Source organism: Caretta caretta, chromosome 17 (genome assembly GCF_965140235.1).
Source record: "Caretta caretta isolate rCarCar2 chromosome 17, rCarCar1.hap1, whole genome shotgun sequence".
In the NCBI taxonomy this organism is placed as follows: Eukaryota; Metazoa; Chordata; order Testudines; family Cheloniidae; genus Caretta; species Caretta caretta.
In genome coordinates, this window is record NC_134222.1 from 8,473,868 (window position 1) to 8,545,956 (window position 72,089).

At 43.8% G+C, this 72,089-nt stretch overlaps 1 protein-coding gene and 1 long non-coding RNA gene across 2 annotated transcripts; one reads left to right on the plus strand and one right to left on the minus strand.

Annotated features, from left to right (window-relative positions):
- Window positions 1–6,583: 6,583 nt before the first annotated feature.
- LOC142069510 (uncharacterized) lies at window positions 6,584–9,270 on the plus strand. Its single transcript, XR_012665361.1, has 2 exons — window positions 6,584–6,856; window positions 8,959–9,270. It is a non-coding gene; the product is annotated as an uncharacterized LOC142069510 (long non-coding RNA).
- A 6,662-nt stretch (window positions 9,271–15,932) lies between these two features.
- Window positions 15,933–40,190, minus strand: HEATR6 (HEAT repeat containing 6). The gene is made up of 20 exons (XM_048824103.2): window positions 39,935–40,190; window positions 37,258–37,365; window positions 36,666–36,806; window positions 34,709–34,824; window positions 32,046–32,160; window positions 31,600–31,701; window positions 30,888–31,025; window positions 29,401–29,696; window positions 28,801–28,978; window positions 27,180–27,386; window positions 26,497–26,596; window positions 25,931–26,283; window positions 25,068–25,190; window positions 24,348–24,434; window positions 23,036–23,170; window positions 21,546–21,668; window positions 20,132–20,256; window positions 18,600–18,696; window positions 17,798–18,002; window positions 15,933–17,033 (listed from the first exon to the last, which is right to left on the minus strand). The coding sequence occupies exons 1-20, from the start codon at window positions 40,184–40,186 to the stop codon at window positions 16,483–16,485; spliced, it is 3,552 nt and encodes a 1,183-aa protein (XP_048680060.2). The 5' UTR covers window positions 40,187–40,190; the 3' UTR covers window positions 15,933–16,482.
- Between the last annotated feature and the right edge of the window lie 31,899 nt (window positions 40,191–72,089).

Below are 72,089 nucleotides of genomic sequence, written 5' to 3' on the forward strand. Positions count from 1 at the left end.
GAGTTAGAAGGGGTCTTGTAAGATTACCTTTCTCATAGATGGGCCTTAGTCTTCCCTTATGGGATACAAGTAACTACTAACTTCCTATGGCAGGAGACCAGAACAGAGTGAGTACATTTCACAACCCCTAACCCAGAAAAGGAGTCTGACAATTACAAGGACCAGGTTGGCCAGTGGAATGAGTCTTTCCCTGTATATGCTGGAATTGTGCTGATGTCCCTTATTCTGGCTATGCAGTTTATTTACGTTTTGCACTTCAGTCAGCTGGGACAATGAAACTAAATTGGTCAGTTTTGCTTTCTGTCTCTAGTCAGTGTCACTTTATTTACAGGTTCTTCCGAACTATCTCAGCACTGGCATGTCTGGAAATGAGCTCTGTCCATTTCTCCCTTCCCCACCCCCTCGGGGGAAAAAAAGTTTTAATTCAAATGTTGTAAATGTTTGAGAAAACTTTGTTAACAAATTCTGTAAATCTTAAAACAAACAAACAAACAAAGCCCTAAGGGTTCAAGTGACTTGACTGTGTCTTTTAAAGAGGTACCAAAGGAATGGAATGAAAGATGTCAGCCTATCTCAATCCCAACACTTTGGAGCCTGGATTCTCCTATGCTAAGCATTATGAAACCACGTCATTCCCATTAATGCTCTCAGGGTGATGTCACCAGTTGGCAGTGGGATCTATAGATCCCCAAATGGTATCTGCTCCCGCTGAGATCCAGGTGACACCTTGAAAGTTCAGAACCTTCTCTCCCCGCCCCCCACGCACACACTGTTTGACCCCAGTGCTACTTTGGGTCAGCAGCTTTTGCAGCCTGAATAAGTTAATCACTAACTGTCAGATGATTAACATACTACTAGCCAACAGACAAGAGAGCTTAGTGGTGGCGCATAGCATCATAATTCTGTTCTTTCAGCACAAAAAAGTGCTGAGCGGTGAATCAAATTCTTACCCTGTCCTAGCAAATGTAGAATATGGAAAGTAAAGATGGGCTTAAAAGTCTCATAAATCGGTGCAGTGCCCTAGGTGACAAAGTCCAGTTTTCAGACTTGGGCACTTAACCAAGAGCACTGAGGTGTGCATGTGGGCACTCCTATAGGGATTTTACTGCCCAGCAGTCTACTTCAAGTACCTAAATGCCAGTCTGAGCCCCAAAACGCAGTCTTAAATTCAGTTCAAACACTGGGCCCGTATGCTAAAGCCCATCCCTATTCAACAACGCCCTCAAGAATTTTGCTTAATTGCGGCCGTAAAAGGGATGGTCCCCGGTGTGCTCAAGTTAGGGCAGCACCTGCGAAGAAGGACTATTCCCATCCAATGCTGTTAGTTCAGCTCCATCTTCTACCCTTCCATACCTAGCGATCCCTTCTGAATGTCAAGTTATGGGAGAAAACCCATCAAAAGACAGAATGACTTGGATGGGCGGGGGGAGAAATGTATCTACTTCACTTGAGGAGCCTATCACAGCACAGTGATTGGTTAGACAGGCGGGATGGATCTTTATCTTGTCTAAATTGGAATGCTGGATCAGATCATATTTTTCAGATCCCTCCTTAATGAGCGAAGGGAGCTTGCATGTGGTACCGTAAGCCACAGCTAACCCAGGCTGCTAGCTACCCGATAAGCTGTGGAGAAGCGGGCACAACTTCAGAAGCTGAAACCGTCGCACCTACTGACTCACTGGGGTCCAGTTGAATCTCCATCTGCTCTCAAGACGGGATTGCCTTGGGTGAGGCGTTGCAATCGCAGGGCCTCTTATCTTGGACCAAATCCTTATGGAGACCCCACTCAGATAGAATGCCATTGGCTTCAGCAGGAGCAAATGCTGCAGAAACTGGCTCCAGAAAAATAATCAGCCCTATCGGCTTGACTCATTTCCTGACAAACTGAGGGTCTGAACCTGTGAGGTGCTAAGCCCTTCTGAGAGGTGGGAGTTGAGGATGCTGGGAATTTCCCAGGATGCCTTCTTCCCCCAGCAGCACCAGGTCTGGTTCTCTGCTCACTTAAGCTCAAGAGGGATTCCATTGATGTGGCTGGGTTGACACTGGAGGAAGACATGTATCAGGCAATATCTCGGGAACAATTCCAGTGCACTTGTCATTGGCTAAGGTGGCAACAGCCCAGGAGTCGCTGCACAAAAGCGATCTGGGCCCAGGTTGTGCTCTCACTCACATGCCTTGCAATCTCATGGAATTAAGGTGGGTTGTACAGGTTAGAAGCAAAGGCAACCTTTGGCTGTGTAGGTTTTTCGAGTTAGCCTTGGGAGGGCCACACCTTGTTACAGCTGCCCTCCAAGTGTGTGGCTGACCAGCCCTGATGCTGACAGTCCGAACCCCAGACCTGGAGCCCCACTCTCTACTCTGAGAAAACAGACACGGAAAGAGATGCAAAGTTTGACATCCTTGAAACCTGGAGTGCCATGCTCCAGTGCTTTTAAGAGTTATTGTGACCCTAAGCCCATCTAGGTGCTGAGAGTAAGATGTGGCTCCAGAGAACAGACCTTTCATTGGGGACTCCAGCCTCCATTGCTGGCATTCAGATCAGGCTGAAAGAAGATTAAATCTCTGTGTAGCAGCGGCTGTCATGACTAATCAAAATGGGGGACTCGCAGAGGCATTTCCAGTGTCATTTCAGCTGCTACAGGTGCAATAAAAGTTTGACCCAGAGGAATGCTGTGACGAGCCTGCACTTTATTTCCTGGCCCCTGTCACAGGTCAGGGTTACAAAAGGTTAAGACCTCTGTCACATGGCCGAGTTTCAATAACCACTGATTCCAATAGCTGCTGTTACAACTAGATTGTGTGTGTGTGCGTGCAATTTTAGCACTCACGAGCAGCACTAGAGCGAGTGGCCTACAGGAATCAATTTCATTGCATGAGAAAGGCTGGAAGAATGAAATAAAAGATCAAAGCAAAGAGCCAGACGGAGAGACGGGAGGTTCTCTCCTACCTGTTTTGATGCTTTGCCATGCCTTGTTGGCACAGTACATCCGCCTCGCCTGCCTCCAAGCAGTTCCACTGACCAACACTTCAGAAGTTTTCCCACTCTTTTCTCTTTACTTGGAGCACACTGGACATTACAGCAATTAGAATGCCAGTTTAAGGCTTTGGTCTTGATTTTCCAAAGCAGTTAATGGATCAAGCCCCAGGTACATTAAAGACTGAATTTCCATCTATGAATCCCCACGACAGCTGGGCAGCTCTGGGACCATGCAGGTCACAAAGCCCAGGATGAAAGGTGTGAGAGCTAGGGACAAAGCACTCTCAGTCCAGGGGATCCAGCCATGGGACAAAGTCCCGGAGGAGATCAGGTTTACCCAGAGTCTGAGCCTCTTAAGGAAATGTTGCAAAACCTTCCTCTTCCAAAAGCCTTTCCATTGTAAGCATGAAACTCACAACACTAACTCCTCTCCAACCAACCCTCCCTATTATGGGTTTGCTCGACTCACTGCTATGGCATCTCCTTGTGGGTCATCTGGGGATTAGTTCAGCACCGGTTTGACGCCTCCTCTTGCAATTTCTCTGATCCCTGGTCCCAGCCTCTCATTCCGCAGCCCTGCTCACACTCCACAAGCTGCAGCGCTTCCTCTTGGTGGCTGTATGCAAGTCCCCTCTCTTCCTGCTGGGCTTCAGGTTCAGTTAGGGCTGTCCATCTAGCCCACACCTTCCCCAGGTGCAGCCTATCCTGTCAAGCAGCCCCTTCTGAGCCCAGGTGGACACCCCATCACACTCCCCAAAATGTGGAAGTCAATAAAACCTGAAAACCCAGAAGCAAAAACCCCCACGTCCAAGCAGACTTTTTACCCTGAAGGGCCAGAGACTCCACAAAGTCCACTAGGGACTTCACTGTTGCTACTGATTTTTGCTCAGATACTACGGTGATGGGCAGCAATATAAAGGCCTTATATTGCTGGTGTGTCTACAGAGCAGCGGGAGGTGTGACTCGCAGAGTGGGCAGATGTACACACTCTAGCTCTGATTGGGCTAACCTGTGACAAACAGCAATGGGACTGCAATGGCACGGGGAGCGGCTTGGGCTAGCTGCCCATGTACAGTCCTGCTGCCCGTGCTGTACAGCTCAAACAGAGCTAGCGGACGTACATCTATCCATGCTGTGACCTACCTGCTGTGTGGATGTTCCCTTCGATAGCCGGAAATCCTGAATTATAGCCCTACACAAATCTTCTCCACTCTAAAAGGGCTGTTTGGTTTAGAAATCTGCTGGCAGAATACCAGCTACATGAGTTTTGGAGCCGGTGACATGAAAGATCTCAAGAGCGTACAACCATCATTACTAGGGAAACAAACTACCTTTCATAAAATAAGTCATCATCTTCATTCCCTGCTCACTTAGAGCGGAAATTAAAATCTCCAAACCTGGGAAATCAAGTTACAGGCAGGTTGGTCTTTTTGACATTTCTGTGGTTATTAAGTTATGCCTAAAAGTGGATATGGAGAAATGCACAAAGGAAGCCATTTGTAGTGCACAACAAGTTTTGTCGGTTCAACACAACCCAAGAGGTGGGCTACATATTCATGGATACCATGTACTGGTGCCTTTTCTATCAACTAATTTTATACTTACGCAGCAAGACAGAGCACTCTTGTAACAATTGAATTATACATTGGGGCTGGCATTCTCAAAAGAGCCAAAGGAAGTTTGGTGCCCACACCCCACTGAAATTCAATGGGAGCTGGCATCTAACTGCCTTGGCTCATCTACACATGAAAGTTATTCTGAAGTAAGGTAGAGCGTATTTACAACAGAAGAGCTATTCCGCAAGAACTCTATGTATAGCCAAGTGCGTCCAAAGTCCCAGCTGATAATATTAGGCAAGAAAGCCAAGGTAAATCAGGATATAATGGGACAATCGTATGCTGAATTGAGCTGTGTACAAATCCAGTTAGTTTGCTGGATTTGTATTTGTACAAGGCATAGGACTTGCCACCCCATACCTTCCCTAGTCTGAGATCCGATCCTGAAAGGGGCCGGTACTAGCTGCCCAAATCCACTCTAAATATGGATTATTTGTAATGGTCACTCTCACAATGGAGGCATTATTTACAATACATACCCGCTCCCTCGCATCGCCCTGACCTGGTCCTGAAGCGCTTGCTTAACTTGACTTTCCACTGAAGTCAATGGGACTTCTTGAGCACATGCTTTAGACCTTTTCTCAATCAGGGCCCACATACTGAGCTCCGAGGATCCATTTCATTGTTCAGCTCTCTCCACCTCCAATTTAGCTCCTTCCTTCCATTAGATTCATGGCTCTATGACCCCCAGTTTCGTCCCCTGTCCCATCTCTGTCATTTCACCCCGTCTCCATTTCTAGAGGCTGCTTTCCAGGCTATTGCAATCTCGCAATTGCAATCTTGCAATTCCAGTGCAGGATGCTAATAGCAGCTCCTATATCTATAGAGACTGCAGAAGTCACTTGTGCATTTGTTCAGTTACATTTAATTTACCACCCTCTGCAATAGTGCTGACAGTCTATTAGTTGTTATTGATTTGCTTTCGGATATTAGACCTGCTATACTAACTAACTAAGAAAGGGTATGATGGGTAAACGCGTGGTCTTTCTAACCCAATAGCCACAAACGATTTCTGGCCCCTTGAGCCTTCTTGGAAACGAAGAGTCACTCCAGGAAGCTGCCCACGGTGAGCATGGTTTAAGTATAGTCAAGGATGAAAGCACAGAGAGGTTTGCATGTGTTCAGCTCAGCAGATTTTGCTATGACCCCTACAGAGCTTGGACTCTGCACTGGTACTAAAATTCCCTATGCTCAGTGATCATTTCACACAATGAATTCATCTGTGTAATTGGGTTTGGTTGTCCTAAGATTAACCCTGTGTTTGTTTGGCAATTAGAGCTCGAGCTATGCAAAGCTGAAGCTTCTTTCATTTGGCACTTATCTGGGAAAGGAGCCCCCATGGAATTTCTTGGATTTTTCATTTTTTTCTCTTTGGCCAGGATTAGGAAGCAGGGGGAGAAGGGAGTAGAACAAAGAATTCCCCTCTCGTTTTATTGTTATTTTTGCCATGCAGTGATTTCACAGTCTCAGAGCCAGTCAGGTTTTTCGTAGTTGCAATAGTTATGATTGTGAGTCAAGTCCCAACATCCTAATCCAATTCTACTTTGAGTGGCTGCACTGTACCTACCTAAATTGCCCCTGCAATTTCAAATGCATGCAGGTTTTCCCCCTCACTCTCCAGTGTTACTTTGTCGTGTTAAACAACTGTCATCTTACATCCCAGAGGCAGCTGCATTTCACTGGTAGGCAAAATGATCTCTATACTATGGTATGGGAACCTTTGTGATGACAGATGCTGTATAAATGCAAGACCTTTCTCTCTCTCTGTCTCTCCTTGTTCCCTTTCCTCTCATCCTCATTATTCATTCTCTAGAGTGCTTAGTGCAGAAATAAAGTTTGTTACTGTCTTGCAAAGAGGATTTCTGTGCAAAGTGAACTGAAGTTTATCACAGTCATTTTATGTGTTATTAACATGGCTTGGGGCCATTTCTAAATTGTTTCACTAGCTACTTTTGCCATTGCTTGGCTTATGGATGCGTGCAGTGTGTTCTGGCCCAATCTCCTAGGAAAGCGCATAGATGCCTTGAGAGCACTCCTGCGGCCTTTCAGACAGGAAACCGCATATTTACTTATCTAGGTAATGCAATAAAGGCGGCTTTATAACTTGAGCTGCAACCTGATCTTTGAACTCACTCCACTGCTTGACTTGGAACAAAAAAAAAGGAAAAAAAGTGCCTCCCTCCCAAGGAAAAATGCTTCGAATCCAGGGCTGCAGATTGTAGCAAGTCAGGATTTGAACCTCTTGGGATTCCTTCTCAGCCAGGTGAGTGCATGTCCTATAAAGGAGAGATTTACTGAGTCACAACTACATGTGAATGCAGGCAACACAAGGTCAGCTGGGTAACTAATCCACTGGATTAGGAGACATCTTCAAAAGGCCCAGTCAGTCCTTTGGTGTCCCATTCACTGCAAAGCCTGGCCCTGGAGTTTGGGAATGTTCAGATCTGGGATTTTGGCTCAAGTTCATCTTAGTACAATCAAGACATGTGGCCTTTCCAGCTCTCAAATGGGGGCGATATTTACCCATTGATTTACTTCAGAGAGGCTGTCGCAGACCTTTTCTTTGGTGTCAATCCCTGCAGATCTATACTTTCTGGGTCTGAGTCCCTCTCATGCCTGTGTGCATTGGGAGCAACTCCAGTGAAATCGATGGTGCTCTACTAGGGCCTGATCTAAAACTCACTGAAGCTAATGGAAAGACTCCCATTGATTTTAATAAACAATTGTCTATGGACTAGGCCCCAAGAAGAGAGTCAGCCTGCATGAATTTGGGTTCAAACACTCTCTAAAACTTAAAGCTAAACCCAGGTGGCAGAACCTAGTTTCAGCGGGCTTTCTGTTCACCCCTTTCCAAATTTTGCATGGTTTCCATTGCAAAACCATAGCTGGATCTCCCCAGATTGGCTCAAAACTGGGCCCAGGTTCTCCTGGAGGGATCATTAACGTTCAACAAATCTAGGCTGAGTTTCAAGACTGGAACAAAACTTGAAACCAGGTGAGTTTTTATGAGGACACATTTCACCCAATGAGTTTCGCACAGCTCTAAAAATAACCCTCAGATTCATGCTGTACATGCCCCACCTCTGCATACTAGTGCCACTAGGAACACACAAGTAACAATGCAGGCAGAGCCATTTTGAAGGCCAGGAAGGAAAAGAGAGTAACTCCTGATCTAAGAGCTCAGGATCATCATCCACTGAAGGTGGTTTCTGCATCTTGCTCTTACTTGGTCAGTTCTTGGTTCCAGCACCGGGAGTGGAGTTGTATGGGGCAGTTTTATTGCTTTATGAACCTCAGTGCCTATGTCACAAATCATTGGCACATCATGATTTTTTAAATATAATAAAATTGCCAAGGGATTCAGCAGACACAATGGCACCATTAAGTAGAAGGAGATTAATTTACAGTGGAAATGTATCTGTACAGAACTGGGAGAAAATTGGCTATGCTGGCATCTCCAGTACAGCCACAGTGAATCCCTCATTCAGTACAACACAGGTAAGTGCATATAAAGACGTCCACCACCAATTAACAAGGGGTGAGTATGTCTCAAGAGCTTGCTCTTAAAGAACACTTGCAAGTTCTGCCCACTCATGACAATGAGGGTTGCGTGGATATACATGAGGGCAGCATTTGGTCCTTAAGTGATACACAAGGACTTGTGCATGGCCCGTTGCACTGGAGTGACTTTTGCCCATGGGCAGTATCCATCTAGATATCGTATTTTGGGGTGAACTACCCTCAAATGATTCTTCAAGTAGAAAAATCCAATTATCTAGCCACATGCTCCATTTCATTATCAGTTACAAGGTTTGGATATTAAAGTCAATATGGGCTTGTCTACAAAAGGGAAACTGACCACAATAGTTCCTGGGCAATAAGCTATGAGAGCGTCCACACATGGTGCTATTTTGCAATAAATATTCAGGTCAATTTCCCAGTATAGACATGCCCTAATTTCCACCTTGTATCTGGTCCAATTACCGACAGGTACAGTAGGTTTGATAGAAGAGTCCCTGCCCTGAAACTAATCACAGAGCTGGATGGAAGAAGGTATTGACACGGAGGGCCTTTTATATTCCATCTACTTAGTGAACTTAGAAGAAAACAAGCTCTGTGCTAAAACATGTAGATTGCCTTTCAAAGAGCCGATGTGTAGCTTGAATGTCCCTTGCCACTTCTTTGGCTATAAATCATGCTGCATGTGATAAGGTAATTACCCTCTCCTTGAAACAATTCATAGAAAAAGCTATAAAAAGCCTGGCTTGTAAACAGAACAATAAAGAGGCAGCACAATAAAACCTCATTCAGGGTAGGGAGGGTACTACATTTCTGCTGGCCATTAAATGCCTCTTGTTTTTCCAGACCATGGGGCAAGGGATATGTGCGCGCGCCCTGGAACCTGGAGATGCTTTACAGAGGCCTTTGCCATCAACTCCCTGGGAGCTCCTACATTCCTTGCACAGGGACAATGTACCCGCTATAAAACAAAGAGAGGGCGGAGGATAACACCACCACATCTTCTCTAGCGTCAACAATGGAGTGTCTGCAGCCAGGACAGCCCAGCCAGCCGCCCAGCATGGGGCTTGCTCTCAGGCCAAGGAGGGCCGATGGGCATGGTCAGCCCATCAAAATTCACCAGTCTTGTCAATAAAGCTTACATTTGCCACCCAGTTACACCACTGTAGTCTGCCTACCCTTTGCAGGCCAATGCCTCCGTGCTCAGAGGAGCTTCTTGGTTTTCCTTGTTCCCCTTCCCTGACCTTCTGGCTGATGGAAATCAGCTGTAGCTCTTTCCAGAGCCAGTCAGTGCTGGTAGCCATGGTTAGATCATCCAGAGGGGAGTTGCTAGAGTGTTTTATGAAGCAACACCATGGGTTCCTCCCAGAGCCGGCCCACAATATTTTGGCACCCTTTGAAACTGTGTACTAGTGGTCCCCCCCCCACAGTCTGGCACCTGAGATGGCTGCCTCAGTTCACCTCATGGTAAGGCCAGCCCTGGTTCCTCCCCAGCCCTTGCCAACATAGCACTCACTTTCTTTTCCAGATAGATACATTGTGGGACATATCATTTACAGGGGTGGTGGATTTCTTCACAGCCAATCTTAAAAACAGAACACCCATATGGCCATTAAAGATGCTATAGCTCTTTTTACAAGAGGAGAGGTTTGCCCTAGACCCCACTGATAAGAGATACAAGACAAATTGCTAATGATGAGGATAACAGATTAGCCTCTCCTTTACCTGGTAGCCTGGGGACAGGTGGTTGATGTTACAGGTTCTCTCTTTGCAGAAGGGAAGTGCATGATTGTGGAGGCTCTGGGAGGGTTATTCTGCCCTCTAGATTGCCTTACAGACACAGTCACTGATGGAAATTATTAACCCCAACTAGGGGGCGGTTACAGGTCTGGCTCCTCCTCTGAGCTGCCTTTAGATTGGCCCCCAGATCAAAAGCTGGCTATAAAAGCATCCTTGTGGGTTTCCCCGGGGCTAACATGGCTTGAATGTCTCAACAGGACTTTGTTAGTGGTGGAGCTGAACCTTGGGTGGCTTCACAATAACTCAGTAAGAAGAAAGCTGATGCAAACAGCTTCCAGGAGCCCTCTACGCAACTTGGAACACCAATAATTGACTCAACTTGTCTGCTTCTTCTGACATGTTTGGGCCTCTCTGCACAAAGTGAAAATGCCTTGAACCAAGTATTTTCTGTCTTAAGTTTGGCATGAGGCCCAGCACATCTACGCTCTAGATGGGCCTAGGTGAGTAGTGCTGTATGCATATAAGCAAGGAGCTCTGGGTGGAGGGAACCCTGTGCTGCGTCAGCATCCTCGCTGGTAAATCGCTTTGAGCTCATTTAGGATCAAAGACGCTCTCATGTGGTTTGCTGCTGCTCCGATTCAGGCACTATGCTGACATCTCCTCTTTAGAACAATTGGCCCACCCCAATTAAACTTTTTTAGGCAGTACATCAAAATACAAGATATTTTCAAATCTACATTATTTGTTTTAAAGATGGGACAAGCCCACAGCTTCAAGCACTCCCACTGTTCAGCTACGCAAGCAAGCTCTTTGGCTCAGGCCAAGCTCTGATGTTTTGGGAATAGCCTGTAAGTCCATGTAAAATGACCAGCAGATAGAACTGGCATGTGGCTAGCAGCAGAGTATCTGCTGCTTTATAATGCGTCCCCACAATACTTATTAATAATAAGGGGTTATTTCTGCCTGGCACCATAGGGTTCTCCTGTCCTGGACCATCACTATGTATCATTCTGTGTTGGAAAATTCAGTGGCACACATGCTTTTCTAGTATAATCAGGAAGAGAGATGCAAGTTTAATTCCTTTCAAAACCAAACAGAAAAACCCTACCCTGGACTTAATACACCACCACTCTGTTCCGACCCACCCTCCTCTGTTCCCATATTAAAGGCATAAGCCAGCATCAAATTTTGAGGTACACATTCTCAGTGCTTTGCAAAATATCTGGCAAATCCCTGCTGGGGAAGGTGTTGAACAAACCAATTTGCTTTAATCAATAGCTAATACGTCAGTTCCCTCGTTAAAAGGATTGCTGCTAAGGGAAAAGATGGCTTATATCAGCTTTACTGAAGGTGGTATTTTAGAAAAGCTACCTTGAGCAATCTTTCAAAGATAAAAATATTCCTATCATCCCTGCTGAGCAATATTAGCAGATCCATAACCACAGGTTAACATGTATATTGTGGAAATAGATAAAGTGAGATATGCTGAGCATAAAAACACTACAACCAAGTTTTCTGCCATAGTGGCATCTGTTGCACTGACACAGATGATTAGCCAAGGATTGCAAATGTTCTTTTATGTTTGTTACTCTCATCTTTCACCCTGGCTCGCTTGTTCGGCTCAGCCACTTCTTATGTCTCGTGCGTGCTGGTGGTGGTGTGTGGGATAGGTGTAGCTACACACCGCAGTGAAAAGCAAGCTGCATCGCGCTGCGGTGTGTAACTACACGTGGCAGCGAAAGGCTCTGGTGGTGGGGAGGAAGGGAGGAAGGGAGGAAAGACTCTGGCAGCGGTTTGGCGGCTGCCCACCCTCTCTGTTAAGAGTCTTTCCCTGCAGTGGGGAAAGGCTCCAGACCTGGGGAGGCAGCAGGACACTAGAGCTTGGGCATGGAGAGAGCTGTGTAGGGTGCGTACCCTAAAGATCACACACGGCCTTACTCTACTTGCCTAACCAGGACCTCCCCGTCTACACTGCCATTTCTATCCATTCTAGGTGGGCGGGCAGCATCTATACTCAATCTGACCACTCCAAGTGTGGACCTAGCCTTCGAGGACAAGGGCCAGATTTGTATAGGTATGTAGGCCCCTAAAGATGCAGTTAGCCCCTACGTGCTTTTGAAAATGCCACTGGGCACCCAGCTGCATTTTTAGGTGCCTAACTGCCTTTGAAAATCTGGCCTGAAGCTCTCTGGGGCAGGGGCTGTCATTTTCTGTGGGCTTGTGAACCCATTCTGTGCAATGTAGTGGTAAAGAAATAATGCTTCCAAAGGTTGTGGGTGACACAGCAAGGAAGAAAAATAAACACCCGTGGGCACAATCCAGAGGGGACTTCTTGTTCAGTTTTCAGGGAGCTGAACAGAAATATGCAGCTTTCCATTAACGTTCCTCTGGGATTTGGCTTTTACAAACCTTAAAGGGAACGGAAGCCCTGTCTCGTCACCTTATTTTACAAACAGGGGACAGCCCAAAAAGGGCCACACGTTTCTAGATTGCAATCCATGTAGCTTCTTAGCAATAAAGTAACAGCTCCTTTTCTCAAGGACTCTATTAATGGGCTTTTAAGTCAACTGTGGGTATTCCTCAGGTCTGAAACTTGGCATGCAATTTTGGCTGTTCTGCCTATCACTGGGTGTTTAAGCACTGGTCACTGTTGAACCATCAGAACAACCCATGGCTCCGCCTATTTTTCCGCCTGTATGACTGCTAAAATATGGGGGAGTACGGAGAACAAGTCAAAGGAGAGATCCTTGGAGTGGGGAGCACATCTTATTCTATATTCTGTACAGGCCCTACTGCACACTCAGCCCTCAAACAATGAGAAACCTCGACTGGGGACTGAGTGGCTTTGGCCACAGGCAAGTACTTGGGATGTGCACCTCAAGTTATCTGTACAGAAACAGGGTGTTGAGCTCCTCTGTGGGTCCACCTGTAACCCTATCACTAATTAAATAGTTGAAATGTTTGTGCAGCTGTTTGGGGGGGTTTAAGCCAATGGCTCCTTTGAAATACGATCTTTGATTAAACACTCGGTGTAAAAAAAATAAAAAAAGAGGAACTAATCTCAAGTTATGTTCTGTGTCTCCATCTTCTGCCCATGAGCAGGGCACTCTGTACATTTCAACCCCACGCATTAGATGCATTGCATTTTCAGCTTTGAAACCTTCACAAATCCTGGGTGTGCCTCAGTACTGTCCCCTTCTGTCTAATCACAGTTTATAAACAAACGAAGAGAGAGAAGAGGTTTGTTTCTACAAGTAATACGAGAGACTGCAGGATAGTTTCCGAGGCTTGCCGCTCAAAGGAAAGCTATGGAAAAAGCAAGAATTAATAAAGTTTCATGCGTCTTCCTTCTCAGCCTAGAGAGCAGGGATAAACTAGAAAGTAGGCTGACAAACGAGCTCCGTAGCATTAACGCTAAAGCCCTTTACACTTCTCGGGCAGTGTAAGAGCTTTAAGGTGGGTGGAAGTACAGCATCGGATTGTGATTTCCATAAAAGATCCTGGCTGCAACTCTTGAAAACAAGGCTGATGGTTATGCTTGACAGCAATAATTTTTGGTCTGCAGCAGTGCAGTTTAACGTACTCTTCCCCAGACAGTTGCTGAGTGTATCAATGCTTTTTAGCCAGCCTCGGATGTAAACCAGCCACTGCTGTGTTTGTTTCTGCTATGGCAGAGTCAGAGGGAGACAGTTCAGCGATGGGTGGTAATAAAATGTGCTTTTCAAATCTACCTAGGGAATCTGGAGATCCAGCTCCATTAATTTGAACAGGAACTGGGCATTCAAATTGCTTTAGGCAGCTTTGAAAACTGCAGACGTAGATTCTAGGAGGGAAAAATGTTTTCAAGGCTGTAACAAGGATGGAGCGTATAAATAAATGTACAAAAGCTCTATCTGAATAAGCTTCTGTAACAAAATTAAATTAAGACAGGGCATCTCTGTTCTTTTTGTTAATTTAGGCCCAGTCCTGCAACGACAAGTACATAGACTCCTGTGGCTACTGGAGCTCATGGTAGGATAGGGGTCTTAGCTCTTGAAATATCTAACATGCCTGCTTACCCCAAGGTACCATAACATAGGCATAGGTAAATGTGTAGCCCCCAAGCTGTTTGGGACCTGTGAAAAGTTAGGTATTTGGTACTCTGAGGTGGGAAAGGGAGGAATTATTTTGGGGAAGTTTTATGGCCTGTGTAATACAGGAGCTCAGAGTCCCATCGCTGGCCATGGGAAATATTTGCTGTTAGCAGTTGAAGATTGGCTACATGCTATTATAGGCAGTCTCATCAGACCATCCCCTCCATAAACTTATCAAGCTCAATCTTGAGTTTTTCCCTCACTGCTCCCCTGGGAAGGCTATTCCAGAACTTCACTCCTCCGATGCTTAATTTCATCTAATTTCAAGCCTAAACTTGTTGGCGGCCAGTTTATATCCATTTGTTCTTGTGTCCACATTGGCATTTAACTTAAATAATTCCTCTCCCTCCCTGCTATTTACCCCTCTGACATATTTATAGAGAGCAATATCTCCCTTTAGACTTCTTTTGATTAGGCTAAACAAGCCAAGCTCTTTGAGTATCCTCTCATAAGGTAGATTTTCCATGCCTCAGCTCATCCTAATAGCCTTTCTCTGCACCTGTTCCAGTTTGAATTCATTGTGAAGATGAATGTACAGAAAATATGAGGAGCTGTGTATATATACTAAAAACTATGTTCTCTAGTCTGTAGTTAAAAAGCAGGTCAATCAAAAGTATCTTGTGTCGAACAAACTTCTCCAGCCAGGAACTGGAAGACACTTATCTGTATGGTGGACCATTGTGTATTGCATATTATACAACAGGAATCTATGGTCAAATGCTAATGAAAAGCTGGTGCAGACTTCAGAAGGAAATTAACAGGAAGAGGTAAACAAGGGGGGGAAGAGGGGACACACCCTATTTTCAGGTGCCGAGACACATCCTTGTATTCCTTCAATCTGTGAGGACAAGCCACCAGCAGGCCTGATCTTATGAGAAGGGATCTCAGCAAAACTGGCTGAAAACACTGGGGACAGGGACATGAGTTAAGCAATCTTATAGAGACATAGGAATGCCTTGTTAGTTAAGTTTAGGCTCCAGAAATCGTGTTATGAATTTGTTTTATATGAAGCCATTTGTTTCCAATAGTCTATCACTTGAATATCTGGTCTTTGAAAATAAGCGTATTCTTGTTTTCACTATCTCTGCATGTGTGGTGTGTTAAGTAACGTGATGATGCTGAGTTGAATCTTACCAGCTGGTGTGTATTATTCCTTTGGGAACCGTGAATCTAAGAGTTTCTGAGTGCTCAGTGGAACATGGGTTGCTGTACGCTACGGCTAACCTGTAGAGGGAGCGAGGTCTGTGAGGCAGTGCTTGTGTTGCCAGAAGCTCATGGTTTCAGGGAGCTGATCCACAGCAGGCACGGACACGACTTCCTCACGCGACGGGCAGGTGGGGGCCAGGTGCCTCACAACCCTGGGTACCCCTTCCCTCCTCAGAAGCATCACCCACAGCTGTGCCTATCTAAAACACAGATCGCTCAATGGGGAAGTCAAGCCGGGCAGCAGTCCTGCTGCAAGCTATCAATTGCAAGGTGGGAGCCCAGTACCTGTAAACATACTCCATAATAAAAGTAACCAAAATAATAGTTTATACTCAAGAGGTGACGTGTCCAGCTAAATTGCAGAATGGGAACAAAATCTGAAAGACAAAACCACGTAGTGCTTAAGCACTATATCTATGCAGAGATCAAATGAACAGAAACCATGCCTGGGATTTTCAATACAGCCTAAGGGAGTTAGGCTCCCAAATCCTCTATGCCAAAATCTCAGCCCACATTCTATGAACATGGTTACCCCCAAGAAACCAGCTGCAGCTCTTGGGCTGGTCGGATAGCATCAGGGCTGCTATACTGCACTATCAAACTTGGGACTAAAAGTCCAAGACTCGGGCAGGAGTTTATTTTTGGAGAGCGGTGAAGTCAATGGTCCTGCACTGGTAAAGCAGTCCACCTGTGCAGGAGGGGGGCTAGAGTAGTGTGTGTGAATTGATTTGCATCAAGCTGTTGTTCAAACATTCCAACTGAGTTTATTGTACAAGTGCAATAAATGTGACAAAATGGCATGCTAAGAAGAGTATACCAACTCTCCATATTTATGATCAATCTGATTTCCAGAAAAGTTAAGGCAGAAAATACCAATTCTGCCCGTGTCCGCTGTGGGCAAGCTTTTGAAGATAGCAGTCAACTGTGATAAAAGGCTTTAGAAACAAACTCATAAAAGGCTCTGTTCTTATAAAATATACAAAGAATAAAAATACATTTGTTTTCAGAGTGATAACTCTATATCAGATCAGTTACCAGCCAAACCAAATGGAGACAATTTACAGCGAACTAAACAGTCGGAAAGTAAATGAGATTAAATGTTTTTTCTCAGCATTGTAGAACTTTTCTCAAGAGTTTCAACTGATTCAAATAAGTTTGAAATAAATGTTTTAATGTTGCCAATAGGAAATCTCTCTCCTGGACATCTTGCATACATGGAAGCGGTGTACTTCCCTCTGGATATAATCAGAAGGCACAATTTACTGGTCATTAAAGCAATGGATTTCTCTTCCTAAGCCTCCGTCAATTCAATGGAGTTGATGTGGTTTGTCAAGATATCTTCTAGATAAGCAGCTACTACTACTTTAGCTTTGCCTTCTGACAGTTCCTCAATACCACAAATATGCTCAATAGCTCTTTTCAACAATCTGTCTCTTCCATGGGAGTTTGTGTGTATTCCTGCTTCATCTTCTTCAACCCCTGATTTCATATATTGCAAGACATAGGATCTGATCACATCCCCATTTTCTGCTATAGTTTTCCTAATGAATGGCAGGTCTGTACTGTTTGCCAAGCTTAACAAATGAATCAGAGCCTGGCAAATCTGCGTTCTCAGGCTGGCACTGTATTTGAACTCCAGAAAGTCCTCGGTGTCTTCACTCTTCTGCAAAGCGATAACCAAGGCACTCCAGATCTGGGAAACCTGTTCAGTGGTTCCGTAGCGCTCCCTTTGGGTAGGGATGGAGAGGGCCATGGCAGATTTGATTCGGACTTTGAAATTCTTGCATGATTTCACCACTGATGTAAGAGCATTATAGGCTTGTGCAGTCCAAGGAGCTTCTCCTGGGAAGCGCACAGGTTTGCAGTCAATAAAACATGCAAAATCAATGTTACAAAAGCAGCTGTTCATAGAGATTTATTACACTGATCAACCTTGTCTTCATTTGAAGACTCAGGATTTTTGCCATAAACAGAAAATTATCAGTTGATTTATTGAAATAAAAAATAATAATATTCTAGCCTTTTCCTCTATATCTGAAAAAAATATACTCAAGTGACACTACATTTAGACTCCACCTGTGTAGCTTATATAACAATTCTTCCAGATAATTAGAATGATACTTTTTGGAAGCTCAGTGATTGAGTAGATGCCATTTATTACAAGGCAGAGGCCTTAACTTATTTTGGTTTCACTGAAGGATGAAATTTATTAGTGAGTCCAATATTTTTACATTATCCTGAGTCACTAACCCTCAAATCTAGCACCTGCTATTGCCCTGATTCTTCAAACATGCACACACTTTACTACCATGAGTAGCCACATTGAAATCAATGTAGTCAAGTTAAGCATGTACGTAAGTGTTTGCAGGAATGAGGTCTATTTAATTTCAAATGTACATTCTGGGCCAGATTCTGCCCTTGGATGTGAGAGAAACATTCAGCCCTTTGAGGGTTTCTTTCTTTCTTTTTTTAATTCCAAACACATGCATATGCCAGATCAATTCTTAGTAAAAACACAACCTTAAAAGATTTTTCTTTTGCACAGCTCGTTGTGCATTCCCCAAAGAGGTCAGTGAAAAAATTTTTAAAAGGAAGATTTTACTTACCAAGTGGCAAGGCAGGGTTTTTAAATACGTTTCCCAGCGCATAACATGCATTCCACCGTACTTTCATGGTGGCCTCACTCTGGACAGTAGAAATAAGGGCCTGAATAGATTCCTTAATGGTTTCACTGAATCTGGGTTTTACTATGTGATATGGTTGAAGGAAATGAAGCAGATTTCCTAGGGCCCGAACTGCATTGCTCTTTACCTAAAACACAAAGCAAAAAAAAAATTTTTTTTTTTCCAATTTATACACATGCATCTGGCGAGGCCTCTCAGTGCATATACAGAAATAATTAAGTGCATATGGTGCTGAAATTAAGTAATTTCAGCGGGTTTTTTTTGTTTTTTTTAAAAGCCTTCCCATACCCTGTCAGAAAAACAACCCCTCAAACTGCCTCTTCAAAAAGTTCATGGGAAAATAAGACAGGCTTTACAAAATGCCCGGAACTTCAACCAACTTAGGCTGTGTCCAACGGACAAGAAAAAGCGACACTTTGCACTTCACTCAGTGCAAACATCTAGGTGCCAGCAGTCCATATCTCCAGATGAGATAGCATTATTTTATTCTACACTAATCTAATGGTAGATGTGGGTTATGGTAATTCCAGTTGGCAGAGTCTTGACATATTTTGCAGTATGGCACACAGGATTTGTTTGTATGCAAGTACTGCTGTTACCTTCCCCGGTTACGCCATTCTTTTTATGTTGTAATAAAAAGTCAAAAGCAAGTAATGAGTGATTTTAATTTTGCTCTTGGCTTTATGCTTGGATTTATTCCTTTCCCTGCCCCACTCCAGCGTACCTTGTCTTTGTCCTTGGATGCTTCAGTTGCTGACCGTAACATTTTCAAAAGTAGGAGATCTGAGAATTCCTCTTGGAAGCTCTGCCCCATCATTTCCCTAACAAAATAAAGCACACATCATCCAGGATCAGAGCAGTTAGAAATGAAAAAGACCAGATCAGAGTCAAGCCTCCTGTGAAGATAAGATACAGTCCCCCTATGTAGGATACATAATTGACTGAGTTGACAATACTCTTGACTTTAACTAAAATGCTGAGATGTAAGACAAACACACTGAGCATAGTAAAAGCATATGATATTACACTTAATGCAATGATGATTTACATTTTACAGGAAAGCCCGCTGGTAGTGCAATAAGACTAATGAAATACAAAGGTTAATAAACTGCTATCTGAGAGACAGAAAATGGCATAGGAATCAATGGTAAATTTTCAATATGGCAAAAACTTAATAGCAGGCTGGTCCACCATTCTGTACTAAGACTTGGTTTGATTAATAAATACATTCACAATCCTATTTACCCTTTTATGTAACATAAGAATAAAGGAATATTCAATGAAATCAAAATGTAATAGATACAAAAAGGATAAAAGGAAATCTTTCTTATGCAGTACATATCCTGTGGAACTAATTGCTCTAAAATATGAAACTAAGAGTTTAATAAAAAGAAAAGGAGTACTTGTGGCACCTTAGAGACTAACAAATTTATTTGAGCATAAGCTTTCGTGAGCTACAGCTCACTTCATCGGATGCAAGAGTTTAATGGAATTCAAAAATTGATTAGATCTGGATAACGAAAACATTCACAAGCTACAGAAGGTAGGAATACAAATCCTCACGCTTTGAGGCATAAGGCAAACTCTAATTAAGAGTGGCTAAGAAGAAGCTTCTGGTACAGGCACATTAATCTATAACTGTCCTCTACAAGGATTCTTGCACCTTTTTCTGACATTTATGGTAATGAACACTGTCAAATACAGGATATTGATCTATTTGGACACTGGTGGCCAACCTGAGCCTGAGAAGGAGCCAGAATTTACCAATGTACATTGCCAAAGACCCACAGTAATACGTCAGCAGCCCCCACGTCAGCTCCTCCCCCTCCCAGCACCTCCCACCCACTGGCAGCCCCACTGATCAGCGCCTCCCCCTCCCTCCCCACACCTCCCAATCAGCTGTTTCCTGGCATGCAGGAGGCTGGGGGGGGGGGAAGAGCGAGGGCATGGCAGGCTCAAAAGATGGGGTGGAGGGGGGGCAGGGTCTGTGGCAGAGCCAGGGGTTGAGCAGGGAGAACCCCCCTGCACATTGGAAAGTTGGCGCCTGTAGCTCTGGCCCCGGAGTCGGTGCCTATACATGGAGCCGCAGATTAACTTCTGAAAAGCCGCAAGTGGCTCCAGAGCCACAGATTGGCCACCCCTGCATTCGGACCATTGGTCTGCCCAGGTATGGCAATTCATATATTACTGGGGGGACTAACAATAAAGATCTCAAGCCATTTATAAAGTTCTATTAGCCAATATGTTGCTACCTACATGTTGACAATCAGTGTGTCTGTAAGGTTGCCCAAGGACCAGGCTGCTTTGGCACGGACGTTTGGAGACTTGTCCTGGAGGGAATTCAGGATAGCATTTGCTGTGTCGGCAACAAACATCACATCCTAGAAAATTTAAAGTTTTGTCGTTTTTTTAAAATGTATGGAAGTTCTTTTTTTAAAAGTGGATGGATTTCCTTAGCTCTGTATGCTTCACTGTCTTTATTGTCTCAGTGAAATCTGCACAAACACCAGCTCTATTAAAGCAACCTTCTGTGCTAAGTAACAACTTTATAGTATCTCTAATGTTCCCGGTACAGCTTCGTTTGATCTCTAGTTAACAATCTAACTCTAAAGTGTCCAAATTTGCTCCTCTCTTGGGTGACTGCTTCTACATGATTTCACTGCATATTTTAATTTCATTGGTACTTTAAGTTACTTTGATTTAAACATAATTACCTGGACTGACAATCTCATACTCATCAAATGCCATTGTCGAATAAGTAATTGCTTCTCCAAACTCCCTGTTGAGCTGTCTCTCTAATCTTCTCTTTCGTGGCATGTTATATTTCGTTTCCATTTCCTTGTCTATGATTAAAGCTTTTCTTTCACAATATTTTAGACTAAAATTTCTACTTCAGCTACGATTCAAGTTTGTCAAAATAGTCACCCATGTAAGACTTCACAACCATGTGGCAAAAACAACGGAATCCTCTCTTGCAACCAGGTGGGTTAACATGGCTCCAAAGGGCAGTTTGGCTATCCTTGCTCTGAACTAACTTTGCACCTTCCCCATTCTGGGCTGCTCCACAGCCCCTGCCATAACAGACAGTTCTAGGCCTGTCTAAGTTACGGCAACCTGTCCCCAGCTGCTCATGGGCCACAACCCTGCCTGGAAACTCTGCAGCACTACGTGCTCTGACTCTATTCCTGACATGCCCCTCCTGCTCCAGCCCCACCCTCACCATGCCCCCTAACCGAGGGCTTGTGTAGGAGTCTTCAGCCCTACAGCTGCCTTCTGCAGTTCTTGCACCAAGGCAATCCTCTCCCAGCCAGATCCAGGGCTTTTAGAGCTTCCTCATACCTAGCTGGCCCTTTCACCTGACAAAGGGGCTGGAGGGAAGGTGAGGACCTTGCACTGCACCAACAGACACTCCACCTCCTGCCACATTTCACACAGCAAAAACTGCACGGGTTCCATTGCCCAGAGTGCCCATAGAACAGAGTGGGCAGGGTTGGAAGAAGTACCAGCAAACCTCCAAAAATATTTCGAGCTAATATCTCAGCGTGTTGTATTACCATTGGCCTAAGAGGGAGGCCTGCTTCCCACAAAGAAACCTCATGTTCTACAGCTTGCTGCTCAACAAATGCATTGTGAAGAGTTCCGAGTAAGATAATAATGGCCCACTGCTAACCTGCCTAAGACATGAGAAGAGGACGTAGACTCCAAGGGCTCGGGCAGCAGCAGCTTTCACCAGTGGATTCTCACTGTGATTCAGACCCAGCAGTAGCGTGATGCACAGTATCTGCTGGTCATCCTGCAATTAGCAATGGAAACAGAGAGAAGCATTCCTTAAAAGAGAACAGCGGTGACAATATTGTACTGCAGAGCCCGCTCTTTGGGGGAAAAAGAAAAAGCTAAGAACTGATGTGTGTTTTAAACAATGAACACCAGGAGTCTGCAGAAGCAATGAGAATGTCCCGTATTCCCATACAGCAAATAAGTGGAAGAGCTGGCTGGCATTTGGATGCCACCCAGGAGACAGGAGTACTCCCCACTTTTAACATAAATTACCCCAAGGCTGGTAAACAGGGCATTGTTGATTTCACCAAGCTGTATCTTTGTGATACAATGGCAACCAGTTAGGGCATGTGTGCTGGGGGAAAAGGAACAACAAAAAGGACTGGGGCAGACAATAGGTTCACTACCCACCTGGATAGAACAGGAACGATTGTAACTGTAGGGGAGCCAACATGCCATGAGAGAGAGTGACTCTTCAGTGTGAAAGCATTAAAGAGGGATCATAAAGCATGTTAAAGTTCACATTTGTACGGTTTGTGAGTATACAAGCCTGCAGCCAAGTCAACTGTGCTGCATCGGAGCCCTAGGTCAAAGTGGGCAATGACTGACACCAAAGGCTGAAAGGGAAGTGGGATCAAAGTACAGAGATGAAGTACACACTGTGCTTGGAGAAGCCAGACCAACAGAATTCCAGGGATATTGCTGCATTAGCAGTTCCTCTGTAAATGAGACCTGGCAGGGTTCTCTGAGGCAAGCAGGGCACAGTGACATGAATGGAGCTGCACAATACAGTGGCTATATGCTGCCAAGGCTTTAAAGCACAGAAGCATATTTCATTGTGTAGAAGGAGAGTAATGCCATCAGATTCAGTTGCAATTGAGAGAGAGCAAACATTACAGTTTCAGCTACATTTTGCTAGCCAGCCAAATGAAAAAAACCAAGTGTGTGAACAACATCAGTCCACTGCCTTCAGTTCAGCTGTCTGCATGCTTCGCTGAACTTTATCAGCAAAATAGCAATATCTTCCACATCTCACACACAGAATGAGATTCTAAAGGCCTTTGTTTGCCATGCCACACAACCAGGCTATTCAACCAGGCTATTAATATTCAAGGCTTTGAAACAGTCTATTGCTTCCTTGAGTAGCCATCTCCTAAAATGCCTCTACAATCAAACTTTTTGAATATTCCCAAGCATGCCTTTTCTAATCTTAATCGGTCATGGTTTACACAGGGTTTTTGAATGTGAAGAGTGGATGTAAAAAAAAGCAGTGACCATCCTTCATGTGAATTTAACACAGGTTCAGTATTAATATAGTTAGCGGGATAAAACCAGAGGACTCTAGTACTTAAAAAAAGACAACCAAAAGACATTGTATTTTACCCGCAGACTGCTAAAAGCTTCCGGTAAGATAGAAGAAAGAGCATCACAGGCACTTGTCTGAAGGGTAGGATGCTGAGCATTCTGAAGGGCACCAGGTAAAGGGCCATTTAGCATCATAGTCCAAAAAGTTACAACCTGTAGTGGAGAAACTATGTTTACCAACTGAAACCATTAAACAATTGATGCTGATGTCAGGTGAACTTGACAATATTGCCCACATCTCTGAAATGGATGGTCTTTTCTAAGATCATCTTTAAAACATACCTAGTACCACATCAGTGGATATAAATGAGCAGGAAATTGACTCCTCCAACTATTGGAAATCTTAAAATAGTTAGTTGTACAAATAATGTTTTGGCTCGAGCTGCTTGTTTCATTTCTGTTTTATTTATTAACATTCCCTAAAATCGTTTTAAAAATAGCCTTCAGTTCACAGAAAGAATATTCTAACAGACCTACATTATTGCCAGAATCCCAATTTCTCAGCTTGAGCAAGCTTGTCAAAAACAGCCCCAAGCAATGGATTTCTCCGTGATCACACGCACTAGCATATCAGCCACCTACTTAGTTCTTGTAGCAGGCAGAATACTGACGTGGGCTCTTGGAGCACTTTCCTATGGACATGTCACTGAGGCTGTAGTTTGTCTCTATCTAGGGTTTTATATAGCACCCCATCATATGTGGTATCTGAGCTCCTTGATATTCTTCCTGATCCCAAAGTTACAGCAGAAAGCAGGAGCAAAGGGAAAGTGTACAGTGAATACTGGTGTCTCATAAAAAGCATTTGTCCATGAATCTAAACAACGCTAGTAGGTCTAATTTTAGGCCTAACCAAATGTGACAGAGCCCCTTTATGTATAAAATTTCTGACTCAAGTAGTCAGACAAGAGATGCCCATCATACCTTGCTGTCACTTTCTTAAATTAGCTTGATATTTATCAGGAGATTTATTCAGCTTTGACAAAGGTTGCTGTATCTATCCTAGGATAGAACATGAACACACACACACACACACACAGAGTGTTAAAATGATGAGTATCAACAACAGCAGTTCCTGTCAGTTCATTTTAATAGCAGGAAACAGCCTATCACAATAAAATCCTACAATCCATGCTTATTTGTAGATCTTTACACTATCATAGTTTGCCGACCTCAGTGTATACCATACCAGCATCTAAAGATACTTTGTACTCTCCCTCCACTTTACATCAGATTGTTAAACATTGACATTCAGGGTCAATCACTTTGCAGCAGCTTTCACACCATGAGGCTTAATCAGGTGGAATCCCACCTCTAAAGTCCATATACTTACCAAGTTGACAGGTACTTTCTCATTGACAGCAATGGTTGAATCTGGTTTATGCTGTTGTACTATGCCTGTGCCCAGCTCCTCCAGAAGCTGCCAAGAAAAAGAAAATGAACTGGCTCCTTATCAAAGCAAACTCAAGTATTATTTGACTATGGAAATATTTAGCAGAAACCACAGTCATTTACAGAATGAATGAAATCTGTTGTTACTTTACATTATTTTATATTACACTCTCTGACTGCTAGCTCAGAGTTAGTGGAAAAGCTCTCCTAAATAAAGTCTCCAAACTTTTATGCCAAAATGGATAGAAATGTCTTATGGTATCCAGAACAAAATGAAAACTCCCAAATCAACTGTTGTTAGAGTAATAAATAAGGGTCCAATTCTGGAATGCTTCCATAGCATTCAATGGAATTATGAGGGTGAAAAGAATGCAAGATTGGGGCCCAAACTTGTTTTTCTTGATGTCCTAGAGTACAGTATTGCACAATTAGCTACAGTATGGAGAAGGTATAGGTCTTGTTTGTAGTGTACTGCATGAAATAGACACATAGAAGCACATTCAGAGCTCTCCTTCCATACAATTGTCTTGAATTATAATAAAGGTATTGTCACATCAAGCTTAGCTACAAATACTTTTAGAGCATATGTACAGAGCAACACTATCTAGAGTAACACTTTACTAGATAGTAAAAAGCTATCTGCATTTCTCCAAGCTCTTACTTTGGCACCGTGGAGCTGAATGGACGGATCTGTTTCCTCCATGCATTTGCAAGCCACCTCTCCAAGCTCTAATAAATAGCTCTGAGCCACAGAGAAATAGCCCTTCACAAGAAGTGCCAAGACCTGCAGAATAGGAAAAAAAAAATACTGAATGGAATTTACCAAAATGAAAAGAGAGAACATTTTAGTCAATGCAGTAACCATACACTAAACTCTAACATGAGAGCTAGAAAGTACAACACAAACTAGCGAACACAAAGGATATTTGGACTCTGTAGAGTCTATTGTCTTGTTTAACAGAACACGTCGAAAGCACTATCAAGCAGGAACTTGCAGTAAATTCATTTCTCTAATTTAAGCGAGCTCTCCTGTAGCTAACAACTACCTAAGCAAAAGAAAATCTGCAAAAGTGACAAGCCTTGAATCTCCTGTAGTTTGGCTGTCCGGGTTAACGAAGCCAGCTGTGACAAGCATCCATTACTCTGACAAGAAAATGAGGTTGCTTAATTTCCTTGGGATGGAAGCGACAAAATTATACTTTTCTACATTGTTGCATAAAGAAAAACAGAGGTGAGTTTATGAGTCTCAACCTTCCTATACCGTGCTTCATGCAGGCCAAAGTCATCTACTGTTAGTATTTCACTGATAGCAGATCTTTCTAGTCAAGATTTAACTTATATGCAACACTGGAAAGAGAGAACACAGAGAACACTCCCAATTCTTACCAGGTGCATACACGCCCCATCATCAAACAAGGTTACCAAATCATAAGGGTAGAAGAACCGGCTGGTACTGGAGAGATTTGCTATTTATTCTTAGTTTCATACGTTTAGTTGGCTCGTCTAGTAGTTTTCCATTCCTACCTGTAAAGATTCCAGTCGAACAGGAGATGGTTCATAGACAGTACCAGCTGTGAAGCTAGTATCGCTATCAGAATAGGAATCCTCTCTGGGCAGAACAACAGTGGAGATACAAAGACGTATGAGCCAGCAAGGCTCTGAAGATGAACTCTCCCAATTGTCCGTGGGTTCCCCTTGTGAAGGTGGTGCTCTTCTCCACCACTCAGAGGAACTGAAGCGATGAGGGGTTGCCGTACCACTGCTACTTAGTCCGGAAGAACTAGGCTGTTGCAGAAGTAACTGTACTTCTGGAGAAGGAGCTTGAGCAGATATTACAGCACCTAACAACGTGAGGCTAGAAACCCGAACATTAACATCTGTTAAAGAGAATAAAGGAAAAGAAAATAAAAGGTAAACACCACTAAGCGGTGGAGTTATTTACATAGTTACCAATCATGGGAAATGTTTCTAAATAAATAAATAACCAAACAAATAAATAAAATAAAAAAATACTAGCGATTAAGAATTCGTGCTGAGTTAAGAATCAACATATACAGCGAGAAAAGAATCCAGCCCAGTGCAATGCAAACCTTTATGACGAATGTATGGCTTTATCTGGTTCCAAACTCTTGTCAATAGACCAGGTTTTAAGCGGCTGTATGGTGCATTCGATACCAAATTTGCCAGGCACTAAAACACACAAGAGATAACCGCATGAGAGATGACAGAGGCCAAACTGAAAATGTGGCTCTCTCGTTTTGTACTGTGGAGTTAGGTCATTTAGGCAGCTACATTGATTAAATTTGCAAATAACTGAAGAGAGTTGGTCAGTATTCGAAAATTTGGCCCAAAAGCTTTGCTTCTAGAACAATTACTGTGATCACACATGATCAATCATAAAAATTGAGCTAGGGAAGGAATATTTTAGATTAAAAACTCAAATAAAAATTGCCATTAAAAAACCAAAACCCTTTACAACTACAGCACTATTTTGTACATCTGCTCAGCCCAGAAGCCATAAGAGAAATATGGAAACAAGAAAACTGTGTTCAAGAGAAACAATGGGAATTTCCAGGCAGACTCAATTTGCCAAGCCTTGTAAGAAAGAAAAAAAACCTGCTGTTGTGACCCAGGCAGCTCTCAGGATTTTTGCATAATCACCCTGTCTCAGGCATGTCTGGAAAGCATGAGGTCTGCTGTGAAGGTCATTAGAAAATTGCTTTGAGGCTGAATACTTACAAAGCGTAAGCATGTTCAAAGTAAGTGTACGTACCTTGATGATTTGAGTAAGGGTTTGTGAGGAGGATTCTGCCACTAGGGCTAGCAGCAGACAGCGATGCAACTCTCTGATGCTGGAAGCAATTGTTACCGAGAAAGGAGTGAAAGCTCTTTTATGATCATGTGCGTCTTCAGCAACAGAAAGAAACTGCTTAGAACCTTCCAAGGTGGCGGAGAGAACCTGAAGAGCGCAGGCCCGAGTCTGAAACAATACAAGATTTCAGTTCTGTTTCAATGAAAGAAACTGTGGGAAAATGTCAAACCTTCCTTATCCTGCTGCTTCACATTCTGTATGTGCCTGTTACACAGCACCTTTCTCCTCGCTGGGAATAAAAAGGTTAGTGTGTGTGTCCAGGCTGCAGGATATGCTAACATTATGGAACCCAGCTCTGCTGAAGCATGACAGCATTTTGCAACACACTTAAGACAGAATGTCCTTGGCCTCCAAAAAACATGTTAATATGCAGAGTATGTACTCTATTAACTGCACAAATGTTATGACTGCAGGTCAACAGCAGATATTCACAGGCCTGGCTTTGAAACTCAATTATCATCAAGTGTCCATTTCTTTTCATTATTGGGGTATTGTGATTCAACACCTCGTCCCCCAGGTTTTCTTGGATTCTCCTAGCAAAAGCTTATAAATGTTCTGCCCTTTACCATTCAGGCGTCAGCAAAGAGACCTCCACATCTGGAATTCAGGGCATTCTAAAATGCGCAATTCTGGACCTTGCAGATCTTTACCATGCATCAACTAGCAGTTTGTAAATGCTATGGGAAAGTGCCCACCCAACTCAAAACACATATCCTTTTTGGGGGTTGGTTTAATTAACACTTTCCAGCTTTTTCACCACTCACCTTACTGGACGCCTCCTCTGGAAACAAACTGAGATATCTCAAATTCACATTCTGCTTCAATTGCCTTCCCTGGCACAGCAGTCCATGTATTTATTTATCCTGTGTGTGTGAAGCACCACCATTTCTCAATTTGAAGGGACCACCCTCACTTTTTGAACCTCTTAGGGCTTGTCTACATAGAGAAAACGCCCACAATAACCGGTGAGCACTAGCTACTCCACACTAATTCCCCATGTGGACACACTGAGTGCGCAGTAAGAGTGCCTTTGTGCACATTAGCTTAATACGCTTTGGAAGTGTGCTACACTAAACCTCCCGAGGGCACTGTTAGTGCACAAGAAGAGAGTGTCCACAGGCGGAATTAGTGCAGAGTAGCTACTGTGGTTTAAATTCACACAGTCGCTTGCTGCGCACTAACTTTCCTGTGCAGACAAATCCTTAACATAGTGTGAAAAGTTTTCTTTTATCTCTTCTAATTTGACCAACCCCTTTCATACATTTTAGAAACTCTTTGGTCACTTCAAAATTTTCTCCAAGAAAAATATGTTCAACTCCAATAACCTGGTCTCATAATTTTAGAGTCTACATACATAACAGATCTTTTGTTATCCTAATAATGCACCTGCTCTTTGTCCAGTACAGTGATACAGGCCACAAAGACCCCAGCAAGACTGCTCTATTATATTAAAGATCAAGGAAGGCAAATTTGAAGACTAGTTCTTGAAAAACAAGGCTTTTAGGACAGCAATTTCACTTACCTTTGGAGAGGGATCCTTCAATGCAATAGTCATCAAGGACACAGACTGTGGGCTGCCTATTCCAGGTGTATCAGGAACAAATGCTGACCAGTAGCCATAAAGAACTTTTTTTTCTATTGATTTGATAGTGGAAAGGAAACAGGCTAAAGCCCCTTGACGAACTTTGGCTTGATAAGATCTTTAATTAAACAAAGAGATGAATTAATAGCAGCTCTGAAAAAATAATTGATTTGACCTCATTTATTCAGGTTACTGACTAGCTATAAGAACTTCAAGTAGAATAGCTAAGGCCAAAAGGAAAAAAAAGAAAAGAAAAAGCATCAGTTTACTTTCAAACTACTACTAATTACCACCTTTCAACTTTCTTCGTTAATAAATTATACAAATCACATTAAATGATTTCTCTAAGAGTTTCATTTAAGAATCCAGTACTGGGATTGTGTGAGTGGGAGAGTGAGTAAAACGCTGCACATGGGCAAAACTGGTGCCAGATCTACAAAAAGGACAAAAAGCATTATTTAACATGCCATGCAAGCATTATTGTTATGAACCACAGTATTATTTGCTTCCATGTTTTATATTTACATGAACTACAATAACCTCATTTTGCTCTGTATTCCACCTTCAGCATCAGAATACTCCGACTCACTGCTGCTGATCCTTTTCCAGCTGGGACAGCATGATGATAAGTGATCCTTTCCAGCAGGCATGTATGCAGCATCTAATGTGTGATTCCAGGGATTTAGACAAGGATTGTTTTGTGCATTGCCTGAACGTAACTGAAATATATCCACTGCATGGATTGCTCCATCTCCTACATCACTTTCTAATTCTTCTTTCACTTCTTCCCCCAACTGTCCTTTCTTTTGTTTCCCCTTGGACTTTTTTCTTCGGGTCTGTGTGAACAGGAAAAAACAACACAAAAGGCTGAGACGAAAGTAAGAATTTTGCACGCAGAAAAGATTTTACTATTCTGCAAATCTCTTCAAATGACAACACGGTCACTTCTGAGAAAAACAGAGACTCTAAAATCCCCAAAAGTAGAATAAACTCTAGCGTGTTCAGTACTTAAGTTCACCAACATGGAGTTGCACACTTTATAAGCACATCGATGGCATATTTTAGGGAGACAGATTGATTTTAGCTAGTCAAAGAAAAAGTTTTGGTCACAGGTATTTAGTTACTATTATGAAATAGTGTTACATAAATGAATTATACATACTCTGACACAATCAGATCTTAATCGATTTCAGCTTGCATACTCCATTTTTTAATAAGACAAAATAAACTTAATATTAACACCTTAATGTCCCATAGGTACATGTCACAAGACTGGTTTGCTTGGACATTTTGGATGCAAACCTCTAGATATACATAAACGCTAACCTCCAACTATTAGTGTAACTACAAGAGTTTCCACAATTCTCCTTTATTTTTCTTTAGAAAAATGTATTTTTACACTGAGACACTTAACAGTAGGATATCTTTTCAGGTGTTTTATTTATGTATTCCTGTAGCTCTTTTGGATTTATCGGAGATACTCATTAACTTTAAAAGAAGATTACAAGCCAACAAAATGACCCTACAGCTTTATTTTGTTTAACGCCTTTCATGTAATCTGTAACCCAAAACATTTTACAGGGTTAAATAATAAACAGCAAAGGGAGAGAGAAACAGAGATACACAAACAAGGGAGAAAACTCATTTTTAGATGAGCCTGACTTCCCCAGGAAAAAGTAAAAGTGATTGTGTGTTAGAAGTAATGTAACTTGTGATGGAAAATGCCACCATCAGTCCCACATCTTCAGGCCACAAGTTCTTGACTACAAATGAATAACTGATGCACACAGCTAGAGTCAATCAAATCAATCTCTGCAGAACCCTCTGTTTTAGTCATCTGACTTCACAGAGCAATGTGTTATTCAATGCAGAAATTTATAATCAATGCCATTAAGGCAAGCAATGTGAAATACACCAAATTCCGAGAATGTGAAGGAACTTTCAGCCATTAACACCATAATAGGAAATATACAGTCAAAACAAATAAACACACAGAAAAATCGACATGTGGTATAATTTAAGTTTACCCCTGTTTGTTTAATGGTGCTCAATTCCGACTGCTCCTGTTTGACAGGTGATCGTCCATCATACTGAGGAAGTGGAGCTGGGTACAAGACTGTAGGCATTTCCACGTTCAGTCCAGGAAGCCCATAGAACATGCATTTCTAAAACAGTAACAAGAACACCAGCGTTCTGGTCCATTTGGATGTGCAAAGAATTGTCGTATATTCAGGTGCTCACCAATTGTTTTCAGTTTACCTTATGACTTTCTTCTCTGGGACTTGTCTCCCTACGCTCACACCCTAGCTGCCAATGGCAGATAAGTCAGCACAAGGAGACTCAACTAGCACAATAAAATGCCTGTATAGTAATTCTGATTCTCTAATCAAACAAATTTTGGCAACCAAATTCAACTATTTCTAGAAGGATTTTAGCAAGGGTCCAACACTGAAGCTAATGAGAGACTTGCCTCTTAACCATCAAGGCGTTGCCACCACTTTCTTTGTGAGGGAAGTCCAAGTGAGAGAACTGAAGGCTTTATCATATTCTAGAGAGAATTTTCCCCTTCTTCCATGTCTTTCATTCCATTTTTCAATCTTACCCTCCTTCCCCATACATCAGCTCTCCATCTGATTCTTTTTTCTGTCTTCTCTACCTTTTCCCACTTAAAGTGAAACAGGAGCACACACTACACAGTCTCTCTCTCTAAAAGTGGATTTAAACCAAGAAACTATTCACCTTTAACACAGCAAGAAGGGACCCAAGCTGATCAGTCTGCATTAGCTTCATCTTCCCACCGTTTAAGAGCGACTGGATACCTTTCAGAGCATTCTGTAACAGCTGAAAATAACTTCAAATTAGCCAACACACAAAAATACAGCATCTGTCAACTTATGAACTTCATACCTTATATAGTGCAAAACAACATGACTGCTTAGCATCACTGAGATACTTGGAACTGTTTTCATGTTACTCAAGTAAAATGAGGTTAGAGATATTAGCCAAGTCTTAGCTGGCAATATTCCAACTCACAAGACGTGTACAGCCTCTGGCAAACAGGAAGCCTTTGATTATAACAGATTTACTTATTTCAAATCAAATTTTAAAAGTTGTCTAGATGTTCCACTGCAGATGTAGTATAACTTTAAAATTAGTGTATTTCAGCATATTAGCCTCATACGTACCATACAAAAAGTGATGTCATCTACATCAGAGGTTTTTGAAGACTGTAACACATTTAGGAAAGTCTGAAAGCACAGACTTCTGTAAGACTCATCTAAGTATGGCTGTCCAGGCACACTAAAACGAAAGCAAATGCAGCTTGTCAAGCTGTGGCTCTCAATATAAAGCTATACAAATTGTTCTTACAGATAACGTAACACAAGCTCAGATCTGTCCTTCCCCAGCATAGCAGAGACACGGAGTGGGACTGCACTTTGGCACCTACGAAGGATGAAACTCTAGCACCGTAAATACTATCTGGAAACACTGGTTAGTAAAATTTCAGTACGCCTAAAATTTACTCTAGCTTCTGGCTTCTCCTGCCTGATTAAAGTGGATTCCTATGTTTGGTATTCCAGGCTGCGAGTAGGTGCAGAATGACACTAATGGGAGCAGTGTCACTATTCTGCTGGGAATGTCCTCATATACAGGTGCACAAGTGATTTAATGAAGCTGCGTGCGTATATCTTGGGATACAATTTAGCCTTTACTAGGACCTTGAAAGGTTTTTACATTTTCCTTCGTTTTCACAAAAACATAGACTGCCTTAATGCAGTGACAAGTTTACCTTTTTTTAATTTAAATAGCCATCCATCTTTCTTTACTAATGAATATAAAGAAGGCAATCACTACACCACTTCAATCTGTGCTACCTGCATATCATCTTATCATAACATGAGCATTACTGCAGTGGCTCTAGACTCATTAAACAACTTTTTTTGTGCTGGATCCCTAAGCAGCTGGTCCCATATGTTTAATTACCTCAAGTCACCGGTGTGCAAGTTTGATAATGTTCACAATAAGGCTCAAATACTGCAAGTGATTTTCCTGACAGTAGAATCCAATTAGAAAATCACATTCAAAAGCGCCAGACGCTGCACTTTGCTCATATTTAAGTGACCTCATCCAGGACCTCGGTAGACTCTTCCTTTTTAAGGGTCCCATTCTGTGGGACATCAAACCTTCCTTCATAATTGCAAAGCTCTTTAGAGCAGCTCCAAACTCCTGCTCGCTTAGACTGATTGATTATTCAGTCTAAGTTTGTCATAGACAAACAAGAAAAAGCTTCCCTCTGTATTTGAATAGTTTAGTGAAGGTTTTCAGAAGTAATGAGATCTTGCTCTGGCATCAACTTATTAATTCTTGGAATCTTATAACAAATCATTCATAGACCAAACATTCCACTGCAACAGATAATCCCAATGCAAGATGTAATCAATTGTTTCATAAACATTAACAACCACCACATCAACCGACTACTGCCTGCATAGACAGGTAGTAGCACAACATACCTGCCTTTTTCCCCCCCTCTCAAATTAAATGTCTTAAGAAATAATTTTAGTTTTGGAAATCTGAGAATTCCTGGTTTTCCCCAAATGAGTATGACAATGGCTAGGAGCACTGCAGTTTTAACTTTCACACACAAGTCATGTTTATAACTTCCAGGATGCAACACAAAACAAAGCTGTTAGAGAAAAAAATCTTCTCCTTTTGGCTTTCATCAAAAGGCAAAGTCCCATTAATCAATGGGACTGTTCAAGGCAATGGGACCTGTCATAAATATAAAGGGAAGGGTAAACCCCTTTAAAATCCCTCCTGGCCAGAGGAAAACTCCTCTCACCTGTAAAGGGTTAAGAAGCTAAAGGTAACCTCGCTGGCACCTGACCAAAATGACCAATGAGGAGACAAGATACTTCCAAAAGCTGGGAGGAGGGAGAGAAACAAAGGGTCTGTGAGTCTGTCTTTATGCTGCCTTTGCTGGGGATAGACCAGGAATGGAGTCTTAGAACTTTTAGTAAGTAATCTAGCTAGGTACGTGTTAGATTATGATTTCTTTAAATGGCTGAGAAAAGAATTGTACTGAATAGAATAACTATTTCTGTCTGTGTATCTTTTTTGTAACTTAAGGTTTTGCCTAGAGGGATTCTCTATGTTTTGAATCTAATTACCCTGTAAGGTATCTACTATCCTGATTTTACAGAGGGGATTTCTTTACTTCTATTTACTCCTATTTCTATTAAAAGTCTTCTTGTAAGAAAACTGAATGCTTTTTCATTGTTCTCAGATCCAAGGGTTTGGGTCTGTGGTCACCTATGCAAATCGGTGAGGCTTTTTATCCAACATTTCCCAGGAAAGGGGGGGGTGCAAGTGTTGGGAGGATTGTTCATTGTTCTTAAGATCCAAGGGTCTGGGTCTGTAGTCACCTAGGCAAATTGGTGAGGCTTTTTACCAAACCTTGTCCAGGAAGTGGGGTGCAAGGTTTTGGGAAGTATTTGGGGGGAAAGACATTTCCAAACAGCTCTTCCCCAGTAACCAGTATTTGTTTGGTGGTGGTAGAGGCCAATCCAAGGGCAAAGGGTGGAATATTTTGTACCTTGGGGAAGTTTTGACCTAAGCTGGTAAAGATAAGCTTAGGAGGTTTTCATGCAGGTCCCCACTTCTGTACCCTAGCATTCAGAGTGGGGAGGAACCTTGACAGGACCTATTTATATAGCCCTGAAACCATTGCATTGATCTCGCCTTTACTGTGCTTAGCAGGTGGACTAAACAGGCTGGCTGTCAGCATTTCCAGATGCCCATCTTTTAAAGCACCCATAAAGATCACTGAAAAGACTTGATTTAATACCTGAGACATAGATTTGCCATGCTGTGTACTGCTGCCCTCCTGAGTTCCACATCAGGCTGAGCAAGATCACTGAACTGTACCAAGAGTCCACTCTTCCCCAGCAAATCCGGGAGATACTAAAATAAACCATTAACAGTCACTATGGGCCAACAAGATACATAGTCAGGTCTGGTGAATGCAAATCAATTGGCAAATTTCCTTTTTACTTCAGAACAGATCTACAGTCAATATGATATAAATCAAGCTACTCCTTAAATCTTATAGCTAGATATAGATATACCAACTACAGAATAGGTTTGACTGATATTCAAACAGAACTAGGATTTACATATCCTCTGATTAGAAATGATGTTCATTTGCAAAGTTGTCATTCATTATTATGGAGGCATTGGTCATGACCCTATAGTTAAGACTGAGTTCCATTTTGTACTTAAGCAGAGATGCAACCTCCTTGTTTTGTATGAAAAATATAGCACACCCTTCCCAAATTTACAGCACTTGCTCTTTGGGTATAGAATGAATTTTCTGAGCATTTAAAAGTAAATCCGTAAAAGTAAAGTAAAAGTAAACAGTTAAAAGTAGTTTATAAAGTAAAATTAATTTAAAAACGTATTAAGAAATGTACTGTCTGTGTCAGTCTCTTCTCTGCCCCAGAAGATCTTAACAATGGAACACAGACACTTCACATTTTGCAGATAATTAAAGTTAATTAATACCTCGTACAGAGACTATATTTGAAGACACTAGGTTGTAATTAAGCTAAGTTATTAACGATTGTTGTATCTAATTGCTATTGTTATACAGACTTCAGACAGGTTCAAGTCAACAGCTCAGGAACTCTTAAGAGGTATCATTGTGACATCACAGATAACTCAACCCATGAATACCTGTCTTCTACACCTAATTTGCAAGCAAAAATTCTATTGGTTGTAATGAGTCAGTGGTGTCAGGGAGACTGTATGTGTGTCAGGAGTTCACAGTGGTAGGCCACTTGGTGCAGCTGTCACTGCTCTTTAAAAAGCCCATAGCTTCATGCTAACTCTGGCATCTGTGCTTGAAAGGCTCTCATGGCACTGCTATTTCAGCTCCATTCTACAATGAGGGTTTGATCCTTCTGCTGCGTGAACCTCAGGTTCCCACTGAGTGCACGGAGCCCCAAGGGAACATGCTTAACACCCTGCAGTGGCGCATAACCCAAAGCCCACTCCTGTGATGGAATCTGCCCTTATAGCAGGAAATAGGCTCTCACAGGGAGGCGGGGCACATGCTACAGCAGGGCAATTCTGTCTAGGTCACCTCTCCATCTGGCTGAGATGGAGACACCATGGGCTGGCCAGTCTTCACACAGCACTGGTCTCATCAACACAACCCTTTAAACCAATAAGTCAACTGCAAATTAAGGTCCACATTCACCAGTGTGCTGTAGCTGCTTTGTGCTGATCTGGCGATGCAAAGCAGCTGTACAAGCAGATTAATTGGCTCGTGTGCTCTGGGGTTACTTTGCCCTATAATGATGCTAAAAGTGGAAAAAATATGGAAAAAAAATCTAAAGTAAAGTATATTAAAACAGTTTAATCTAATCTGGAACAACAAACAGTAAAACAACACTATGGTTATTGTACAGCCTCACTATAGGGCAAAGTTAAAGTTGTTTGGTGCCTTAACTGTGCATTTCTTACCTTAATATGTTTGGATTTTTCTTCAGTGCAACCTTAACTTTGAATTTCATGGATTTGTAATGCTTGATTATAGAATTATTACAACATCCCTGTAATGCATTTTACCCTTCAATTACTGACACTGTGTTAAGATGGAGTTAATGTTGAGAGTATGTGTGTCTGGGATTATGACATTTTTATTTTCTTTTGGAGGAAAGACACGGGAAGGGAGTCTAGGGATCTGAGGCTTTGGAGATCACTTTCTCTTAGCAATAAATTCAGGACAGCTTTCAACCTACCTTCTGACAATTTGGTCCATTATTGTAAAGAAGAGCTGCTAAGGCTTGCAGAATTTCAGTGTGTGTCCAAGAGCTGCACTGTTTGAGAGCAGAGATGGAATAGGATACAAGAAAATCCAAATTCTGTTCATCAACCACTACCTGTCATCATATAAAAACACAGAATTAAAAAAGAGCTTCCAAAAGGCATCCTTATTATATTGCACATTGTTCAAGTCAGGGTAACATTCCTCTAGCTGGGTAGTGACCCAACTGATTTGGCTGTTAGAAATTCATGCTGCTACAGAAATAGCCTACATTTAGGAAACGGCCAGGGGATCTTGGTTTCCCAAAGACTGAAGGCATAATACACAAGCTTTTCCGTCTCCTGTGAGAGGGTCAGCACATGTAGTTCTTACATCAGCAACCCTTTAGCCAGGCATAGCCAAGCTAGGACTGTAGACCAGAATGGTAGGATGAATAGGAAGGTGAAAATCCAAGCACGTTCATATTAGATCCTCTTTATTGGTTCTGCCTCATGGAGACGAGAGCCCTTTTGGCCCACATCCATGTGCTTGGAAGGGTAGGAACAGAACCATCAAATTTTCCATACCTGGAATCTGTTAAGTAAATGATGAATGAGCTGACAAACTTTGTTGACAAGATGTTCCTGATTGAGATGAACCAGTTGACAGGCTTGAACAAGTAGAGCACAAACATCCTGGAAAAAAAAATTTGTTAAAGAAAAAAGCCAGAAGCCTTAATGATTATTTATCATTGACCCAATACAAAATTGTGGCTTCAGAGTAGAGACCATCCCATCAGCTAAGGTCTCAATTGTGCAAATGGATTTGCATGGGCAGAACACCTGAATCCATGGTCTAGATAATATTTAGTCCTGTCATGAGTGCAGGGGACTGGACTAGATGACTTTTCAAGGTCCCTTCCAGTCTTACGATTCCGTGTGGAGCCCAACTGAAGTCAATAGAGCACCTAGTGAGTAGACTGTCCCACTGACTGTCCATATGACACAGGCATCCACGTGCTGGATCTGCTGCTAAAATATCACTTAAGAAACCAGCACTGAGAGAAATAATATTTAAAGACTAAAGCATAACATACAATACAGACCAAAGAAAAAAGAGGTAGGAAACCACGGAACAGAGGAAAGAAAAAAGGAGCAATGTATAAAATATAGGGTGAAAGGAGAAGATGATCCTAAGCACTTCCCAAAATTAAAAGAAAAGCTGAGCAACTGCTGTGAAAAACAAATAGGAAGACTAATGGGTAACTAAAGATTGTCACTGCTTCAATGTCAAAGTAGCATGCTATATACAAGGTACCCCCAATAAATTATCTTCATTTTTGCATAGTTAATATGTTCCCCCTACAAAACAATTACTAAGATGTTGTGCAGTAATTGAGAATCTAAATGCTGCAGAGACAGGAAATTGTCAAAGAAAGTGCTAACAACCATCTTAATTATGTCCATCATCTTCTCCTACCCACAGCATATAAACCAGAGATGTCTGCTACCACTCACCCTACCCCACTGCACATGACTACTACAACTCAGCCTGGCTTCCAGGCTCCCTGCTGCAAGTGCGGGAAGCATGGCACTCCTAAAAGCCGTGACTCTCAGAGTATGTCTATGTGGCAGGTGGGAGGATAGACAGACTTGAGCTAGCATGCTAAAAACAGCAGCATGGTCAGGATGGCTTGGGTTAGCTGTCTGTCTACACACACTTGAAAGTGCCCTCCCGGCTGCTGTGTAGACAGAACCTCATGGTCTAGGCTTCTGACACTACAGTAGGGAGCTTGAGAGGCTAAACTCAAGCTGGGGCTCTCAGGACTTCCAGGATTCCTGCTACTCAGCTGGGCTCCCCGGGATGCCCAACTCTCAGGGCAGCTGGCTTCCCAGGCGATGGGATTCAGGCAGCCCAGGGAGCCAACTTGCCCAGGAGGTTGGAAGCCCTGGGATCCCCAGTCCTGGGGGAGTGGTTATGGCCAAGCTGTCCCAGAGCTTGCTAAGGGGGTGGGAGGAGGGGGGAGACTATGAAACTGATATGAATGATGACAATTCACAGAGGGACTGCTGGGGATCCAGGAAACTTACTTCCTTTCAGAAACAATGTATTTTGGAACTTCTGGTTCTTGGGAAATTTTGAAAAAAGTCGGGTTTGGTCTGAAACCAAACTTCAACATGATAAAATTTCCCATGAACTGGAAATTCCAAATTTTGGCCAGCTCCAGAGTGTCATGACCTATAGATAAGCTAGTAGATCTATTAGCCATATGAAGAGAGTAGATGCGGGGAAACAGGCAGAGTTAACATGGTTATAACACCGGGAAGTGGGCAAAGGGCACCTGACCTATAAGTGAATTGCAGCACAGGGGAGCAGAGTTAAGGTTAATGTTAACGTTACAATTTCCTGACTGGTGTTTCGGTAAGCATATGGGGCTGCAGCAGCAAGGAAACTAGTTCAACAGTGGATTGCCAAAATGACCTGGGGTTAACACTTGAAAGTTGTACCGATATAACTGTGTTGGTTAGGGGATTTTTTTTTTAAACCTAAACAGTTATGCTAGTTAGTAAAAGCGCTAGACATACCCATACTGGTATGAAGGCGACTTATGCCAGTATAGTTAGTCCCCTTCCCATATGGGAGTAGCTATACTGGCATAAAGCACAACTATCCTGACAGAAGTGCGTCCAGACTAGGGGTTGTACCGCTACCTACACCGTTATAGTAGGAAAGAGGTACAACTGTCTCGCGTCGACGTGGCCCTTCTGAACGTTTCCATCCTACAGGCGGGCTGCAAACAGGCCTGCACCGAACCATTACGCTCAACTGGGGCAACACTCACCCCCCTCCGTGGTACGGTTTAAATCATGATCAGTCTCTGGGGGCAGGTGGCGACACGTGGGGAGCAAACCTGGGGGGGGGGGAATGGCGGTGGCAAGGGAGCACCTGCCTCAGGTGCAGCCTGGCAGCTGGTGAGGCGGCCGGGTATTCGGGGACAGGGCTTTACCAGGCCCACCCCGCTTCCTTTCCTCCACACTCAGGCTGCCAACCCTGCGGCCCCTGCCCCACAGCTGCCACCCCACACGCCCCTGGGTCCCATCCTGCCCGCCCCCCGCACGGGCTTATTCCCACCCTGCCCCATTCCCCCGGCCGATCCCCCGTCCCCCCGAGCCAGGCACCCCCTGTTCTCGGGGTCCCCGCCCCCCGGGGCGGCCTCATTCCCCAGCCCGGTCGGGACCCGTGGCGGACTCGGCCCCCCGCTACCTGCGGGCTCGGCGCCCCCGCGGGCCCCGGCGCCCCCGGGCCGCAGTTCTCGGAGATGAGCTGGTCGAACAGCAGGTGCAGCTCGGTGCGGCGGCCGCTCCCGCTCCCGCTCCCGCCCTCGCCCTCCCGGACCGGGCCGAGCCGGGGCCGCAGCGCGCCGAGCCGGGCCAGGTAGCGCCGGATGGAGCCGCTGGGCTCGGGCTCGGGCTCGGGGCGCGCTGTCTCCTCCCCAGGCCCCGCCGCCGCCGCCATCTTCCCCGGCCGGGCCGGCGTCAGCGCTATGGCAACCGGGTAGCACTTCCGGGTCGGGGTGCCTGTGGGCCCCCATCAGCCCCCAGCTCCCTTGAGCTCCAGGGGCCCAGTCCCCATCACCCCCCCCCGGCTCTCTGGCCCCCCAGGGGCCCCATCACCATTGCACCTAAGGGCGCAGCTCCTCTGGCCCCCCAGCTCCCAGGGGCCCAGGGCCCCAGCCCCCATCACCCCCCAGCTCCTTTGCACCCAATCGCCCTCCAGCTCTCTGGCCCCCCAGGGACCCCATCACCATTGCACCTAAGGGCGCAACTCCTCTGGCCTCCCAGGGGCCCAGGGCCCAGTCCCCATCACCCGCCAGCTCCTTTGCACCCAATCGCCCTCCAGCTCTCTGCCCCCCAGGGACCCCATCACCATTGCACCTACGGGTGCAGCTCCTCTGGCCCCCCAGGGGCCCCATCACCATTGCACCTAAGGGCGCAGCTCCTCTGGCCCCCCAGCTCCCAGGGGCCCAGTCCCCATCACCTCCCAGCTCCATTCCACCCAGGGGCCCAGCCCCCAGCTCCAATGCCCCCGAGGATCTCCATGTTCCCCAGCCCCAATCATACGTCCTAGCTCAATTGGACCCCATGGGTCGGATGACCATCTTTCTCTGCAGGGCTGGCCCCAGCTCTTCCTCCCACCCCAGGACTGGCCCAAGCTGCTCTCCCAAGCCTCCTTCTCCATGCAGGGGGCAGGCAGGGCTTGGGCGAGCAGCGACGCGCATACTAGATAGGGTGACCACATTTCCTAAAGGCAGGGACAGGCAGGGACTGTTGTTGCTACTCGTCCAAGCCCTGCCTTCCTCCCGTGCCCAAGGCTGGCATTGCCGCTCACACACACACATGTTCTTCCACCCCCCACTTTTTTGACAAAAGTGGGCATTTGTCCCGATTGCTCTTGCCAACTGATCAAAAGAGTCGGGACGGCTGAGACGAGGCTTAAAAAAGAGATTGTGCCAGCCAAAACAGGATGTATGGTCACCCTATCCATGGGCTGCAGCCCCCATCACTCCCCCCACTGGACATATGGCCGATGGAGGTCAACCCCAGCTCTACATGTGTACCTATCACTTAGGGTGCCTGCAATTTGGGGGGCCTGTCACCTGTGATTATTAAGATTTGGGGCACCCATAATTTTGTTCAACAGAACCCCCCGCTCTGGGCACACAGCAGGGGATTGGTCCCTAACTCAGGCGGTCTCAACCTTTTCTGTACTATGACAGGTTTCAGAGTAACAGCCGTGTTAGTCTGTATTCGCAAAAAGAAAAGGAGTACTTGTGGCACCTTAGAGACTAACCAATTTATTTGAGCATAAGCTTTCGTGAGCATCCGATGAAGTGAGCTGTAGCTCACGAAAGCTTATACTCAAATAAATTGGTTAGTTTCTAAGGTGCCACAAGTACTCCTTTTCTTTTCTGTACTGTGTCCCAATGTTAGTGCAGAAAAAAGTTTTGGGACACTCCCCTCCAATCTGGCTGGGCAGAGAACACACTGCCCAACTAATACAGCAGATAGATCTCTATTTGATTGGAAATCCAATGACTGAAAGAAGGAATAAAATCCCAGACCTCTAATAAAGTCATCCATGTACAAACGCAGGCCCTGAACCGGCAAGGAGCTCCTCACACATATGAATGCACAACCCCTTCCCTTACACAGCTCACGGTTTTTTGCTCGGAAGAGTTTATATTCCTCATTGAAACACACAGTCAAAAAATATTTGTTCTTATTTTATTCGTTTGTTTATTATATAGGAAGGAAAACTTAAATGCACACATACAAAATGGGAAGTAACTGACTACGCAGTAATACTGCAGAAAAGGACCTGGGGGTATAGTGGATCATAAATTGAACATGAGGCAGAAATGTGGTGCAGCTGCAAAAGAGGTTAATATCATTGGGGGGTGTATTACAGGAGTGTTGTATGAAAGACATGGGAGGTCACTGTCCCACTCTCCTTGGCACTAGTAAGGCCCCTGCTGGAGTACTGTGTCCAGTTCTGGGCACCCACTTTAGGAAAGAAGTGGACAAATTGGAGAGAGTCCAGAGGATAGCAACAAAAAATGACAAAAGGTTTAGAAAACTGACCTATGAGGAAAGGTTAAAAAAACTGGGCATGTGTAGTCTTGAGAAAAGAAAACGTAGGGAGGACCTGATAACAGTCACCAGATATGTTACGGACTGTTATAAAGAGGGCAGTGGTCAACTGGTCTTCATGTCCATTGAAAAGTAGGGCAAGAAGAAACTGGCTTAATCTGCAGCAAGGGAGGTTTAGGTTAGATATTAGGAAAAACTTTCTACCTATAAGGAATAGACTTCTCAGGGAGGTTGTGGAATCCCCATCATTGGAGGTTTCTACCCAGAGTAAGAGGGCCCCAAAGAGCTTACAATCTGAATAGACAAGACAGACGAAGGGTGGAAGAAAGGAAATAGATGGAGACTTTAAAAACTACCTTAAAATAAATCTAAAACGATGAAGTCTTCCTCCATAGGCAGTGTAGCCTAGTGGCTAGAGCATTGGACTGGGACTGAGGAGCCCTGGATTCTATTCGCAGCTCTGCCACTGGCCTGCTGGTGACCCTGGCCAAGTCACTTCACCTCTCTGTGCCTGTTTCCTCATTTGTAAAATGGGGATATTGCCCCTGACTTCCTTTGAAAAACACTTTGAGATCTACTGATGAAAAGTGCTGTATGAGAACTAGGTATTATTATTATAGGACAGATCTGCAACAGAGCACAGGATACTAAAAGAAAACTATATGCTTCAGGGGTGAGAACAGGCGTACCTGTAGTTTGCAACTACTCTGACACTTGTGGACAGCTTTCGGGGAGTGCGGACACCGCACTCGCATACACATTTGTTAATAATCTATGCACACAGCCATATTTTCTAGTGCTCATGTTGTCATTGATAGCTGAGCTGCTTCCTGGTTATATTCCCCAGCAATATTCTGCAGCTGGTCAGAACTGTCCTCATCCTTTGTTTGCAGGGAGAAAGGCCCAGGGCTTCAAGGGTATTTAGGCCCTTAACTCCTATTGATTTAAATAGGAGTTAGGCACTTAAATACCTTTGAGGATCTGGGCCAAAGTGTCCAAAGCCAGAATGAACATGCAACAGGGATTCAGGGATGTGTGGGAAAGGATGCAGGGATTCAGGGATGGGTGTGAAAGGATGCAAACATAGGCGATTTGAAAATGGTGAGTATATGGTGCCTTTGGGTAGGATGGGAATTAAAAATTTTCCTTTTCTTGAAAAAAAAAATTGGGGGGGAGCAAAGTAATTTAAATTTTGTAAAGGAAAAAAACCAGACCCCCAATTTTGAGTTGTCAGGTTTTGTTTTTTCCCCCTTCATTGTTTCCCTTTTCCATTCTGTCACTAAAACAAAGGGGGGAAATGTAAAAGGGAGAGAGAAAAACAAAACCCGAGAAAGTGAAGAATTTTCAATTTTTGGTGAAAACCAAATATTTGGGGTTTTTCAGTATTCAGGGTTGGGGAGGGAAAGAGGGCTGGAAAACTTCCAAAAATTAAAGAGAATCTATCTCTCATTGAAAAAATGTTTTAAGCAGGTCTAACTGACTACTCACTATGGTTAAGTACAGGTTTCAGAGTAGCAGCCATGTTAGTCTGTATACGTAAAAAGAAAAGGAGTACTTGTGGCACCTTAGAGACTAACAAATTTATTTGAGCATAAGCTTTCGTGAGCTACAGCTCACTTCATCGGATGCATACAGTGGAAAATATAGTGGGGAGATTTTATATACACAGAGAACATGAAACAATGGGTGTTACCATACAGACTGTAACAAGAGTGATCAGGAAAGGTGAGTGGTTAAGTAGGGCAGTTGCTCTCACTGAAATCACTGTAAATTTTAACACTGACTTCCTTGGAAGCAAGGGTAAGCCCAAGGTTAGCAAGAATTCTTTTCCAAGCCACGGCAACATATGCCTCTTTCTTAAAAAGTGTCTTAACATTTCCATCTGCCTTCAAGAAAGGAAAGCAGAAACATGCTACTGCTATTCCAGTTTGGAAAAGGAGAAAGTGCCCTATAGCGTTAAATACTCTCTCTTTGTACAGGGTGACTGGTCACTTAAGTCATATGGCAGTGTTTCTGTTTCCTGATTACAGTATTTCAAAACACACAAAGAGCTTTCAGGATGGTCATGTGAATGCTTCATTTGAATGCTCTGTGTTAGTACATATTTGCACAGGAAATATGCCTTATGAACAAAATTTTGCTCACACAAATTATTATTTAACCCTGATATTATCATAGTATGCAAAGTCCCCAGTCATTACCAGAGCTCCATAGTCTCTGTCTAAAGACATCCGAAGGGTCAGATTTTTTCACATAAAGCAAACAATAGTAGACAACGATGCTAGATACAGTATTTGCTATTCTAGCAAATTTGCAGTTATACAGATAAGTGTTTGCAAACACTTTTACACAGCATTTGCCCAGCTCTAGTACAAATGTCTGTATAGCACATCTAATTTAGTGAAACATCTTGGAGGGAATAGCATGCCACACTGTTTCTTTATTTAGAAAAAAAATTAATGTGTTTAGCCTCGCTGAGAGTGATTTTTAGGGCCAACAGATGTTTAGTGGATTAGATGATGAGATTACAGTCTAACATTCACAATGGTTTTCTCAACTGAGTGTTTGATGTTGTAATTTTCCAGGATATTAAAAAGCATATGACATGCTGTGAGGACAAAGGGCCTTTTATTTAATATGTTTGTTTCTGGCTGTATTTGCTAGTTGGATTAGAAATATCCCTAATGAAATGGTTTTCAGGCCAACACTGGCTCCATATCAGAGAAGCTGTGTTGTGCCTTTTCTAATGGATATTACGGTGGCTCTGGTTGGGGCTCTGTCTTTGTAGTTTCTATGCATTTTTGTAATGTCAGTGTGTTGATTTATTTACCTAGCCATCTATCATGAGCCATATGATAAAGCCAGACCATCAAATACTGGTTAAAAGAACAAACTCTAGCCAACTGTACACTCAGAGGGATTGGGTAGGAGCCTAAAGGCCCACAAGGCAATCTGCTCACCTCAGCAAAAAATCAATTCCCAGCGGATAAGAGACAGAGAAAGAGAAAACAAACAAGCAAAGGAGAAGGACCTCACAGTAAATGATACAGAAAATGTGTTCCTCAAAGTCAGCTAGCAAAGGACTCCATTTCCTTTGACAGGTTTAGAAGCACGGTGCCTGTGTCATTTTGTACAGGCATAAGTAGGCTTGGAAGAATTAGATTTTTATTATTAAATGTTAGTAAATATTTATTTCCCCATACACCCACAAACTGCAGAAACAATAGTCCCATTGATAATTGAAATATACAGCTAGGCAAAGTAAGAAAAATATTGCTTGAGAACTTATTAGAGTCAAAATCCAGTGATTTAGACTTTTTTGAACTAGGCTTGTTACAAATGGACTAGTGAACAAATGGTAAAAACAGGTCTGGATTTAAGGACATTTACATTCTATACTTTGGCATGTGATGCTGATCGTTCACATTAATGGTTTATAAAGTTTTAACTTTTTGAATCTAATGGTCTACTCTCATTAAATATTTGTCTGTCCCACCCGTAATTTCCCGCAACTGTGAAAATTTAAATCAATACAAATCTAAAAGACATCAATATCTGTCAAAATGATAAAAAAATTAAAATCAAATTCCACCAAGCCGAGGCATAAGTGACATCTTGATGTCCTTGACGGAATTCTAATTTATTTCATTGTTAAACAGCACTATTTAACAGGTGTTTGCCTTGTTTCACAGCTGTGGTTTTACAGATGAAAATAAAACAGACCAGGTTTGGAACTGAATGGGATGTGGTGGTAGGTGCAAATCATGTGGAAGCCCTGGAGATGAGAGTAGGAAACAATGGATAGAGCATGGGATGCTATTCATGTACCTGTCACAATCCAACTCACGTGGTTTATATATGACCAAGGAATGTGAGTTTTAAGCATGACACATAAATTATAAAATTCTACTTTGAGATATTGAGTCTAAGCTAACAGATATGAAGGAAACATGGGACAACACTCTCTTCTCTACCCAGGCCCAAATCTGAGAACAGAGCAATGGAATGACCCAGCATCAGTGCACTGAAAGTTTGCCCAACGAAACCCCTAAATAAAGGACAGCTTGGAGAGTCTATCTCTTCTCTGTGGGAGGAGGCATTGTGACTCTAGGTATATGGCATCTGGTTAGTGCACAACAGGGTCTTCGTAAATGTAATGATAGAGAGACCATTCGTTCTAAGTCCTCCCTGTCCTTAATGGAGCACGGAGCCATGAGTTACTTTTCAAAACCACCCCTTTCCTGACTTTTGGATTTATTAGGGTTTATCTCCGCATGGAGTTATTCCTGATGTTCCTGATTAACTCCATGTGTGGACATTCTTATTCTGGAATAAGGATTTGTCTACACTTGACAACTAATTCTGATTAGGGTAGGGTATGAATTTAAAATGCAAAAGATATTCTTGAATAATTCCATGTGCAAACAAGCCCTAAGAGTGCTTTCTTCCTGTTTATCTTAATCGACTTTCATAGTTAATCAGGAATAACACCATAGGTTATTCCGGAATGAGGTAGGATATGAATTTAAAGTGTAATAGCTATTCTGGAGTAACTCCCCATTTGGACTCTTATTCCAGAGCAAGAGTGTCAACACAGGGAGTTATTCCAGAATAGCTATTCTGGTCAGTTTTCTCGTATAGATAAGACATTGGTAAACTCAGAAACAATAACACAACGTAAACCTTCCCACCCAAACTCAGCTGTCCCTGCAGCTTCACGACTGGACTTCATCTGCCTTAGTTTCCTCTAGCCCAAAGAACCACTACCTCCCTCTTTATATCCTGGTTAAATCCAAATGGGCCTGCCTGCAACATGACTCAGCAGTAATGTACCATGAATCTTAATGCAAGGGTTACCACCTAAAGCCTAGGGAGATACTACAGAAGAGCCCTACATTCCTGTATAGGGTCTTATACCCAGCTACCTTGTTACAGCTAATGTAAAAATATCCTACATGTATATCGCTCCCAAAGTGTATAGATCTCAAAGTGCTTTATCAATTAACCAGTTGCTCTATAAACTACATAAGGATCACTTCATACACTACCGAAAGGCTGTCACATCTAGGATGAAACCTAGCAGCTGTTTAACAGTGCACAATTACATTACGCAGCGGTTTAGGAAAGTGTGTGAAGAAGAGTTCTTTATCCATTGGAAACTGGAGGGAGAATTTAGGGTAGACGAATAAGTATTTGAACTTGAATGTAGCTATGATGTTAGGGCTAACACCCTTATTATCACAAAAAGTACCAGGGGATTTTTAATACGCTTGAATGTTCAGGATCCTGGTTTTACTTCTCAACTGAAAGGTGGGTGCTTCCATGTGGGATTCTGAGGCCAATGATGAGGTGAAGAAAGGACACAAGGAACTATTTGCAGGGCTTTTGCATGGTTTGCAAAGTAGCCAAGCGTTGTGGCTGATAGGTGGATTAGGTTCAAGCATCTGCAGAATAATCTACAGTAGGTGGCACTAACTGACTATGTTTCCCATCTGCATTGTCACAAAGCCCCAGGTGAGTAAGCAATAGACTCTTCAGTGTGAGTTCAGTCAGAAAGGCAAAGTGAGAGGTGGCTGGGTTTGCCTTTCTCTGCTTAACAAGGTGACACAACTCTAAGATCAACTGTTTAGAAAAGGATCATGTAGCTATTGATCATAGATAGGAATTTTTTAAAGTGCTTGTTATATTTAATTGGAGAGAAAGGAGAATTGACAACACCGGGTACAACAGGTGATACATATTATGTCAGGAAATAAGGCCTCAGTCCATGGCTCTTGGCCTCCATCACTCCCTGGTCTGCATATGTTATCCACCTGTTACCCTTATTTTATAACTGACTTGAATATACTCATAAAAGGTGACAGATACTCAGCACTGGAGAGTTGAGGAACTCGGAATCGGGATACAGAATCTTTCATCTCTAGGACATTGGTCTAGATTTGGGCTAGACAGATGTTAACAAAACCATTCCTTTTTTGATGGCTGTTTGGTGGGTTACATTGCGGGAATTGGTGATCTCATTCCATTCCCTTGAGAATAATAAATTTCAGCAGGAAGCCAAGGAACTGAAGGGGTGGGATGTTGTCCCTCTAAGTTAAAAAGCCTAATAGAGCAAAGCCTGTACTTGCTACCAATCATGCTGTACCTGCTCTTTGCATAGAGGAATTCAAGTAGAGGTAGAACAGGACACCTTGCAGTGATTTAGTGAGCTGGTGTTTTTTTGTTTTGTTTTGTGGTAGCCATTATCTCATGCTCCAGCTCATGGCAAGTTTTCATTTGAAAAGAAAAAGTCTCCAACCCTTATGGTTGCAAAAAGAACCTTCCAAATGTGAACTGAGCATAAAGCAATGAACCTAGGCCTTCCTGAACCCGCAGATAGCCTGAAACAACAGCTCTGAGAGTTGTGAACTGCTCCCATTCATTTCAGTGGGATGTCAACTCTGGAGCCTAACAAGATAAACATCAGCATGGTTAATCATTTTCCTGCTGATTGAACCAAGAAAGAAGAGGGACATATATATTATGACAATCTGTGGTGTCACAAGTGAGTGGAACTTGGGTTTTGGACAGAGCTTGGAAGATGATCACTACTTTTTTTTTCCCCTCCGTCTCAGTTCAACCCCTGGATTTATGGATGCAGATTCAGTGGCTTTTACCTGCTTTAAATTCACCAGACATCTCAAGCAATAACCGCACATGATTTAACACCAAAAGTGTTGCATTGTTTTCTAATTTGTTCTTGCCTTTTTATTTTGGGGGAGGGCTGTTTCATTTCTTTGCTAATTACCTTTGTAATTATAATTATTACTTATTAGTTGTACTGCAGTAGCACCCAAAGGTCCTGATTGGGGCCCCAGGGTGCTAGGGACTGTCCAGCACATCATGAAAAGCATCCTTTGCCGTAGGAGCCACCTTACTATTCATATGTTGTACTAAGGCAATTTTAGTGAGCTTTTTACCTTCCCAGTCAGACTCTTGCTCTCGGGGAAGCATCTGCTTCTGGTAATGTAAATATGCTGGCAAGCGGACTAGAAAGCGGAGCATATGGCCACCTCCGCCATGGCGCAGACTTTGTCTCAGGCTCATGGTAATCATTTTAGACACACTCTGGCTTAGTTTCAGAGTAGCAGCCGTGTTAGTCTGTATCCTGGAAGTTGTTAGTGCTCTATTCAGCCAGATACCACTCTGTAAGTACTACATTCACTGTGGACAGAGATCAGGAACAATTTCTAGTACAATAATTGGGAATGGAAACCTATGGGGCTTACCATGTTACAGTAAAAACACTTAAATACTAAACCCCAAAACATGTGTCATTTCTGTCCTTCTTTTCAGACTATCTATGAGTACCATATACCATGTATGCAGGAATTTAGCTATGCAACTTCCATTAACACCAAAGGGAGTTAGTTAAGTTGCTTAATTCCCCGCATGTCACTTTGAAATTAATTAGACCCCCATTTTCTCAACACCGATGCCATGGCTTTTGGGGTAATTAAGAAACATTATAAAGTGAAAGTCTTATTCAAGTGACACAAGGTCAGTATGTTGCCAGCTGGAAAATTATACATCATGAACTATGTTTAAGTAAGCAAAAGGGAAAATATATATAACAAAAGCACATGGATTTATACTTCTTTATGAAAATCTTTTGGTAAGCATGGCTTATGCCACTTATGGCATCTTTACTTTGGAAAGATGACATGCAGTGGTTCTTCTGTCTGTGCTCAGTATCTGAGTACAATGTTCCTCTAAACCCTGTGGCCAAAATTTTAAAATATGCTGGAGATTTTGGGTGCCCAGGTTGACACAAACGTAAAGAAGCCTGATACTCAAAAAGTCCTAAGCAGCTGACCCCTTTTAAGTGCCTCCAGTTGATCACCCAAACACTGAAGGCTCTAGAATCACTAGTCACTTATTAAAATCTTGATCTGTGGTTCTTGGAGCATTGTCTTTGGGTGTTACATAAAGGCCTATTTAGATTTAACACTTAGAACAGTGCCTTGTCTATAAGGCGGTAGTCAAAGTATTCATTTTAAGACCGGGGAGGGTTCAATATTCATTGATGTCAATGGAAGTTGGATTAGGCGCTAGATAAACTGCACAGAAGAACTTCATCAAACTCCAGAACACATACATGAATAATAACAGAAGATGACATGAAATGTGGCGTGGTTCGCTTCTAAAAAGTGACTATGCAAAAATGGCAACCTCTTGCCCAACCCCTGTGTGTATCTGTTGTCATTTCTGTCATTACTGACTAAAATAAGATTTGACTACTGTCAACTGCTGCTGGCACTGAAAAATTGATACAGCTACAGAGAGAGCTCACACATCTTTGACATAATTTTTACTAAGTTTGGATTGTAGAAATTGTTGGTGATGCATGAGCCAGAAAAACCAAGGTCAAGTTTCAGGTCACAAGTTGAGTTTCCAGGGCTGGCAGCTACTAAAAAAATATCTTTTTTTACCTGGAAGTTGAGCATATTCTATCTGGGAGTCATAGATATAGGACCTCAGAATGCTATTTGTTCAGAGTAATTTCTCAGAATGGAAACACGCTTTGATGCACTGGTTTGTGCAACAGCTGACAACTCTCTCCATTTCTTAATTTTAATTTTGAAATACATGTTCAGTGCCATCTTCTCCCTGTCTCCCACTCCCCTTAAAAAAGAAAAATTAGTTTTCTAGGCATTGTGACATTCCCCAGGGTACAATCTGGACTGCTGCACAGCTGTGTCCCCTCAATTTTCCAACCTGGGGTGCCTTTCACACTGCTTCACTGTGAAAGCAACCACTCCTGGCCTGCTCACACACAGCCTCTAGCATGTAAATTACTCCCAGCTGAGTGATATGAGTGCTTTTAGCCAGCCATTCCTGAATTATATTGCAGAGTATCACCAGTAAATTCCCAGTCGCAGACTTGTCCCCAGACATGTGCATCTTGTACTGCCTAGTACCCTCCTGGACAATACAAGCTCATATAAAAGCTCATACAGAACGCCACTAGCCATCACCTTCAGCCCCCAACTAAAACCTCTCCAATGCATCATCAAGGATCTACAACCTGTCCTGAAGGACGACCCAGGACTCTCTCAGATCTTGGGAGACAGGCCAGGCCCTGCTTACAGACAGCCCCCCAACCTGAAGCAAATACTCACCAGCAACCACACTCCACACAACAGAACCACTAACCCAGGAACCTATCCTTGCAACAAAGCCCGTTGCCAGCTGTGCCCACATATCTATTCAGAGGACACCATCATAGGGCCTAATCATATCAGCCACGCTATCAGAGGCTCATTCACCTGCACATCCACCAATGTGATATGTGCCAGCAATGCCCCTCTGCCATGTACATTGGTCCAACTGGACAGTCTCTATGTAAAAGAATAAATGGACACAAATCAGACGTCAAGAATTATAACATTCAAAAACCAGTCGGAGAACACTTCAATCTCTCTGGTCACTCGATTACAGACCTAAAAGTTGCAATTCTTCAATAAAAAAACTTCAAAAACAGACTCCAACGAGAGACTGATGAATTGGAATTAATTTGCAAACTGGATACAATTAATTTAGGCTTGAATAGAGACTGGGAGTGGATGGGTCATTACACAAAGTAAAACTATTTCCCCATGTTTATTCCCTCCCTCTACCCCACACTGTTCCTCAGACATTCTTGTCAACTGCTGGAAATGGCCCACCTTGGTTATCACTGCAAAAGGTCCCCTCCCCGTCCCCCTTTCCCCCCCGCTCTCCTGCTGGTAATAGCTCACCTTAAGTGATCACTCTCTGCTTTTGAAACCACGGAGTTCCTTTTGTCTTTTCAACGTTCTGGCTTAAAGTGGGCATTTAAATATTCATGACCAGGGATCCCTTTCCTTTGAGTTCATTGTGTCACAGCTTTATTTTCTGATATATTACTTTTAAAACTTTATATTTGTGGCCTTTTTCATTGTCCTTCTCTTTATTTCTACTATAGAGCCAAAATATGACTTTTGACTGAAAACCCCTTTTCCATGATTCCCTGACTCAATCTTTGAGCACAAGATTGAAACATTCTGTGGACTCGTGAAACAAACAAAACCAGACAGCATGCCATATAAAGACACTGAGCCAAATTCATTGTGGGTGTAATACCACTGAAGCCAGTGGGGTTGCACCAGGGATGAAATTGCACAGATGTCTGCTAGATTGGTCAATGTTTGCTCTCCCCTCCAAGACCAAAAAACAGAACAAACATTACACAATATCCAGTGGGGTGGGGGGGGTAGCAGAAGTTTGCAATTGTTGAATAAGCTCTGCTAGTCTCATGTAAATACATCTGGTAGCAGAGAAACAGACTTCAAAGGACATATAAGTTTCACAGTTATTAGACTCACAGTTCAAAGAAAAAAGTGAGCAGCTGGTTTAAGCCATCTGGTAGGGGACATAAAATGGTCTCTTTCTTCCCCAGTCAATCTATGAAATTGTCATTAATTGTGTGAACATCTTCCACTATCAACTGCTATAACATTGTTAAAAATGAAAGTCTTAATAAATCATCAAAACTCCTTTCTCAGGAGAGCAAAGCTTTTACAATCCAAAGCCTGTGGGTTCTTTGCACATGTATCACACTGGGCTATCATTAACATTTTAACTTGGGATTTTCAAAGAAGCCTAAATCAATGGGATATCTAATTCCCATCAGCTTCCTTGAAAATCCTCCCACCCATAGATTTGAGTACAGATTAGGTAGGCAATTACTTATGCCATGGCTGAGTCTCCTGCACTGATTCATACTGCATAAAGGAACACTTTTTGACTGAAAAAATCATATATAATGATAATGTTCTTACCTGGGTTATTACACCTTAGATGAAAAAAATGATGTATCATTATTATTTGTATTAACAGTAGCACCTATAAGCCTCAACCAAAATCAAGGTCCCATTGGGCTAGGAACTCAGAGACAGAGTTTACAATCTGAAAAGCAAGACAGGCAAAGGAAATAGTGAGTCCTTCACTGAGCCAGGAGACAAGTGTTGAAATCCTGGCCCCCTTGAAGTCAAAGGCAAAACTCTCATCAATAGAGCTGGGATTTTGCCCTTGGAGTCTAGACACACAGGTTCTACTCCTGGTTCTGCCATTGACACACTGTGCGCAAGTCACTTAGACCTACGTTTGCAAGAGTGGCTTCTCATTTTGAGCCCCTCCGTTTTGGGAGTTCCCCCCAGAAAGCAGCTGAGATTTTCAGAGCTGTCACACATACTTTGGCTTTTGCAGGGTTTTTTGGTCAAGAGATCAAATTCTCTTTGATAAAAAGTATCGGACTGGCAGACAGACCCCTGTGTATTCTCTGCAAAACTCCTTCACCAGCTCATAAGAATAGCCCTAGGTACGGTACACTGCAATAATCTACCCTTGATGTAGCCTCTTGATTCAGTGGGTGTACTAGACCAGGCTGCTAACGGGGCAGGAGCACCCTCCGACACAGCACCACAGCCCTCATCCCCGTCCGGGGAGGAGGGGTACGACGGACAGGCCAAACCTGAGTGGTGGTACAACCCTGTGCAGCAGATTGCAACACTACTCACTCAGATTTGGCCCACTCTGGGCGTTGTGACCTAGGACACAGGGTCGCAGCGCCACTCAGGTTTGGCCCAGCCACCCATCCATCATGACGGGCCAAACCTGAGTGGCGCTGAGTCCCTGGGTGCCAGGTCGTAATGCCCAGAGCAGGGAGCCAGCCCTGTGGGACAAGGGCTGCTGCTGCAGGGTGAGTGCAGGGCTGATTGGCTGGCTCTCCAACGCTCCCAGCGCCAGGGCTCCGCTCCTCAGCAGGCCAGGAGAAGTGTATGTTTGTCTGGTTTTGTACCCGTGGTTTCATGATTTCTGTGGGTGCCACTGAAGTTCGAACTCACACAAAAGCCATCGTTGCTGTGGTTCAGCATGATGAGGTCTTCATTAGAGAGGAAGGTTCATTGTCTCTGATTAACCCACATTAACACAGTGTGGCTCTTTGTCCTCTTCTAGTGCGTAGACCTGCACTGAGTACATGCCATAGCTGGCACCCGCATATCTAGAAGCAGCCATGGGTCCAACAACACACCCAAGAAAGATGCAGACCAATAATGGCAAAGGCCAGGGAAACAACTTCAGCACAGATCACACCCTCAGCCAGATACCTGCCCTTGTCTCTCAGCGTCACCACACAGGATGAAATGTGCTCTGTAATGCCAAGTTATTATTGGACCAGATCCTGCAGTCCTGACTCAGGCAAGCGGATTTCAAATGAGAGTTTTCCCTTGAGGAAGGACAGTAAGATTCAATCCATTAACATTGTTATTATTTCAAATAATGTACACATAATAACTAACGGCGAGGAATTTTCAGCCAAATCAATGGCTTTACAACTGCCTGGGGGGCAAAATAAATATGTGTCATTATGATGTCTGGGGCTGAACCACAGAACAAGAGGGGTGTTTTCACACCAATAGCATGTTAAGAATCCTTGTTGATGTCATCTTTAAGTTCAGAATACTTCTGACCTGAGCCCAGGCCTGCCAGCTCCCCCATGCACATGCTGGAATTGGATACAGTCCCCTGAATCTTAGCAGATGTCAAATTGGAGAAAAATTCAACTCTGATACGTAAGAGCGGATAATTCCAGTCTGAGACATCCATATCCCAGAGACTCGGATAGTCTCTTGAGACTGAATGTTCCAGTTGAATATATTGAAGAGTTCCTTGAAATTCGGTTAGGTGATTTGATAATATGGGAAGGGTGCCAGCTGCCAGGGGGAGTTAAACTAACATGTGACTATGATACACTGCTCTTGTGTATCAATGCCATGTGTTCATTTTGACAAAATTACGACCAGGGATCATTTCTATCTGTCTTCTTGCATTTCATATTTTTCAGCCATGTCTGTCCCTATAAAGGAGGGATGTGGAGAGAATTCAACTTCATCACATCTATCTTTGCAAGACCTTGATAAAGAGAATTGCTAAGGGGAAAAATTCAAATCCGACTCCTTTTTAGTCCAGGGATCTCCTGGCCATACATACTTAACCATTTCATCAAGTCGTCCTTCAGTTCTTTATTGCTGAAGACTTTCCAAATTTACTATTGTCTCATCTGGTTGTATCAGTCTTAGCTTGAGACAAGTAGATGGAATACTCTGACCCAGAAAAGCTCTGACTTTCTGATATGACTGTATGTCTGAAGAAGTTAACGTAGATATATTAATAACACTTTTCACTTACCTAGTGCCTTCCATTGGAGGAGTTCACACCGTATAACATCCATCAGTGAATTTATTTCACTAGTCCTTTATGACCTATTATCACCATCAGTTTACAGATGGGAAAAAACAAGGCACAATGATTTTTAAGTGATTTGCCCAAGATCACATGGCAACTCAGTGGCAGAGATGAAAACAGAACCTGATCTCTCAATTCCCAATCCTGTGCTTTGGCCAGAAGTCCATCCTTCTCCTGTTCTAATGTCATTAACACACTATTACTCTTCCAAATTCCGAATGTTCCACCATGTGTCAAATTCAAAGGAAAACCAGTATTAAATTCCCAATCAGAACACATTGTATAAGGGGTGGCCAACAGGGCAGGCAGCTGGCCAAGGCTCCAATCAGGATGGAACACTGCATGCTGGGAATGTACTCTCCACAGAGTTCTTCAGTGCAGCCCATGGTCATGCTGGTGGAGCGTGCAGGTCCCAGAATGCAATGCTCCATCTTGAGCAGAATCTATCACTACAAAGTTTTGCACATCTGTAATCCCTACCAAAACTAAGGATTCTGCAGCTCCACGACTGGTGGCTACAGTGGAGATGTTCATGCAAACCAGCCTTTCAACCACATGTTGTCTGACTCTGCTCCTACCCTGGCTGCACTAGACTCATGGGATTTCACCCCATTAGCAAATGGTTGGCACTAGCAGTCCCACTGAGGGAGCTGCACCAGCGGGGAATTTTAAGAAACAAAGCTAAGTGTAGACCAGGCCGACATGTTAAGTAAGAAGGTGCCATTTTTGCAGTCACTTTTCTGAATAAAAACTGCCATGTGAGGCAGAGAAAGCTGGGTCTCGCTGGGCTTAGAGGAGAAGAGAGAAAGAGGAGGAGCTGACTTCCACATGTTATAGTGTAGCTCAGGGGTTCTCTACCTTCTTCTGACCATACATGCTATAAAAACTCCACAGCCCACCTGTGTCACAACAACTGGCTTTCTGCATATAAAAGCCAGGGTCAGCATTAGGGGGTAGCAAGCTGGGCCAATTGCCTGGGGCCCCGTGAAGCTATATTGATCAGGCTTCGGTTTCAGTCCCAAGTGGCAGGACTCAGGACCCCTGGCTTCAGCCCCATGTGGCAGGGCTTCGGCTTTCTGCCCTGGACCCTAGGCTTGGCAGCCCCCCTGAAACCTGCTCGCCACCCCCCAGGAGACCCGGGACCCCTGGTTGAGAACCACTGGTGTAGCTAACAGACACAGGTGCCATTGCATGATAGCAGATCCATTAGTAAGAAAGGCTTTTGCTTTCACCCTGTATGGCAGAATGTACTCCTGTTACAATCCACACACCTGAATTAGAGTCATGGTTTATGGGAGCAATGGGCCTGGGATGAAGACTATTTACTGATTTAGTGAATTCCCTTGCCTTGATGGGTTACTGTAAATATTAAAGGGGACATTCTCCAAACGGTATTTGTGGACTCAGCTGAACTAGGAAGCGTTAGCTTAACAGATGTCAAGGGAGTCTCTCAAAATGCTTTGGGAATTTCAGTTACTCTCGTGTTCCTCAATCTGTGGTCCATGGCTGGATGGTCAAATGGCTCCAGCTCCTACTTGTTTTCAGATGCTAAATCCCATTAAAAGACAGACATAGATACTTTAAATACTTTCTTAATCTTTTATTTCCTCAAGTAAGCAATTGTGCTTGTTGCCTGGGGAATGTCATGCAATTGCAACTGGGCTAGAAGGTGGTCCATACAATTCTCAGCAGGAGGCTTAGTGCTCTGTGATATTGTGAATGTGAGGGTCGGGGTCCACAGGAAATAAAAATGTTTGAGAATCCCTGAGTTATTCCATTCACAACCAATGGACAGACTGCATCACCCTCTTCTGCCAGGGGTGTTTTTTAGCGATGTCATCCTGAACTGTACGTGTCATTCTCTCACTTAGTAATAATACTGTGTATGTTCACAGCGTAACAGTTTGGGGGAGCTTCGTATGTACACCTGCCCCTCCGATTGACTTCAACTGGAGCTGTGGGCACTCAGCCCTTCTGAAAATCAAGCCTTCAGGGTCGCATTTTCAAAGGCATTCAGGTACCTAAAGATTTAGATAGGCACCGAGTGGATTTTCAAAACCACCTGAATGGGTTAGTTGATGGGACTAAGGTGCCTAATCTGCATTGGTGCCTTTGAAAACACCCCAAGGTGCCTCTCTGGTCTTTAGACACCTGAATACCTTTTAAGATGTGCCCTCAGGTCACAAATCAAGAGGCAGAGCCAGGAACAGAACCCAGGAGTCCCGATGCCCAGCCAACTTCTCTAATAACTCTACCGTGCTGCGTTGTTTAAATTACACCATCCCAGGCCACTCGTACTCACGTTTTAACAGAACTGCTACCGCTGCCTCATCAGTAATATTACTATATCATATGCACATCCACTGATCTTTATGGTAGGCTGTATATATGTGAGAGTGTGTATGTGACAGAGTGCATGTGTGTATGTGTTTGTGAGTTAAAAGTGGAAAACAGACATGTGACAAGTGTAAGCTATCGAAGCCAAGGGCTTGTGTGAATGACAGAACATGCAGTTGGCTGCTTTTCTCTCCCTAAATCTCTCTTCATCCTCCTTTTGGTCCTCTCTGTCTGTCTTCCCCCTTCAGCACCTTTTGAACTGAGAACTCCCAGTGCAACATATTTATGAGCAGCCAGCAGGCACTTTTGATTGGCAGTTAAAGCAACAAATTGGCACCGAAATTTCAGGTCATTATCCTGATGTATCTCAATTCCTCTTCTTGCCAGTACCAAATTAACACATCTTCAAAGCACTAGGATTCCACAGCATTGGCTGCAGTTTGATGGACAATACAATCAACATGGTTTTCTAATTAAATTGCCAACGCCATCAGAAAGCTTTACAATGAATGCATCATCTTAGAAACACTGTTGTTTTTAAAAAAGAAAAGGAGTACTTGTGGCATCTTAGAGACTAACCAATTTATTTGAGCATAAGCTTTCGTGAGCTACAGCTCACTTCATCGGATGCATACTGTGGAAAGTACAGAAGACGTTTTTATACACACAAACCATGAAAAAATGGGTGATTATCACTACAAAAGGTTTTCTCTCCCCCATCCCACTCTCCTGCTGGTAATAGCTTATGTAAAGTGATCACTCTCCTTATAGTGTGTATGATAATCAAGGTGGGCCATTTCCAGCACAAATCCAGGTTTCTCCCCCCCGCCACCCCTTCCCCCCCAAAAAACATTCTCCTGTTGGTAATAGCTTATCTAAAGTGATGACTCTCCTTACAATGTGTATGACTATCAAGGTGGGCCATTTCCAGCACAAATCCAGGATTTTTCCCCACCCCCGCCCCCAAACACACACACAAACCCACTCTCCTGTTGGTAATAGCTTATCTAAAGTGATGACTCTCCTTACAGTGTGTATTACAATCAAGGTGGGCCATTTTCAGCACAAATCCAGGGTTTAACAAGAACATCTGAGGAAGGAGGGGGGGGGGAACAAGGGGAAATAGGTTACCTTGCATAATGACTTAGCCATTCCCAGTCTCTATTCAAGCTTAAGTTAATTGTATCCAATTTGCAAATGAATTCCAACTCAACAGTTTCTCGCTGGAGTCTGGATTTGAAGTTTTTCTGTTGTAATATTGCAACTTTCATGTCTGTAATTGCGTGACCAAAGAGATTGAAGTGTTCTCCGACTGGTTTATGAATGTTATAATTCTTGACATCTGATTTGTGTCCATTTATTCTTTTACGTAGAGACTGTCCAGTTGGACCAATGTACCTGGCAGAGGGGCATTGCTGGCACATGATGGCATATATCACATTGGTGGATGTGCAGGTGAACGAGCCTCTGATAGTGTGGCTGATGTTATTAGGCCCTGTGATGGTGTCCCCTGAATAGATATGTGGGCACAGTTGGCAACGGGCTTTGTTGCAAGGATAGGTTCCTGGGTTAGTGGTTCTGTTGTGTGGTATGTGGTTGCTGGTGAGTATTCGCTTCAGGTTGGGGGGCTGTCTGTAGGCAAGGACTGGCCTGTCTCCCAAGATTTGTGAGAGTGTTGGGTCATCCTTCAGGATAGGTTGTAGATCCTTGATAATGCGTTGGAGGGGTTTTACTTGGGGGCTGAAGGTGACGGCTAGTGGCGTTCTGTTATTTTCTTTGTTGGGCCTGTCCTGTAGTAGGTGACTTCTGGGTAATCTTCTGGCTCTGTCAATCTGTTTCTTCACTTCCGCAGGTGGGTATTGTATTTGTAAGAATGCTTGATAGAGATCTTGTAGGTGTTTGTCTCTGTCTGAGGGGTTGGAGCAAATGCGGTTGTATCGCAGAGCTTGGCTGTAGACAATGGATCGTGTGGTGTGGTCAGGGTGAAAGCTGGAGGCATGTAGGTAGGAATAGCGGTCAGTAGGTTTCCGGCATAGGGTGGTGTTTATGTGACCATCGCTTATTAGCACTGTAGTGTCCAGGAAGTGGATCTCTTGTGTGGACTGGACCAGGCTGAGGTTGATGGTGGGATGGAAATTGTTGAAATCATGGTGGAATTCCTCAAGGGCTTCTTTTCCATGGGTGCAGATGATGAAGATGTCATCAATATAGCGCAAGTAGAGTAAGGGCATTAGGGGACAAGAGCTGAGGAAGCGTTGTTCTAAGTCAGCCATAAAAATGTTGGCATACTGTGGGGCCATGCGGGTACCCATAGCAGTGCCGCTGATTTGAAGGTATACATTGTCCCTAAATGTAAAATAGTTATGGGTAAGGACCAAGTCACAAAGTTCAGCCACCAGGTTAGCCGTGACATTATCAGGGATAGTGTTTTTGACTCCCTGTAGTCCATCTTTCTGTGGAATATTGGTGTAGAGGGCTTCTACATCCATAGTGGCCAGGATGGTGTTATCAGGAAGATCACCGGTGGATTGTAGTTTCCTCAGGAAGTCAGTGGTGTCTCGAAGCTAGCTGGGAGTGCTGGTAGCATAGGGCCTGAGGAGGGAGTCTACGTAGCCTGACAATCCTGCTGTCAGGGTGCCAATGCCTGAGATGATGGGGCATCCAGGATTTCAAGGTTTATGGATCTTGGGTAGTAGATAGAATATCCCAGGTCGGGGTTCCAGGGGTGTGTCTGTGCGGATTTGATCTTGTGCTTTTTCAGGGAGTTTCTTGAGCAAATGCTGTAGTTTCTTTTGGTAACTCTCAGTGGGATCAGAGGGTAATGGCTTGTAGAAACCCAGGAACCTATCCTTGCAACAAAGCCCGTTGCCAACTGTGCCCACATATCTATTCAGGGGACACCATCACAGGGCCTAATAACATCAGCCACACTATCAGAGGCTCGTTCACCTGCACATCCACCAATGTGATATATGCCATCATGTGCCAGCAATGCCCCTCTGCCAGGTACATTGGTCCAACTGGACAGTCTCTACGTAAAAGAATAAATGGACACAAATCAGATGTCAAGAATTATAACATTCATAAACCAGTCGGAGAACACTTCAATCTCTCTGGTCACGCGATTACAGACATGAAAGTTGCGACATTACAACAGAAAAACTTCAAATCCAGACTCCAGAGAGAGACTGCTGAATTGGAATTCATTTGCAAACTGGATACAATTAACTTAAGCTTGAATAGAGACTGGGAGTGGCTAAGTCATTATGCAAGGTAACCTATTTCCCCTTGTTTCCCCCCCCCCCCCCCTCCTTCCTCAGATGTTCTTGTTAAACCCTGGATTTGTGCTGAAAATGGCCCACCTTGATTATCATACACATTGTAAGGAGAGTCATCACTTTAGATAAGCTATTACCAACAGGAGAGTGGTTTTCTTGGGGGGAGGGGTGTTGCGGTGGGGGGGAGAAAACTTGGATTTGTGCTGGAAATGGCCCACCTTGATTATCATACACACTATAAGGAGAGTGATCACTTTACATAAGCTATTACCAGCAGGAGAGTGGGGTGGGGGGAGAGAAAACCTTTTGTAGTGATAATCACCCATTTTTTCATGGTTTGTGTGTATAAAAAGAAAAGGAGAACTTGTGGCACCTTAGAGACTAACCAATTTATTTGAGCATGAGCTTTCGTGAGCTACAGCTCACTTCATCGGATGCATACCGTGGAAACTGCAGAAGACATTATATACACACAGAGACCATGAAACAATACCTCCTCCCACCCCACTCTCCTGCTGGTAATAGCTTATCTAAAGTGATCATCAAGTTGGGCCATTTCCAGCACAAATCCAGGTTTTCTCACCTTCCCCCCCCCCCCCCACAAACTCACTCTCCTGCTGGTAATAGCCCATCCAAAGTGACCACTCTCTTCACAATGTGTATGATAATCAAGGTGGGCCATTTCCTGCATAAATCCAGGTTCTCTCACTCCTTCACCCCCCTCCAAAAACCACACACACAAACTCACTCTCCTGCTGGTAATAGCTCATCCAAAGTGACCACTCTCCCTACAATGTGCATGATAATCAAGGTGGGCCATTTCCAGTACAAATCCAGGTTCTCTCACCCCCTCACCCCCCTCCAAAAACCACACACACAAACTCACTCTCCTGCTGGTAATAGCTCATCCAAAGTGACCACTCTCCCTACAATGTGCATGGTAATCAACGTGGGCCATTTCCAGCACAAATCCAGGCTTTCTCACTCCCCACCCGCCGCCCCGGGAATACACACGCACACACACAAACTCACTTGCCTGCTGGCAATAGCTCATCCAAACTGACCACTCTCCAAGTTTAAATCCAAGTTTAACCAGAACGTCTGGGGGGGGGGGTAGGAAAAAACAAGGGGAAATAGGCTACCTTGCATAATGACTTAGCCAGCAGGAGAGTGAGTTTGTGTGTGTATGGGGGTGGGGGGGGGGTGAGAAAACCTGGATTTGTACTGGAAATGGCCCACCTTGATTATCATGCACATTGTAGGGAGAGTGGTCACTTTGGATAAGCTATTACCAGCAGGAGAGTGAGTCTGTGTGTGTGGTTTTTGGAGGGGGGTGAGGGGGTGAGAGAACCTGGATTTGTGCAGGAAATGGCCCACCTTGATTATCATACACATTGTGAAGAGAGTGGTCACTTTGGATGGGCTATTACCAGCAGGAGAGTGAGTTTGTGGGGGGGGGGGGGGGGGAGGTGAGAAAACCTGGATTTGTGCTGGAAATGGCCCAACTTGATGATCACTTTAGATAAGCTATTACCAGCAGGAGAGTGGGGTGGGAGGAGGTATTGTTTCATGGTCTCTGTGTGTATATAATGTCTTCTGCAGTTTCCACGGTATGCATCCGATGAAGTGAGCTGTAGCTCACGAAAGCTCATGCTCAAATAAATTGGTTAGTCTCTAAGGTGCCACAAGTCCTCCTTTTCTTTTTGCGAATACAGACTAACACGGCTGTTACTCTGAAACCTGTGTGTATAAAAACATCCTCTGTACTTTCCACAGTATGCATCCGATGAAGTGAGCTGTAGCTCACGAAAGCTTATGCTCAAATAAATTGGTTAGTCTCTAAGGTGCCACAAGTACTCCTTTTCTTTTTGCAAATACAGACTAAAACGGCTGTTACTCTGAAAATTGTTGTTTTTCTTCACCCATGTGGAGGATTGGGGGGGGGTAAAAGAGTGAGGGACAGTGATGCAGTACCCCTCACCTCCCACAAAGTCTCCTGATTGGGAATTAACAGTTCAGAAATCATGTAGCAGACTCAGAGGCATTAGCAATGAAAAAGGCTTATAATATCTGTCAGTCCATGACCATGCCGGAGCAGGACATAAAGCCTAATCCAAACCCCATGGAAAGCAATGGAAAGACTCTCATTGAGTTCAGTGGGCACTGATCATCCCTCAGTCCCTAGCTCCAGGATAATAGACGCTACTCTTGATTTTACACAAAAGGTCCCTTTGGCCTTGCTGGCTCCCACTAAGCCAGCAAAGGGTGAGGAAGGAAGTGTTGTCGGATTTCAGTACATCTTCATGCTGTGTTTTTCCATTTGCAAAAGCAAGAAAGAACTAGAATAATAACATGAAAACAGGCATACTGTGACAGACCAATGGTCCATGTAACCCAATATCCTGTCTTCCTACAGCAGCCAGTGCCAGATGCTTCAACAAGAATCAGAACAGGGCAGTTATCGAGTGATCCATCCCATACTGGCAAGCCCCAGCTTTTGGTGTTCAGAGGCTTAGGTTCACCTAGAGCATGGGGTTGCATCCCTGATCATGCTACTAGCCATAATGGACCTGTCTTCCATCAACTTAGCTATCTATTTTTGAACCCAGTTATATGTTTGGCCTTCACAATATCCCCTGGCAATGAGTTCCACAGGGTGACTGTGCACTGTGTGAAGAAGTACTTCCTTTTGTTTGTTTTAAACCTGCTGCCTATTAATTTCATTGGGAGATCCCTGGTTTTTGTGTCATGATTTTATAGACCTCTACCATATCCCCCTTATTTCTCTTTTTTCTGAGCTGAACGGTCCCAGTCTTTTTAATCTCTCCTCATATGGAAGCTGTTCCAGACCCTTAATCATTTTTGTTGCCCTTCTCTGAACCTTTTCCATTTCTAATATTTTTTTTTTAAATGGGGTAACCAGAACTGCATGCAGTATTCAAGATGCGGACGTACCATGGATTTATATAGAAGTAGTATGATATTTACTGTCTTATTATCTATCCCTTTCCTAATGGCTCCTGACATTCTGTTAGCATTTTTGACTGCTGCTGCACAGTGAGTGCAGGTTTTCAGAGAACTCTCCACAATGACTCCAAGATCTCTTTCTTGAGTGGTAACAGCTAAATTAGGCCCCGTCATTTTGTATATATCATTGGAATTATGTTTTCCAATGTGCATTACTTTGCATTTATCAACACTGAATTTGATAGAGGGCTGTGAATGACACAGTGAATGAGTCATTAAAGACTTTATTTAATATAAAATAGTAAGCTAAGCAAACAAGCATCATACTATTACCATACACTGCCTTGATACACACATTCAGAGATCAAATGATGCATTATGGCATGATCAGTCCCTAAATAAGGAGAACAGATATAACCCATTCTCTAATGGTACCCTGATGGGAGATGGGTGTGCCCAATCTAAAATTAGCATGCTACCCTTTTTATAATAAATTATAGTAATGCCCTTTAATTAATTAACATTAAATCCACCATTTTAATCACAATTAAATATTTTCTACTTTCTCATTGGCCATTGAACATTAAGCTCATCACTAATTAGCATCTGTGTAAATGCCATACGGATAACTGTCAATACAGATAGCATTTTCCAAGACATTAACGTTTTATCTAAAATGCTTGTGAAAACCAGTTAGGCAAAATATGTCTACAACATGACCTGGGGCTATGTCCTAAGTTACCTGCAACTTGCCTCTGAACTGTCCCACTTCCCTTTACTCATAGTTTACTAGGCCTCACTTGACTGTTGTCAAGCCTGTTTTTAGAAAATAGATTTTTGGGCCCACTTACATTTCAACACATTTCTGTATAAACATAAGCAAACATCATCTCTATAGGTACATGCTCCAGTGGTCCTCAACCTGCAGCCCAATCGGCAGGGTGATCAGACGTCTCGTTTTTAAAGGGACAGTCCCATACTTAAGCCCTCCTGCAGGTGTCCCACCTTTTTCTTAAAAACGGGCAAATTGTCCCGTATTTTCTGTCTCCACCCATCAGTACTGGTGGGTCGTACTGCTGGCCGGATCCCTGCTCGGCAGCCACCCCGCCCACCAGCAGTGAGTGGGGGGATCCAGAGGCCAACAATGGGGGTGAGTGTGCAAGGCCCTTTATGTGCTTCCCCTCTCGCTGTCCTCTCCCTGCTTTTCCCCTTCACCCCTCCAACCCAGCTGCTCCTCTATATCCCCCCGGGGGGCACGTCCCGGTCCCAGCGCTGTGTGGACAACCAGACTCTGGTCTGCACGCTCAGCTCACCAACAGCCTGGCTGGCAGGCTCCTTCCTTCCCCCATTGCCTCTGGCTGGGCCGGCGCCCCAGGAAAGCCCAAGACCCTACAGCCCAGGGTGCTGGCCTGCATGTGCCAAAGCCCCACACAGTGCTGGCACAGGGAAGCCTCTCTGCCCTTCAGCTAAGCTCTTGAGTGGTGGGGGGAAAGCAATTTCCAGCCTATTCACGCCCCAAACCTGCAGGCTCCACAGCAGTCCCCAGGGCAGAGGATTAGCATCCTCTTCGTGCCCCCCCCACCCTGGGTCCTGCCCCCAGGGAGCGCGGGGCTGCTTCGTCCCCTAGGCACCTTGCTCTGCTGAGCCACCTCTCTGGCCGGGTTCACTGAAGCCCCTGCAGTCCGGTTCCCTTAGGACAGTGCATCCTTCGGGCTTAACCCCTTCCTGCCTGCGCTGTAGCCGGGAGACAGGACAGGAGGTGGCTGGGATATGTTGGTGGCCAGCAGCAGCCTGGAGGTGTTTAGCTGCCTTTTGACACTGTGTGTGCGGGAAGGGACAAGCTGCTTCCAGCCACATGGGAGCAGTGTGGCGTGGGAAGAGAAGAGCTCTGCAAAAATACAGGCCAGGTCATCCCTTCCCCTGCCCACCTCCTCCCCTGCAGCGGGAAGCAGCTCCCATCCCTTCCCTGCTGCACAGTGTTGAAAGGTTGCTGCTGGCCACATTCTGATGTGAACCCTAGCAGAAATCAGGGGAGGGGGGAGCATGTGACCCTGCATCCCGCCCCCCCCCCCATGTGTTTCCTCAGGAAGACGCAGTGCTAGGAGAGGCGGGTCTGTCCCGTGGGCCCAGCCAGGTATGGAAGGTGGAGAGTGCCAGGCAGGGAGGGTCAGATGGGTCAGTCAACCCTGCACCCATGTGAGAGAGAGGTATACAGGAGTGTGTGTGTGTGTTACCCCTCCCCATGTGTGTGGGGGAGAGGGGTGTGTTGTGTCACCCTTCCCCATGTGAACACTAAAGCCTAAAAGATAAGAAGGTAAATAGAAAGAATCCAACTACGGCAGAATTTCTTTTTAACAGGGGCTCAGTCAACTTGATGTTAATTTGAACGTCTGTACGATTGATTGCCCTTGAACTCACTTGAATACGAGTAATTTTACCAGGTGTCCCGTATGCCGCATAGGGAAATATGGTCACCCTACCAATCAGCAGACAGCTGTGTCCCATGTGACAGCCTCAGGGCCATACAGTAAATATACTGTAAATACATTGTGTGTAAATAGGAAATATATTGTGTGGCTGTGGCCCAAATGACAGACAGAGAGCTGCATATGTGGCCCGCAATAGGCTGAGAACCACTGCTCTAGGCTCTGTGTGTGTCTGAAGTTATGCCAGTAAAAGCCATTGGGCCTGAATTGTACTCCGCTGCATAAATACTTTACCTTTATGTTGCATGGGCTTTAATCTGATGGGTTTCCTTTATCATCCTCTTTGCTGGGCTTTATCTTTATAGACTCCAGGATATGCTGGTATATTTCTCATTACCACTTACCTTGCTTCCCAGAAAAGGTGGCAGTAATTTTCCTTGGCTTTTGACTTTCTTATGTACTAGCCACCTTTCTGACTTTAAGGCTGAGATTTTTCAAAGCTACCCAGGCGTAGGAAGTATCTGCCTAAAGGATTGAATATATTTTCCCAAGCGTATATATAAAATAGCACAGACTTGCGTTGTTCTTATTATTATTACCATCGCTAAATCTTTTGCTATCTATTGCATGTATTGCACCATATTGTTGGTGGGTTTGTTTGTTTGGAAGGAGCATCACACACTGAGGCAGCAAAATCACTTGCTCTAGGTCTGAAATCAGTTAGGGAACATAAGGTGCCACCTTTAATAATACTTTTGATTTCCAAGATCTGAAATTCTGCCTGAGGTTATTGCCCACACAAAAGGTATTATCAGTGAAATGTGGCAGTTTTCAGCCATTACCACTTAAATTACTGTGAGCTGCTAGCATTCAGAGAGTATGTTCAGATGGCTACAGAACATATAGAAATTCGCTGAGGATTAACACCAAACATGATCTAATCCCTAGCAAAAGCAGAAGTGAAATCATCGTTCATATGCATAATTCATGTCCATAATTTTATCTTTGCTATGTATTCTCCAAGGATGTAAGATAGAAAGTGCTTTTCTTCCCTTCTTGCCCTTCGCAGAGCCATAGCTGCAAATCACTGGAGATGGCAAGAGATACTAGCTTTGCTGAATTTCTAAATAAATGCTAAACTTGTCTGAATTTCTAGCCTATATACTGGCAAATTACACAGATTGAACATACACACGCATTTGAATATACACACTGTCACGGAGTCCCTGGGCAATGCTCTGGAACTGCTCCCTATGAAGCCAGGCAGGGCTCTAGTGAAGTCTCCTCTCTGTGAGCAGACTGTCTTCAGGGCAAACAGCTGACACAACTTTCACCTTCCTGGGTCTGACCTCTGAGCATTCAGCATCCTCTGCCCCTCCATGCACTTCCCACAGCGAGTCCGCCCAGATGGGGTCCTGGGGAAGCCAGAGGGTCCTGCACCCCAACTTTGCAGTCAGACGTGACTCTTAGCCAGCCAGTAAAACAGAGGTTTATTAGATGACAGGAACATGGTCTAAAACAGAGCTTGTAGGTACAGAGAACAGCACCCCTCAGCCGGGTCCATTTTGGGGGGCAGTGAGCTAGACAACCACGTCTGCACTTCACTCCTCCACTTCACTCCTGGTCCCCAGCCAGCCCCAACTGACTCACCCTCCAGCCCCTCCTCCTCTGGGCTTTGTCCCTTTCCCGGGCCAGGAGGTCACCTGATTCCTTTGTTCTCCAACCCTTTAGCTCTCACCTTGCAGGGGGGAAGGGAATTGTAGCATTTTAATTACTTTCATTGCGAACCCTGGCTTCTGACTGTATCTGCATGGAAAACTGTAACAGTTTGCACTTGTAAACATTAAAAAATGTTAAACAATAATGGCAATTAAAAATAATTATAGTTATTCTGAAATAAGGATTCAAGTTAGATTCCAAGAAGACAGCCGAGAAAAAAATGGAATTGCCCTGTTTATCATACAAACTGCAGGCTGCTTTTTGTTTGCTGAGAGATCAGCCAGATTTAATTGTTTAATGATTTGCTATAAATTATTGTATGTAATATAATATCTTAAGATGACCCAGGCTGTTCTTGCCTCGCATATGTGTCACTTCTGCTGAAGTACAATCAGAACCATGAAAACGATGGCTCAGCTTTGAGCATCTGCTGAGTCAAAAAATATTTTCTCCTTTCATGCTAATTATTGTTTACAAAAATGCATGTGGCCTTTCAAACTCTCTTGCGCTGCCTTCCTGCCGGCGTGCTGTGGCCCTGCGGTGGAAGAAATCATCCCTAGAGGTTGAATGAAACCTTCAGTTCCTGTGATGCATCTATCTTGGCCTCCCTCTTAAAATGTCCAATTCTGGGGGTAGTTTTGCAATGTGAAAACCTGTGGCTCTAGATGGGCTACAATCTTCTCTTCCCTTCCAGTGTGTGTGAGACCACTGCCATTCTCCTGTGATTTACTGGTGCAAATGGAGATAAGTCAGAACTCATAATCTATTTTCTACCTTAGGCTATGTCTTCACTGCAAAGTTAACTCAAGTTATCTACGCTAGAGTTAACTCTGCTCGAGTTAGCCTAGCTCAAGCGAGAGCAGCCATGCTGTGAAATAACTCTCAAGCTGCACAGAGCAGTTGTGTTAGCGGCAGCTTATTCCTCCAGACCGGCCAGCCAAACCAAGTGAAGGGTGTGCGTGGATGGGACTTAATTTAGGGGCCATACTCGAGCAAACTCAGCAGTGAAGACAAGCACTATGGGTACGTCTTCACTCAATTCAGCCTCTTACTCAGGTATTGAGCCCTGACCCCCTGTATCCCTTGTGACACTCTGTACCCCATGTTCACCACTTGTATATGGTTATGAATTATTTTGTACAAAGTATGCCTTGTGAGGTATCATTTGAAAACTCATAATAAGCTGAATATGCTTATCCTGTGAAATGCATGTAACAAGGCTGTATGTAAAATTATGAGATTTCGCTGTATGATTGCTACTGAAATATGTTGTAGCTCTGGGTAACGTCCACAAACCAGTTTCTCGGAGATAAAGACACATTAGCATGCCAGCAAGGTACTAAAGGGCCATTACCTGTTTAATTGGCTATCAAGCAGCTGGGGAGAAGGTATAAACAAGACATTTACATTTCCTTCCAGAGACGGTTCAAATCTCACTGTTTGTCTATATCACGGCGAGGGGGAGGTAATCCTCAAAGAGAGGAAGAGCATATAAAAATAAGTGACAGTTACCTTCACATCGCCCCTCTCTTTCTCCCTTCTCTCTGCTCATGACGTCAATGAATACCTGAAGAACACTGAACTGGTGGAGGGGTCCCTGGCTGAAAGGAAATCCACTGCCGAAACTGTTACAGCTTATGGTGAGAGAGACATTTTTCTTTTTAGTTCATTTAGGTATTAGCTTGCGGTTTTACCTTTTTATTTCTTTTGAAACCAATTCTGATTTTTATGCCTTATCACTTGTAATCACTTAAAATCTATCTTTCTCTAGTTAATAAACTTGTTTTATCTCAATCCGTGTGTTTGGATTGAAATGTTGGGGAATCGCTACTTTGGATGACAGTGCATAATCGTTAACCAGTGTTGGAATGACAGGCTTCCTATGAGTTTATACTGTCCAGGAGAATACTGAGCAGTGCAAGATGCACATTTCTGGGGAACAAGGCTGGGACTGTGGATATACAGGTGTCGTCCTGTAAGTAATTTATGCATGGCGATCTTACAGCTCTCAATACTGTGTTGATGGGAGCAAGTTACCTGCTGGAGGCTGTGTGTGAGCAGGTCAGGTGTGGCTGTTCTGGCAGCAAAGCAGTGTAAGAGGTAGCCCAGGCTAGAGAATTAAGAAGTACTGCTGTTCAGTAGTCCAAATTGTACCCTGGGGAATGTCACACCCCTCTCCTATCCACACACAAAATCTCACCCAAGTTTGGTGCTGTTTTCAGCCTGGGTTAGCTGGTCTGTCCTCGTCTTATAGACTAAAATCGATGGAGCTTTCACTCAGGCTGGTAACCCACCCACTTTGCAATGAGGATGCAGGCTAAATCACTGATAATCCTCCTGCGTCTTCCCACAGTTCCCCCCATGCACTCAGAGGAAGAGACAAGTTCTCCCACAAATTACTGGGAAGGAATCCTAGAGCATTCAGGTCACTATAGCACAAAGAATCGCCCCCAGAAGCCATTGTGATACACATCGGGGGACTGCAGCACCAGCAAGGACCCAGTATGGCAAGATAGGTAGGACTTTGCAATGTAGCTGCTCACACCCAGGTGCCAATCACCAGAGTTAACGTCGCAGTGAGGATATCACAAATGGCCAGACTTTTATCGGTCCTCAGCTCCTTTCTCACCAGCAGTGTGGCCTCCCACATTGGATGCATCAGGGCTAGCTGGCTGGGTAACAGAACAGACCTGTGGTGTTCTGCCTAGCTGGGCATGATATTAAGCATTCCGTTTATTAAAAAGTGTAATCAAATGTTTAACATCATGCCAAGTGCAAAACATCTGTTTAACATGAGATTTCCACTCCTCAGCTCCAGTTTATGGAGTAACATGTTAAATCTCTGTTTAGTGAACATCATCTTGAAACATCCAACGTTGCCAGCTAAACTATTTCCATTTATATTATCACGGCTTGGCATAAATCTGCTTAACCTTGATATTTAGTTGTAAAGAGCCAGGGTTTGCAATTTAATTTAGTTTTGACTTTGCAGCGTCTTTTTATTGATAGGATACTTTCGTGGGTGGCTGGCAGGGACCAGTGATTACTCCCTGTAGTTATTAATGGTGATACCTACTGGTTTGTCTCACTTTGCACCTTCAAAGTACTTTGCCAAGGTTGGGCCATATTCTGCTCTTTTGAACACCAGCATCAATCCAGAGTCACTTCAGTGAAGCCAGCAGAGTTCCTCTTCATTTGTACTAGTATAAATGGGGGCAGAATTTGAAATGCTAAGCAAGGCCTAGTCTACACATGCTTTTCATACCCGTTTAACAATTTTGGTTGGGGGGGTGATTTTTTTTATATAAACCCTGAAACTGATACAACCTCCCACACAATGTGGACACAGTTACAGCAGGGAAAAGTTGCAGTATAGGTTATTCCCTTCTCCTACCAATAGCTATACCAGAATAAAGCATAGTTATACCAGTATAACTGTGGGCACACCAAGGAAGTTTTACCATGTTAGATATACCAGCTTAGTTAAAGCAGTACAGCCTTTGTGTGTAGACCTCACAACACCTCAATAAGGTAGCTAAGGACCATTAGCTCCATTTTACAGATGGGGAAATTGAGGCAGTATCGGTCTAGTGAATTGAACATTAGAGTGGAACCAAGGAGGCCTGGGTTCTAATACCAACTTCTCCTGAACTGCAACAGGATTGTAGCAACTCACTCAGCCTCTCTGGGCCTGTTTTGTCTACACAGATTGTTTATCCTTTGGAGCGGGGAC

Excerpts from the sequence above, each read along its gene's own strand:
- HEATR6 (XM_048824103.2), bottom strand. The coding sequence starts at position 40,186 with ATGGCGGCGGCGGCGGGGCCTGGGGAGGAGACAGCGCGCCCCGAGCCC. Across the intron at positions 32,161-34,708 it reads ATGGCAAATCTATGTCTCAG|TGTGCCTGGACAGCCATACT; the intron begins GTATTAAATCAA and ends CTTTCGTTTTAG. Across the intron at positions 26,597-27,179 it reads CCCTTACTCAAATCATCAAG|TGCCTGGCAAATTTGGTATC; the intron begins GTACGTACACTT and ends TGTGTGTTTTAG.